Source organism: Cryptomeria japonica, chromosome 3 (genome assembly GCF_030272615.1).
Source record: "Cryptomeria japonica chromosome 3, Sugi_1.0, whole genome shotgun sequence".
In the NCBI taxonomy this organism is placed as follows: Eukaryota; Viridiplantae; Streptophyta; class Pinopsida; order Cupressales; family Cupressaceae; genus Cryptomeria; species Cryptomeria japonica.
In genome coordinates, this window is record NC_081407.1 from 125,005,663 (window position 1) to 125,077,751 (window position 72,089).

The 72,089-nt window shown below is 36.7% G+C and overlaps 1 protein-coding gene across 4 annotated transcripts; it reads left to right on the top strand.

The window, feature by feature from the left end:
* Window positions 1–14,965: 14,965 nt before the first annotated feature.
* LOC131038765 (FIP1[V]-like protein) lies at window positions 14,966–40,333 on the top strand. Of its 4 annotated transcripts, none has more exons than XM_057971308.2 (10): window positions 14,966–15,197; window positions 15,463–16,604; window positions 17,170–17,441; window positions 19,039–19,165; window positions 19,284–19,352; window positions 19,460–19,606; window positions 19,732–19,833; window positions 19,963–20,315; window positions 24,207–26,346; window positions 33,006–33,905. In XM_057971308.2, exons 2-10 carry the CDS (start codon window positions 15,495–15,497, stop codon window positions 33,018–33,020), a joined length of 4,335 nt encoding a protein of 1,444 aa, XP_057827291.2. In that variant the 5' UTR covers window positions 14,966–15,197; window positions 15,463–15,494; the 3' UTR covers window positions 33,021–33,905. The 4 variants fall into 4 exon arrangements, with proteins under 4 accessions (XP_057827291.2, XP_057827289.2, XP_057827288.2 ...); XM_057971306.2 differs by lacking the exon at window positions 33,006–33,905 and adding an exon at window positions 38,530–40,333 and having other exon boundaries at window positions 14,968–15,197; XM_057971305.2 differs by lacking the exon at window positions 33,006–33,905 and adding an exon at window positions 38,530–40,333 and having other exon boundaries at window positions 14,968–15,197; window positions 15,470–16,604.
* The last annotated feature ends 31,756 nt before the right edge of the window (window positions 40,334–72,089 follow it).

The window sequence follows — 72,089 nt, forward strand, 5'->3', positions numbered from 1 at the left end:
TTGGCACCCCCATGTATAACATCATAGAAAGAAACATTGTCATGATGTCGATATTCACCCTATGCCTATGATAAGCCCCGAGGAATTCTTGTCCCAAGAGCATTTTGACTATATGCAACACCAATGGGTTCCCCATGGATAAAATGACCAACACCTTTTATTTGAAATTTCACTCAAAAAGGACATTTGCTACTTGATGGATTCAAGAAGGAGGGGTGTGTCCATTCTTAGCAGATTTGGTAACATCTCAATCAACATACAAATTATTTGTGATGCGCCAAGATGGTATTTATCTATTCATTTGCCTCTTGTCATCATTATTTTTCCACGACATCTACACCAAATAAACGTGCGAACGGTTGTGCCAAATCTATCCCATAAATGACCTCAACCTGTCTCACATATCTATCTATAGTTGGGACTAAAAGCCTGCCCTTCCATTTCCAGTGTGAGTGCTTTGGTCGTCCTGTCATCCTAGAAAAAACCTGCCAAGTAGGATGCGTCATATCCTTTTGCAAGCCACCTTATCCTAAGAAAATAACCACCAAGACCCTCAAAGAATGTGAAGTGTAACTCGAGGGATGATGATTTTCTCTCCAAGCATTGGTAACTATACACCTATACATCCACCATCTTTCCTGCAATCCACTAAGCCAATTGTACTCTCATCCCCATAATCTTTAATTATTACTTTTTATGGGCAAGCAAGTTGTCCATTTACTTAAGATGATGAGTCTTCATTCTTGCTTGCCCCATCCACATTTGTGTTACCCTGTAATTGTGTGGATTCCTACCCCCTCATTAATTGTTGATTTGGCTAATCCATCTGCCACATCATTTCCCTCTCTGTAGACGTGATTTACTTTGAACTCATCGAATTTCTCTAGTGCCTCATGAATAGGTTTGGGCTAATGAGCTAAATTCCAACTAGGAATATCATTCTTCTAGATTGCATTTCCTGTGATCAATGAGTCCCCTTCCAAATGTACTCAACTATCTTTCATGCCCATCCCAATTTACAAACTTCTCAATGCTGCTTTAAACTCAACAACATTGTTGGTTGTAACTCCAATATACTTCAATTTTTGTACTATAATTTTTCCTTCATGATCTCATGCTACACATCCAATACCACTTGGCCTTGGGTTGCCCTTTGATGCTTTGTCGAAGTTAATTTTAATCCAGTCGAACTTTGGTGCAATCCAATGCGGCTCAAGTTAGGCTATTTTTCATTTCAAACCACCATGGTAGGGGAAACTGAGATTTTGGAAAGCTTTTGTCATCCAATCATCCCAATCAGTGAAGATGTTCTGCTTCAGGGTTTTGTTCTTTATTATGTTATTAACCAAATTTGTGGCTTTCTCCTCAATTTTCCTACATAAGACATCAATTTGCATTGACTTTCCTTGAAACATTCTTCTATTCCTTTCTTTTCACAGTTCCCAAATGATTGTTGAGGAGATAATACTCCAAAGACTTCCAAATAGGGATTTCTTCCTACTGATTGGTCATGAGTTGAACCAATCCCCTAAATCATTTGGTAATTGACATTACAAATTTAGTTTTGCCAAGAAAAAATTCCAACATTTCTCAACTTATGGTCAATTGAGGAGGATGCGATTTGCAGTTTTAGTGTTGGCACAAGACACATCTCCTTGCTCCCTGAATGCTCAATTTTTGTAGATAGTCCTCAGTTAGAATTCTCTTCTGGACTACTATCTAAGAAAAGACTACTACCTTCAATAAGAAATGTTTGCTCCATATTAATTTGTTGGGCCAATCCTTTTTAGTCGCTATATTTTCCTTAGTAGATTGTATCCATTTTGACTTTGTAGACTCTAGTGTTGGACTCATACCATTGAATGGTATCCTACTCATTTGATGGTGAGGAATGCTTGTTCTTTAGTATGTTTCTAAGGGCCTCTTTTTGGTCTTCTGGAGCACTGATGTCTTGGAGTGACTGCCATTCCCACATTTTTACTCCATTCATCTCTATAATTCTCCCATAGTTACATATATTCCTTCCCCATAGTCTTTATGTTTCCGATCTAATTCTCTCCAAGTTGGGCTGGCATGTTGTTGGCTATTCCCTTGCCCAGAAATCTATCCAAAAGGAAACCCTACAACCATTCTTGACTTCCTAGGTGAAATGATGCAATATTATGTCTCTGCATTCTAGTATGTAGTTCCAGATGGCCGAACCTCTAGGGGTTCCTTGATTGTTAGGATCCTTGTTGGTTCATTTGAGTCCAAGTATTTCCCTCTCAAAATTATGACCCATTTCTAATTGTTTTCTACACTTGTATTCTATACCAACTTTTCCCCATTGCCAGATTCATTAGTGCTAGTTATTTGAGGCCCGTATCCCCTGTCTCCTTCAACGTACAAACTTTGTCCCATGCAACAAGTGGAAATTTTTTATGTTCATTTGGCCCACTCCAAAATAAATTCCTCATAATTTGATTTATATTTTCCTCAATTGCTTTCGGTAGTTTCAGACATGACATGAAGTAAATTAGGATGGTCGAGAGGACAACTTTGAGCATCATAAACCTTCTTGCCAAGGTTAACCATTTTCCTTTCCACATTTTCATTTTATTTTTACAGTTTTTATTAATCCTCCCCATTAGCTCTTCTTATCTATTCCTACAAACAATGGTGTTTCCAAAAATCTATCCAGGAAGGAGGCAATTCGCAACTTTAATATTCTAGTAATATCTCTTTGTAGTCTCGGATGGGTGTTTAAGAAATATACCTTAGATTTTCTCCAATTGATGCTTTGGCCAGATGCCTTGTAGTATATATCCAAGTAAGTTTTGATTGTCCTCACCTCTTTCCAACTTGCTTTCCCAAATAAGATAGTATCATATGCAAATTGTTGGTGTGTAGTTGGCTCTAACCCTACCAGAACTTCCATTCCCTTTCATATTCTTTCTTCCCTTAATTGTTTAATGCCCCTACCCATGGCCTCTACCATAATTATGAATATCAAAGGAAATAGGGGATCACCTTGTCTTATTCCTCTCGTAGTGGAGAAGAAGTCATGTGTAGCCCCATTCATTAGAACCAATAACTTAGGAGAGGAATCTTATCCAAAACCAAATCTTTGCAGGACCTCCACTAGAAATCCCCTGTCGAAAAGGTCATATGCTTTGAGTATGTCCAATTTGAGTAACATGTTGGTAGTTCTTGTCTTCCTTGCTATGTGTATTACTTCATGAGCAACTATGATACCTTCTACTATTGATCTCCCTAGGGGAAAACCATTCTGCTCCTCATATATAATTGTCTTCAAAATACTCTTTAGCTTGTTTATAATGATCTTTGTTACCACTTTGTAGACCGTATTGCATAGGGAAATGGGTCTAAAATCTTCCACAGTTTATGTTCTGGTTTGTCGATTGATTCTTGGTACTGGTTGACAGTACTAGTTGGTGATATTTAATGAAATGATTAAGTGGTTTTGGTCCAGCTTCTAGAAACGGTTCATAACGTGTTGAAGGTGTTCTTGATTGTTTCCTAATTGTTTGGTGGCTTTGCATTGGCTGGTGTGATGATTTGGTGATCCTATTTGGGTTTGGTTGGTTATTATGTGTTATTGACACAGAGGGTTTCTATCGATTGGTGAAACATGTTGCATTGGTCTTGGCGCGATTTCTAGTGGTTATAATTGTCTGGGAATTTGAATTAGGTCCATGCTATGTAATGTAAATCACAATATTGGTCCACTGGTATCATGTGATGTAATTTATGTAATTATAAGTTATGGGTTTAGGGTTTAGTCAACCTTGTTTATCAAGGTTGATGATCTGTATATATAGGTGATATATTCATGTAATTTGTATGGTATGGTTATGTTTGCATTATCAGAGAGAGGTTTATATGAAAACACAGATATATCATTCAACAAAGGGTTTGTGGAAAGTTTTGTGTTGCGGGGAAGACATTTGTGCTTAACCAGAACTATATCAAGCATTGCGAGATGTTATTTCCACAGTTCATTTCCTCTAGATTGTATTATGATGTTTATGTAAGTTAGTGAGTGTAGTCACACAAATCTGTCCATTTTAATTAAATGAATATTTCGTATTTATTTGATTAAAAATCCACTAGCCATCAGTTAATTAAATAAATATTTAATTAATTCATCCCCAAACATTCTTCTATTAATTAAATAAATTATTCAATTTATTTTAATTAATTCATTAAATCAAATTCACAATCAATTAAATAAATAAAATTTATTTATTTAATTAAAATCCCCTTTTCCTCTTTTAAATAAATTAAATAAAACATTTATTTAAATCATTATCCCCACCCCACTTGTATTTTCCTACAAATGCAACTTGCACTCATTTATTGGAATAAATGAATTTTTATTTTAATAAAATCCTATTTTCCCTCACCCACCAAATCCACTTGCAAAATCTAATCCCCTTCTAGATTCTTCTAAACCCTTCCTAATTAGCCTAATCCATCTTCTAAATTTTGTCACATCCCTAAGCAAAGGGAAGTCACTTCTCAAAACCTCAAAGTCTTTGATAACCATTAAAGGCTTCAAGTCTTCAACCACTAAATGGCTCAAAGTCTTTGATAACCTTTAAAGGCTTTCAACCTTCAACCACTTAATCCCCAAAGTCTCCAATAACCATTAATGGTTAATTCAACCCTCCCACATGGTTAAAACATTTGTTTTGACTCAACCTCTATCCAACCCAAGGGTCTCATCAGGCCATTAATGCTTTGACCATGATTATCTCTTAATCATTTGCACAAAGGTTTATCCTTGGATTAACTCTTAATCCAGTGGGTAAGCTTAATTTAGACTTGACCCTTAGCCTTTAGATAACCATGAGGTCTTCTCAGGCCTTTAATGCCTCCAACTCCTTTTCTCAACCCAACCCTATGTTGACACTTGTCACCATTTCATTGGTGCCAATTGTGCACATGGATCCCCAACTTTCAAACTCAACCCTTGATTGAATCTTTCAATCTCAACCATCCATTGCTCCATTTTCCCTATAAACAGAGCTCATTCCTTCATAATCCAGATCCTGAAAACTTGTATGCATCTAAGCTATAGACATTTTAGAGAGCATTTTTAGCATAATCATCTAATATCTTATTATTTTGGTTAAAATATATCAGTTTAGCATCAATAGCATAGCATTAGCTTTTTATTTCACATTCAAAGCTCAATACTACAATCTCAATCCTCCATAAGCATCCATAGTGCAAAAAGCTGCTGAGAGCTACACTATTTTGGAACTTGGAGAGGAGAGGAACAAGGGAGAAAGGAACTAAAACCATGCTAAGAGGCATTTGGAGATGCCTCGTTATCTTTGCTACTTTAGTTAGATATATTAGCTTGTTTTTAGCATCTCTCTTGGTATGCCTTTTTAGATTAGTTTTTGATTGACAAACACTGACAATCTAACGTTTTCGTGTTTCTTTGTGTTGTTGATCATTCACTAACCTTGTGCCATTTAGGAGGGCGTCAGTGAGACTTCCCTTTTTTGTTGAGCAGTGCGCTCTAGGAGGTTGCCTGATTGCAAGTGCAATCCCCATTGTAATATTTCACATACTACTGCTAAAGTATTATCTGATTGTGGGAAGGGTTCCCCACTGTGGTTTTTCCCTTAATCAGGTTTTCCACATAAAAAATATTGTTGTGTGTTTTGTACTTACATGCTTTATTTTTCACTATTTTGTTTCCATCGTGCTCTGATAGGAAGTTTATAATCTGCATTAATTGTTTAACTTGTGGAAAACTGATTCTCCCCCCCTCTAAGTTTTCCTCTGGTTCATTCTAACTATTGGAATCAGAACTTGTTAACAATTGGTATCAAAGAAAGGTCCTCTCTGCAGAAGCTTAACTACTTGAGGAGATCTGATGGCATCAAGTTCTACATTTAATCTCTACAGGAATGAGAGTCCGAGATTTGATGGTACAAATTATAAATTATGGAAGGGGCGAATGAAGATTCATCTGAGATGTCTTGGAGCTGAAGTTTGGGAGATAGTAGAAAAAGGATATACACCTCATGATCCTAATTCTAGAACTTTGGCACCTACTGATGAATAGAAAAGAGTTGATAATGATGTCATAGAAAAAGAAGCATTGTTAAGTGCCCTATCTGATGAGAAATTGTTGAGTGTCATAGAGATGGAAAATGTGACGCAAATGTGGTTGAAGCTTGAAACTCTATATGAAGGCAACCAAGCAATAAGATTGCAAAACTTGAAGGTTTTTGGGTGAGATGTGAAAATTTGAAGATGGAAGAAGATGAGAAGATAAGTTCTTTCATGGATAGAGTGAATGAGATTGTCATGGGAATCAAATGTTGTAATGGAACAATTAATGAGGATGAGATTGTTTCAAAAATTATGAGAGTTTTACCTTCGGCTTACAAGATAAAGGCTACTTCAATAAATGAACTCCAGACTATGTCAAATACCCCTGTTACCAGAGATACATTACTTGGGAAGTTGACTTCTTTTGAACTTGAGGAACTTGGAGATCAGAATGCTACTAAAACATAGACTGCATTTAAAGCATCTGCCTTCGGTAAGCAGAAGATAGATTGGAAAGAGTTATATTCTAAAGAGCTGGAAGACATTGAAAGAGAAGACGAAGAAATTGAAGAATTGGAAACCCTAATTGCCAGAAGAATCCTTAAAGGATCGGTTGGAAGTAAGTATGAAGGAAAAGTTACCTTTAAATGTTTTTCATGCAATAAGATTGGTCATTTTGCTTCTAGATGTCCTGAAAGAGCTAGTAGGAATCATGAAAGATTTATGAGGAATTATAATTCAAAATATCAGATCAAACCTATATATAGAAGGAATAACGATAAATCATGTTACTATGCTGGTGATGATGATTTTGGTATTACCGATGATTCTGATGATTATGAACCTGTAAGTGGATCTGGTAATGGAAGCTTAGGAAAAGTTTGGGTCTTTATTGCAATCAAGGGTGAATCTCTGAAACCTGTCAATGATACAACTCATACTAAGGAGAAAGCTCTAGCTGCTAAAATTGAAGAGAAAGGTGAATGGGTTATAGACAGTGGTTGCTCACATCACATGACCGGTGATAAGAGGAAATTCCTAACTTTGCAAGAATTTGATGGTGGACTAGTCATATTTAAAGATAACAAGACATGCATAATCAAAGGCAAAGGAACAATATCCCTGGATGGTAAGACTAATATTGACAATGTTTATTATGTTGAAGGTTTGAAGCATAATATTTTGAGTGTAGGTCAGATGGTGGATAGAGGATTTCATTTGCAATTCAAGGATGGAAAATGCAAGATTATCAATAGATCTGGACTGGAAATGCATCCAATACTTAGACTAAAGGAAATATCTTTCATTTGAACTCTGGTGAGAAGGCTTGCTTGATTGCTCAGATTGATGAAAGTTGGATATGGCATAAAAGGACGTGTCACATGAATTTTGATTGCATAGTGAAGATCAGTTCAACATAGGTTGTCAGAGATTTGCCCAAGATTATCAAACCTCACAATTTGGTATGTAGAGAATTTCAAATGGGTAAGCAAGTTAGAACTTCTTTCAGAAGCATACATGACAGATCTAGTGAAATTATTGATCTTATTCATACTGATCTATGTGGACTGACAAGGACTAAAAGTTTTCAAGGTGATAGATAATTTATGTTGCTTATTTATGATTACTCTAGAATGATGTGGGTTGCATTTTTGAAAGAAAAATTAGAAGCTCTTGAGAAATTCAAAATTTTTAAAGCTATGGTTGAGACAGAAATAGGATTGAAGATAAAATGCTTAAGATCAGATCAAGGTGGTGAATTTACATCCGGTGAGTTCAATAATTTTTGTGAGAAACATGGAATCAAAAGGCAATTATCTGCACCTAGAACTCCACAACAAAATGGAATAGTGGAAAGGAACAACAAAACTATCTTAGATGTTGCAAGGACAATGATGATGGAAGACAAATTGCATGATATTTATTGGAGAGAAGCTGTCAATACTGCGATATACACTTTCAACAGAGTACACATCAAAGGTGATACCGATAAGTCTCCTTATGAATTATGGTTTGGTCATACTCCTACTGTCAAGTATTTCAGAATTTTTGGAAGTAAATGTTATATCAGAAGAGATGATGCATTAGGGAAATTTGATCCTAGATGTGATGAAGGAATATTTTTGGGTTATTCTACTAAGAGAAAAACGTATAGATATTATAACAAAAGATTGTAGAGGATAATGGAAATCATAAATGTCAAAGTGGATGAGCAAAGCAATAGTTAGATCTGAACATATGACTATGGACCGGAAGATGAAATTGTCAGATCAGAACTGGTTGTGCAGGAATTAGTTCAGAGCATCGATACAGTTGCTCCAGTAACATAAAAAAATTCCATAGTAACTGTTAAACAACATAAAGAGTCAAAAAGTCAAGATAATGCAAAGACTCCCAGGTATGTAAAGCTGAATCATTCTGAAGATCAGATCATTGGAGATAAGAGAAAAGGTGTGATGACAATAAGAAGGTTAGTTGTTGAAGAGGTATGTTTAATTTCTCAAATTGAACCAGAATCATTTATTGAAGCATGTAAAGATGAGAATTGGATGGAAGCAATGGAAGAGGAATTGAATTAGATAGAAAAGAATAACACATGGAAATTGGTTCCTAGGCCTAAAGATAAAAATGTCATTGGAACTAAATGAGTTTTCAGAAATAAATTAAATGAAGAAGGTTAGGTTGTAAGAAACAGAGCTAGATTGGTTTGCAAAGGTTACTCACAACAAGAAGGAATTGATTATGATGAAACCTATTCTCCAGTTGCAAGGATTGAAGCGATAAGACTATTTCTTGCCTATGCTGCAGACAAGAACTACAAGGTATATCAAATGGATGTCAAATGTGCCTTTCTGAATGGAGATCTTGAAGAATAAGTCTACATTGAGTAGCCTGATGGATTTTATTTATCAAAGGACAAGGACATGGTTTGTAGATTGAAGAAAGCCTTATATGCATTGAAACAAGCCCCTAAAGCTTGGTATGCTAGATTGAATAAAAATATTTCAAAGCTTGGATTTAGAAAAGGTAATGCTAATAGTAACTTATATTATAAGATTGAGCATGATAACATATTGATCATTGAAGTCTTTGTTGATGATATCATTTTTGGAGGAGAAGAAAGTCTATGCATGAAATTTGCCGATGACATGAAGAATGAATTTGAAATGTTTATGATTGGTGAGATGAACTTTTTCTTAGGTTTGTAGATTACTCTGACTGATAAAGGTATTTTCATTTGTCAAACTAAATATGTGAAATAATTGCTAAATAAAGTTGGACTTGAAAACTCAAAACCAGTTGGAACCCCTATGATGATCGGTTGAAAATTGTCGAAGGAAGATGAATCTCCTAGAGTGAACTCATCTAGATACAAATCAATGATTGGTGGATTACTGTACTTAACTCATACCAAATTGGATATAATGAATGTTGTTTGCATTGCTTCTAGATTCTAGTCTGATCCAAGAGAAAGTCATGATATTGTTGTTATAATGATATTCAGGTATTTGACAAGAACAATAGATTATGGGTTATGATATCCAAAGGATGATGATTTCAGATTATGTGCTTATACAGACTCTAATTGGGCAGGAGATGTTGATGACCGAAAGAGAACTACATGTGGTGCATTCTTTCTTGGGAAGAAATTGGTCTCATGGCTTAGCAAGAAACAATCATGCACTTCATTATCTACTGTTGAAGCTAAATATGTAGCTATTGCAACTAATTGCACTCAAATCTTATGGATGAAGCAAATGTTGAAGGATACAAGGGTAAGTTATGATGAGCCTATTGTTGTTCACTATAATAATACAACTGCTATTGATATGTCAAAGAATCTGATATTTCTTTCCAAATCAAAACACATATCTATAAGGTATAATTTATTGAAGGAAAAGGTTGAAGCAAAGGAAGTCAGATTGGTATATGTGCCCACTGAGGAATAGATTGCAAGTATTCTAACTAAACCGTTGCCTAAAGATACTTTTGAATATCTCATAGATCAATTGGGGGTCACCACCCCTCCAAAAGAGACTTAGTGATACAGGGATGCATCAATCCGGTGAGCTTATCATAAATCTTTTGATCCGGGTTGATGGGATGATGTTGTTGCTCAGGAGGAGTAGTTAGCTGTTTGGTTTGGCGATATCAGCCCTTTGTCATTGATGTCAAAGGGGGAGAGTTTCTCATGTGAAAAACCAAAAATCTTAGGGGGAGAGATATTGTATGGGGGAGAGATATTTCAGATCAGTTTTGGGAGATTGTTTTGGCATTTCTTGGCACTTGGATGTTTTTCACATTCAGTGTTGCCATCAATGCCAAAGGGGGAGATTGTTGGCATTATGTAAGAATTGATTATGTGATGTCAACACTGGTCCGGTTGGTTACTGACCTGTTCCGGTTTGACATGGTTTTGGCTGAGGTTATCAGAGACTTTAATCCAGTATGATTAGATTGTTAGATTCGGTTTTGGATGGTTATTCAGGATGATTATATGCTTGTCATATTCAACTGGTTCATGATTTGGTGTTCCGGAAGCTATCATTTATGTTCTAGTTTGTTGGTTGATTCTTGGTACCGATTGACAGTACCAGTTGGTAATATTTGATGAAATGATTAAGTGGTTTTGGTCTAGCTTCTAGAAATGGTTCATAACATGTTGAAGGTGTTCTTGATCGTGTCATAATTGTTTGGCGGCTTCACATTGGCCAGTGTGATGATTTGGTTATCCTATTTGGGTCTGGTTGGTTATTTTGTGTTATTGACACTAAGGGTTTCTATCGGTTGGTGAAACGTGTTGCATTTGGTCTTGGTGCGATTTTTGGTGGTTATAATTGTTTGGGAATTTGAATTAGGTCCATGCTATGTAATTTAAATCATAATATTAATCCAGTGATATCATGTGATGTAATTTATGTAATTCTAAGTTATGGGTTTAGGGTTTAGTCGACCTTGTTTATCAAGGTTGATGATTTGTATATATAGGTGATATATTCATGTAATTTGTATGGCATGGTTATGTCTACATTATTAGAGAGAGGTTTATGTGCAAACACGAATATATCATTCAACGAAGGGTTTGTGGAAAGTTTGGTGTTGCAGGGCAGACATTTGTGCTTAACCATAATTGTATCAAGCATTAGGAGATGCTATTTCCACAATTCATTTCCTCCGGATTATAGTCCAATGTTTATGTAAGTCAATGAGACTTCCCTTTTGTGTTGAGCAATGAGCTCTAGGCAGTTGACCTGATTGCAAGTGCAATCCCCATTGTAATATTTCACACACTGCTGCAAAAGCATTATCTGACCGTGGGTAGGGTTTCCCACTGTGGTTTTTCCCTTAACTGGGTTTTCCATGTCAAAATATTGCTGTTATGTGTTTTGTACTTACATGCTTTATTTTTCACTGTGTTGTTTTCATTGTGCTTTGGTAGAAAGTTTATAATCTACATTAATTGTTTAACTTGTGGAAAATTGATTCCCCTCCCCTCTTAGTTTTCCTCCGGTTCATTCTAACTATTGGAATCATAACTTTTTAACAGTCCCTAAGTCACGTGTTCTCCAATTTGAAAGGGCAACTAGTTAGCATTGCTTCAGATGTGATACTAAGTTCAATTGGGAAGTGATATGATTCAATAAAGGCTAGAATCTTGGCCTTGAGCATTTTGTCTAGGCCCTCCCAATCCCTAACAATTAAAAATTTGTCTAGCCTCTCTAATATGCTAGTGCCAATATTTCCTCCTATTATTCCACGTAAAGGTTCCATTCTCAGTCTTTATGTCCACAAGTTGATTGTCATCCACAAACGCCCAAAAATCTAACTGGATGCTTGATCTATTACTAAGCCCCCCCTTTTTTCTTCATTATTTAAAGTGGCATTGAATCCCCCCCCCCCCCGATGATAACTTTTTCTATCTTATAGTTCCTCAACTGTCTTGATATTTGATTCCAAGTCTCTCTTTTGTCCACTATTGATATTGGGCAATATACATTTATTATGAGGTAGCTCCCCTTCATTTGCAAGGTCTCACATCTTATTATAGCCTAATTTTTATGCTCTTCTAACACTATACAGTCCAACCTGAAAGGATTCTATTGAATCTTGAAACCTCCCAAGTCTTCTTCAGAGCTTACAAAATGCCTTGCCACAACTTCCAATTTTGCAGTCTCTTCTTACTTTCCTCCTTACTCCATTTTGTTTCTTGTATGAGAATGATGTTTGCTTTGGATTGGTCAATTTGGCGCTTGATTAAGTGCCATTGGTTAGCGGCATTTAAGCCCCTAACATTCCACGTTAGGATCTTCATTGCCATGGGAATGAGGATGTCCTTCATTGATCTCAATTTCCTTTGACCTACTGCATTAGCTGCCATCTGCAATTTGACCTTGGCTAGTTTGGGGCCTGGTTTTCCCTTATGGTTTGTTATAGCATTCTTTCTTCCATAATTACTCCCTCCTCCACATCTCCTCCCTCTTCATCAGATTCCATGTCCTTTGCTCCTATCTCTTCCACTATTGATGTCAAGTCTTTCATAGCTTTTTCTCTGCTATTGGAGGGGATTGATTGGTTGATTACATATTCCTTGCCCTCAATGCCTCTCTATATCACTTCCACTACTGGATCCATTATGTTGAGTATGGCCTCTATCATTTCCAAAGCTAGACTCTCAGTATCTTCTTTTTGGATTTCCTTAATGTTGTATTGAGTTTCTTCCTTTCTATGTTGTGCCTTTGATATGGCCACCTCCTATTATGTGTCCTCCCCCCTACTTGGGATGAGAAAAGTGCATCCACATTCAGTGTTGTTTGATGGAGATCTCCCCCCCACATCATTGATTGCCATCTTCAATAAGGTACAATCTCTTTCCCCAAAGTTTCTTGCTCACTATGGCTTACCCATCCACTCCCTTATTCTCTATTGTCTCCTCCTTGTTGGGTCTATTAGGTGATAATTTGACTCCTTCAGTCATCTCCTTGTTCTTAAATCCATTATCTATCCCTCCTTTAATGTTTCTTCTTGTTTATGTGTGCCCACTTCATCTTCAAAGGTTACCCTCCTCTTCTTTTTTTACAAAATGGTATCAACTTTCACATATGTTTGCGCCTTTTTAGCCGTGACAACATTCCAACACTCTAGCTGGTCATGTGCCTTGGATTTGCATTTGGGGCACATTACTAGTTCTCTCTCTCTCTCTCTCTCTCTCTCTCTCTCTCTCTCTCTCTCTCTCTCTCTCTCTCTCTCTCTCACATAATCCCCACTTTGTGTAAATCTCAACTTCTCGAGGCATTGAGGGGTATGATATGAGATTGAGGCAGATTCTTGCATAGGTATCAAAACACTTGTCTTCCATGTTTTTGTCCACTTGGATGAGGGGTTTGATCTTTTGGCCTATTTCTTTGAGTATATTTCTTCTTCCCAGTATTCAACACGTAGATTGTATAGTTGAATCCAAACTGGACCTACTTTGATTTTATGCTTCCATGGGTAAAAAAATGGGGAATCTTTCTTTCAAATAGATCCTAGATCCGTCCATCAAATATATGACCCATGATTTAGAACTATCCATCTTTCTGCTTTTGATTTGAACTCCGCCAAAAAGAAACCATTGGTCAAGGTTCTATAATATGAACATGAGTTCCCTAATGTTGATTGCACCATGCCTTAATTTTCTCATATGTAGGCCATTCGCCTCCCCACTTAAAACAAAACCCTACTTCTTTTAACCTCTTTATCGAACTATCAATCCAGTCAGTGATTTTGTTGGGTTTTTTGAGATCATATGACATACCTTTGTTGTTGTTCAAGTTTGCAATTAGCGCCGTCTCTGAGTAGAGCACTCCTTTTCCTTTCCAGGGTTTGCTAGTTCTTCCCTTCTCTATTCTTTGGTTATTGCCTTGATTGGCGGTTCACCAATTCACCGAAGAGTCCACATTGTTTTCATTATTTTGCCAAGGTCACCCATTTCGTTGCTCATTGTAGTATCTTCCCTGTGTTTGCTTCATACCTACACCTTTTTGAACCATCTCTGCCCATATGGGATGCTCCCCTCATTCCTTTCCTTTTGCCAATATTGACTACATCCTTCCTTCCTAAATCCGTTATGGTTTAAGAGGTCTGTAATGTTATTGTTGCTTCTCCGATCAGGAGCTTCGTGTTATCTCTTCCAGGTGTAGTTGTTGTGATTGTTCCATCCCCATCCAGAGTACCTGGGATTGTCACTTCTCTTCCTCCCATGCTAGTCCCCTGTGTTGCCATAGCTTCTCCACTCCTATTTTGAATATAACATTTGTCCACCCATCTACCATTCTCAAAAACCCATTGCAGTGTGTGTTCTGTCTTCTTATTCACTCCTCCTTTGATGTGTTTTCCATTCAAATGTTTAAGATCTTCAACTTCGCACCACATTTTCCCTTCCAGATCACTTACTCGCCTGATCTCCTCACCCCTTGCATTCACCATTAATACATCCTCTATATTTATGATTGAAAAATATTTTATAGATTTGAGGAATTATTTTATTTACAAGTTATACTCAAATATTAAAGTAATAGTATTTCTTGACCTCTCTTGCCAATTTATTTCATTGGCTTATTATGATTTCCTAAATTCATAGATGTTTCTTGTTGGTGGAGTTTTTTGGACAAATATTTCTTCACATACATACATTTGAGCTTATTATGATCTCTTCAATCTGTTTTCTACATTTGATATTATACAAAATAAAAAATTATAATTTAGATTTTGTATCTACAAACAACTTAATTCAGACCTACATAATAGGAAATCAGATTTTAATGAAATAAAATCATAATTCCAAGACAGAATGGGAAACAAATGTAAATCCGCCCAAAAGGAAAAATCTCATACATGATTGTTCGGGTGAAAAATAAAAGAATAGGTATTTTAAGGAAGCGAGATGAGACTGCTTGCCTTGTTGGCCAGGTCTCCATCCCGTTGAGAGAAAAAGCTACCAAAAAAATCAAAGCAAGAACACGTATAACAAAGAGGCCTGCGCCATTCGCCCGGAATTGAAATCCTTTCTATGCCAGGATTAAATATTTCAGTTAGAAGCCATCATTTCAGGGCCGAGGTATAGGTCGAGAATTCGAGTTACGGTAAGGACATTTTCGGCTCTATGTTTTGTATTTAGGGTTTGAAAGAATTTTTTGCATACATCAATTATGTCGGCCTAGGGTTTGCCCTTGTAAGTTTCTCTTTGTATAGGAATTTTTCTTCTTTTGGTAAAAAAAAGTGGAAAGAGAAGACCGAAGGTGTTTTGATCTTCCGGTTTGATTGACAGGCAGGGGATAAAGTTAAGTAATGCAAAGGAGATAATTATTTATAGGCTTATGTGCGGTTCTTTGTATTTTTAAATTTTAGGGTTCAGATTCTGACTTTCAGTAGAAAACCCCATGGAAGAAGAAGACGAGTTTGGAGATCTTTATGCTGACGTGTTGGTCGAAAATTCCACTGTGAATGCTAACAATCCATCTGCAACCCTCACGTCTAAACCGATTTATGAGCAATTTGATGACGACGACGACGAGGTAGTATTGTACGGGAAATCCTCGCCCTCGACGTCACACCAGCAGCAGGTGTTAAGGGAATCCCAGCCCGCCGAAATAGAAGACGACGATTTTGATTTAAATGGCACGAGGAGTGAGGCACCAGGTGTTTCAGGGCATGCTGATGTCGATGCCAGTGACCAAGATGCCATCGCAGGGAAGTCTGAAATGGAGTGGAATTATTCAGAAGCTGATGAATTTGGTGCTGCTGGCACTCAAGCTTCTGGGCAAGATAATTTGTTGAAGAATCCAGAGACCAAGGAGGATGAATTCGATGATGGGAATGGCGAAATCGCTGTGCTGGAACCACCCAACGAAACAGTTGCGCAAGATACTTCAGTTCACGCATCGGTTGAGACCGCTGAAAATAATATGCAGGAATTTGGAGAAGAGAATGGCTCGCCCCAAGTCAATAACAGTATTCCAGGTATTGGAGTAGTTTCTGGTGGGGCGATGTCTATACCTGGGATATCAAGTTACCATGAGGATGGTGGTGAAGGCAATGGAGATAACTTTGTTGCAGAAGGATCTGAGAGGCAGGAACTGATGCCTACAGCTGAAATGGCTGGTATCCAAAATCAAGATGCGCAAATGAGGGACGAATGGGATAGTGACAGTGAGGATGATTTACAGATTGTCCTCAATGATGATCGAGTAATGTATCAAACTTTAGAGAGAGGGGACAGGGATTTTGAAGAAGGAAGTGAGGATGAAGATGGGGATGATCTGGTGATTGTTGCCGGTGATGATCATCCCATTGAAGAACAAGAATGGGGAGTTGAAACACAGTTGCCATTAGATGGCCTTGCCTCTACTTCTGGTGACAAAACCTCACCAGCAGAAAAAGTTGGAGATGATAAAGGGCAGAATGGAAAGGGTAATGTTGGAATTGGAAATGGAGGAATCGCTAGAGTGGGTTATGGCAATCAGCATTATCATCCACACTATTCCTATAAGGTTTGACTTTTCTTATGTCTCTATGCCTTGATTTACTTTATTTTCTCCTTTGTATAACAATGGATTTTGCATTTACTTATGACATAAAACATAGTATTGTGCTCAGTAGGCACAAGAAAAAAGAAAATGCAAGAAGTTCATATGTAAGGAAAACTCTGCATTTAGCTAATATTATTTTCTTCAGTGTTGTTTGTCAGTCCTTTGAACTTTAAATGTTGTCCAAAGTTGCTTAACAATAGAGTACACATGCGTTAGACTGCAGTACAGAGGCACATATCAAATTTTGCACACTTAAATTGAAATAATACCTCTACATTTTGGATGTCTTTCATGTGTCTTTGTGAACCCTTGTTTTGATGTGAACTATCATGTATCATTGTTGGCTTTGCAAACTTTTGTTTTGATGTTATTGTTGGCTTTGCAAACTCTTGTTTTGATGTTATTGTTGGCTTTTTGAACTCTTATTTTAATGCGAACTATCTATTCCTAGCATTGAAATTAACTTATTAAGAGAAGAAGATTCTAGAGATTGCGAACTGCTGATCACATCTTCATTTTTGTGCAGTATGTGAGGCCAGGTGCAACAGCAATTCCTGGCGGTGCTTTAAGCTCTTCTGGAGGTGCTCAAAATCACCTTAGACCTCCAATCTCTAGTGGAGGTGTGTGGGGACCTGGCAAAGGTGTAGCTACAACAGGGAGAGGTGATTGGATACCTGGTGGAGGCAGGGGATCTGTGCCGAGGTCTTCTCTACCTGGGCCTGGTATGCCTGCTTGGACTGGTGTTCCCGGTGCACGTGGTTTTCAGAACACATTTGAGTTTACTCTACCTCCTAGCAAGTAAGTTAATTATTCAGTTAATATTTGGTGCAATATCAAACCATTCATATATATACCATATTTTACAAAATCAAAATGTGTCATTGGGAAGAATAGAGGATAGAATTTTAAAGAACCAGTATGTTTTGATATGTTGACAAACTGTTTTTGAAAGCAACTCTTACCTTTCATAATATTTAACTGCTTATTAGCAGGCTTCGTAACTGTTGATATTTGATGTTAATGTTGTAATTTCCTCTATTGAGGCAAGAAACCTGCAACAGTTTTCTGTATTTGCCATCAGTAGAATAGTGTATTGATTATAATATTTATCACCTTAGCTGTTAACATATGCCTTTGTTGAAAACTTCCTTATAATTGTATTGAAGCTTCTTGCTTTTGTGTAAAGCAATCTCTACTGGCACATTATAGTTTATTATGCATTACAATTCTTGCTATGACCATGGACAATATGATGTTTAGAGGCAACTTGGTGAAGCAGCTGGAGTTTTGACTTCATGGCAAAAGCACAATCATGAAATAATAGCCGAGGTTTATTTGAGTAGGATTTTTCTTTTCATTAGATTGGATTTCTCATACACAGTTGCATAATCTTTTTGATAAATATTTCAGCTGACATTTTAGAGAAGTGAGCACAAGTCCTCACTATTGTATGCTGCTTCACACTGGCATCATTCCGTCTTGCGGAGATATGCATAAACAGGTTCTCTTTGTGAGCATCAAATTGAAATAATTCTGATGGTGACATAATTTTTTTTTGTGCCAGAGCAATATGTTAAGTTCTTGGTTGTGAACAGGGTTCTGCTGGTTATATGTTCAGTTCTTTGTTTTGAACAATATTCTGCAGGTGGACCTCTTTTGTTTGTAAACTGGTAATAAACACTATGGTGCTTTTTCAACTTTCAGGTTGGTAAAAATGCATTTATGAACTTGTACGTTAGGTTTAATGGGCTTCTTGGTCATTGAAGGTAGAGCTTACTGGCTGACCTTCTGGAGGGTAGCATGAAACATCAAATTCTTTAATCAATGAGGGGCAGCTTTTCTACATGGTCCCAATGTGATGTGCTCCTACTAGATGGGCTCTCTTTACCTTTTGAGGGTAGAGCTTACTGGCTGACCTTCTGGAGGGTAACATTAAATGTTAAATTCATTATTTGACAAGGGGCAACTTTTGTCAGTGGTGCCAATTAGATGTTCTCCTACTTGATTTTGGAAAATTCAGCTAGATAAATGAAGCTTGTCCTAATTTTTTCGTATGAACTGCTTAAAGGCCACTTATTGAAAAGTTCTGTTTGTACAAGCCAATATGCTTGAAAGAACTTAGCTATTTGTGATTTTCGCTACCATACAATTTGTGCTTGAAGTGAAATTAGACCTTGACAACGTTTCCTTCAATTTGTTTTCACATGCTACTAGTGTTTGCAATGTTCTTCTGATAAGTAGTTCAAATATTGATTGATATAATGAGAAGCTCTTGGGTTTGGTATGTTGGCCAGTTAGTCTTTTCTATTTACCAAAGTTAGCTGGTTGAAGGTTTTGATTATCAATTTCTTAGGTATTGATTATCTCTTTCTTATCCCCAATGGCCACGATGCAGGACAATATTTGAAATTGACATTGATAGCTTTGAGGAGAAGCCATGGAAACTTCCTGGGATTGATATAACAGATTTTTTCAACTTCAACCTTGATGAAGATGGTTGGAAACAGTATTGCAGACAATTGGTGTGTTCCATTTTCATGAAACTCTGATTATAGACTGATCATTATGCCTTTTTGTTTATTTATTATTTTCTATTTACATTGGTAAATTTAAACAAATGGATGAGTTTTATTTTGGCAGGAGCAACTTCGGTTGGAGGCAACAATGCAAAGTAAAATTCGTGTTTATGAAAGTGGAAGGTCAGAACAGGTGATTAGTCAATCTGAAGCCGAACAATATATGTCTGCTCTAGTTCCATGAGTTATATCTTTGCTGTGGTATGATTGATTTTTGAAATTTGGTTTGTTTTGAGCTAGGAGTATGATCCAGACCTGCCTCCTGAGCTCGCAGCTGCTGCTGGTCTGCCAGAAGTGTTTGGAGAAAGTGCTCAAAATAGGCCATCTGAACTTGGATCTTCTGTGCCTGGTCGTGGAAGGGGTACGGGGCGTGGAAGAGCACCAATTGTACGTTGTTTCTCATTACATTTTTTTCCAATGTTGTTGCTATTCTTAATGAGAATTGTCTAGCTAATGCTATCCAGATGAATGTTTATATAGGTCGTCTAAATTATTGCATTTTGTTTTTGCAGCCAACAGGTAGAGCTATACAGGTTGAAGGTGGTGGTTCTGAAAGACGACCCTCAGTAGATTTTAGGCGGCCACGATTTCACGATTCTGATGCTGTTATAGAGGTTAGTGTAATGTTCTTTATTGTTCTAGAGCTTATACTTGGAGCTCAGTTTTCTTGATTTATTTTTATTTTTTTGTGGAATTGTTTTATCTATGTTAACAAAGTTCCTTTTTGCCTATGGTGGGATCAGATTGTCTTACAGGATGCGTCAATGGATGATACTACTGACCCTTCGAGAGTGGCTGAAGGTTGTAATGATACAAATGAAAAGGAGGATTCTGAAAAGGATGACCAAGATTTTGAAGGAGATCAGAAACAGGATAATCCAGAATATTTCTTGCAAACGCAACATTCAGAGTCCTGGGAAAGGGTTAATGATGATCCAAAGGCTAGTTCGGGAGGTGTATTGATACCTAGGACATTGCATCACGGGGATGGGATTTTACCATTGCCCCCAGACCCTCCTTTTCCCTGCCAGCCAGGTTCTGTTGTAGGTCCTGCTGTCTTCACGACCAGGATACTTGATCAGCGACATGATATCAGGTTGAAATCTATCTAGTACAGTTCTTTTTTGGGTTTTCTGTATTTTATTTATTCACTCCTTAGAAAACAATTATCCGCAAAGTTCTTCTCTCTTTAATGGTATTTTTACAGTCTCATACCAGGTAACAAGGTACATGTTATAATTGAGTTTGGCAGAGAAAAAAATTGAAACTAATTTGTTAATTAATAAAATTCAGAATTTTTTCTAATTTAATTCAAATAAATATATCTACAATTTTTTAATTTTATTTATTATATTATATAAAAATTAAAATTATTTTATTAAAATGCTAAAAATTAAAGCAATTGTAAAAATAAAATCTTACTTAATATATCAAATGTTAGTAATAGTTTATTAAGCTAATAAATTTTAAGTAGTAATAAAAAACCTCAAAGAAATTAATGAAAGATTTTCTAAAATATCGTGGCTGGCACTGCAGTGCTGCCGTTGGCCTTGCAGAGCTGATGTTGACCCTGCAAGGGACATGTCGGCCGTGGCTGGCATACATGTTAATTTTTTCTTTTTATTAATAGTTGTATGATAAAAAATGTCTCTCCACTTCTCTAATTCATTGCAAACTGTTTGCCCATACATACATATAAACAAATTTAATGATGATTTCAAATGAGTTTTAGGGGTCGTTTTAATGTTTGCTGGGTCTTGTATTTGTGCGTTAAAATCTGACAATCTCTGACTTAGCTCTCAGGACAAGGCTGGATTGCAAGGAACTTTTTAATTATCAGATCTTATTCAGAAATAACAATTTTCTTCTTCTCTATCTTTTTGTCGTTTAGAAGTGTGTTTCTGAGTTTCCAAGACAGTAGGATGAGGTCTCAGGGACGGAATTTTTTCCCCAAATTTTGGGATAGCGGGGATGGCATTAAAATAACTTAAACAAACTAAAAGCAGCTGAAATTTTAAAAAGTAAATACTATGTGCTTAGAATTTGTGGAAGTTTTATGCTTATAGTTTTTATAATAGCAGAAAACTTAATAGCACCTTTTAATCTTCTGGGCCTGTATCTTCACCTTTCAGGACAGTAGTTAAATCTGGCCATTACTTGATCAGACCTGCGTGTACTATTTTTTTAAAGTTTGAGTAATTCAAAATCAGCGATATTTCTGATTTTTTTGCTAACATTTTTTAGTTAATAATCTCTTTTCCTTTGATTGTCGAGTTTTTGTTGTATTTTTTTTTAAACTTGAGTAACTGAAAAACATGTACCTTCGTTGACACCTTTGTATTGTTATAAACTTTTAGAGAAAAACAACCATAAATTTTATAAGTGTTCTCTTTTAATGAAGAGGAGAGATCTTTGTTCAAGGTAGTCTTTTAATTGATAATTTTCAAATGATGCCCACCAAGTCTTTTTTTGAGAAGACTTGTATGATTTTTGTTCACAAAGAAACATTTTAACCTATTTTAGTTGGAATATCGTTATGGTTTTGCTGCAGAGGTGTAAACCCTATTGTGCCATCAAATAAAATAAAATAGTTCTTCAGAACTAAATATGGCTAATCAAAACAATCATTGAATAATGTTCCAAAGTAAAATAAAATAATTTTGAATTAAATAAAATTACTCATAAAAATAGTTTTTGGATAAAAATAAAGTAAATAATATAATAAAATAAAAATCCTTAAATAATTTTATTTGGATCAATCATAGCCGAAGTGGTATTCGCTTTTGACTGGAGCTATGAACCAGTGAGACCACATTTTTGAGGGGCCTCATCATGTTTGTTCGGCAATAACACCCTTATATCTCCTTGTGCTGTCCTGTCTTCCATGCCCAAGCATCACCTTATCTATCCATTACGTGTGTGTGGGATTCATGGGCCTCGAGTAGACTTGAACCCAAGACGTCCCATGTAGGAGGCTCGCAGCTTATCGCTGCGTTGTGGGGTCATCCCCAAAATCCTTAAATAATTTTAAAATAATATAAAACAACTTATTTTTCACACAGATGTATATAAGGTTCTATACTAAATTTTATTTTACTAAAAACATTTTATAGTTATTTTATTATATATATATTGTTTATTTTATTTATCCATGAAGAACTATTTATTTAATCAAGAGCTATTTATATTTTTTTTTAAAGTGCAAGGTAAACTTTTTAATGTGATTGGTGACGCTGGCACGACACACCTTCTGGTACCACGTGAAATGCTTTTGACCCGGAGCTATGAACTGTTGAGGTCACAAATAGGGAACCTCATTCGCATTTAACAATGCTGAGGCTTAAACCTGCGATCACATTGGATCAGTGAAGGCACAAGCCCGCGATCACAATGGCCCAACAGGGGTTTGAACCTTGGTGGTCACAAAAGCACCCCACATAACCAACACACTATGGGAAGAACCACGAGCTATTTATAATTTTATTCATTAATGAATAATATTATTTTAATATAAAATTATTCAAGTATAATTCTATATTTCAATAAAATTATTTTGATGTATAAAGTTGTAATAATTTTAATTTTAAAAAATACGAGTAATGTTAATGTTAACGTTAACTTCTATTTTGGAAAAAGAACAAACATTTCACATGTTTAGATCTACAAATAGAACACTCACATTTTTGGAGGGATGGTGTCAACATTGATCAATTATTTATCTAACCCTAATCAGAGGCGTGAACCTTTTTTGGCTGCGAAAACACACCCATGAAAATTTGTAGAACAATCCTGTCAAATCTTTAAAAAATGTTGAAATCATACCTAAATTTTACTGTGCAAAAAAGAACCAGCCAAAATTTTGTTTAAATCATACCTAAATTTTACTGTGCAAAAAAGAACCTGTCAAAATTGTGTTTAAACTTCAATTACAAAAATATTGGTTTAAAAACAATCAAAATCATGAGTCATGATCTATTTAAAAATCACAATTTTAACAGGGAAAAACTCGGCAAATATGCTATTCTGCAATTAATGGTGTATAATTGCAATTTTGATTCTATGGGTCTACCTAGGTGTAGGAAGGTTGGGAATGCATTTAAATTTTTTTATCGATCAGGAATGAAGCTTCACTATATAAAATGTTGGAATCTTAGTGTTTGTCATTTTCCAACCATGGTCATCAGTCTTTTCACAATGCTATTGTGTTATGAATTTGCTGTATAGTTTTCAATAACTTCGATTTCTCATTTCATGAATTAAGCTTATTCATGGGGAAGCTTTGCTGGCTATAAATCTGTTGCATTATCAAATCAATTCATATTCTGGCTCTGGTTGATTTTATGCTTTCTTAGTTTACGGGAAGCTGAGCTGAATAATTTAGCAAGTTTGACTTTTCTTATATTTTCTTTATTATGGTATGTGTATGACACTTTGCCTTGCACATCTGTCACATTCATTGGAAAGTTAATTTCAAATCCTTTTATTCAACTGTTTTTTATGATGGTTTTTCTGATTTTCAAGCAACAACTGTTTGAAGAATGGGAATGCAACTACGAAAAGGTATCAGGAAATCATGGTCATGGTTAAGTACTCCTTTGAAAACCAATTTATGAAGGCAGAATTCTTTTCACTATTTTTGTGAGAACATTTTTGGCGGCCACAAAAACATAGAAACCAAATAAATTTCTATCTATCATTTTATTTGGCTTGGCAAGATTTTAAGATTGGTCCTTTTTATGGTTTGCATTTCTTGTGGAATATTTTCTCGTCTTCATGTCAAATTTACACTTCTGTTTATAGACTAAGGTTGAATTGCTAATTTTAAATACATCTGCTAATCTATTAGCATTTTGACTGCTGTATTGTATGTTAATGTTTTACTACCTCATGTTTTAGAGATTTAAATGTTAATCTGTATGATTTAAGTCTGTCTGAATGTCCATTGCTCGCTGATCTGAACTTTGATTTTGAATTGATGTTTGAACAGAAGATCACATATGATGAAACCAAACAAGGGTTTTCCTCAACTAGGACATGAGCGTGAAAATGGGATTGCTGCCAATCAAGATGTTAGAAGGAGCAGAGCTGATAGCTTCAGAAAGGACAGAATGGTGAACGGTGTGGAAAGGGCATGGTCTCCAGAAATAGGACACCCAATGGATGATATTGAGAGGAAGCTCACTCCAGATGTAAGATGCATGAATCTAGAGCAACATGCTGTGGAAGACATGCATATTGATTCAAGATCAGATGGTCAAAGCAAACCAAATTCAGAAGCAAGAGGTGAAGAGTACACAACTGATGACCATGGTTCAGTACATTCTGTAAAAGAGCACAAGTTGAGTTCACACGAGTCACCGGTACCAGTAGGAGGTTATGTCCATCGTTTCAAGGTATCAAAAAGTGGCAACAGTAAAGCTGATTCTGGAAATAGTCGAGCTTATTCTAAAGATAGAGGAAATAGTAGGGATTATACTAGAGGACGGGGAAATGTTGAAGAAGAGATAACACAATACAGGCCTCAGAAAAGGCCTGTGAAAGATGGAAATAAGCTACATTTTGATGAAGATTCTCATCCATATGATGACTATGTTTGGAATGGTAGGCATAATAATGAGAAAGACAGCAGGCACCAGAAAAGCAGAGAACTTTTGCATCATCGTGAAGATGACCCGTATCTGCATGGAGATCATGAAGAAGTGTACCATAGGAGAGCAAAAGATGAAAGGATTGATAGGCTCAGGGAAAGGGATGAACATGTGAAACCGTGGTATGGGAAAAATGAAGATCTACGGAATCTAAGAGAAAAAGATGAAGATTCATGGAGGAGAGATAATGTTTCGAAGGATGGTGGTTTACAGCATCGGGACAGGCGACAAAACAATGATAGGGATGAAAGACAGGATCACTTGCTTCCAAGAAAAAGAAAGGATGAAGATGATATGAGGGTCCAGATTGATAGAGAAGATGCTAGGCGGGGAGAGAAAGAAGATGATGTTATGACAAGGCAAGAAAAGGTAGGCGATCCTTACATTAGAAGAAAGAAAGATGAAGACTTGACTTGGAAAGATAGAGTGGATAAGGATGAAGTTTCACGGAATATTAGAGAAAGAGAAGATATGGTGGGAGAGAAGAATGAGAAAGCTGATGAATATCGAAGAAGAAGAAAGGAAGAAGACTTGCGAAGAAGAGAAAGATCAGATAAAGATCAGAATATTCGGGATCCGAGAGAGAGAGAAGATATAGGACATGAAAAGAATGAGAGAGATGGAGGATATTTACGAAGAAAGGATGAAGATACACGGAAGAGGGAAAGATTAGATAAGGATCAAGGCATGCGGGAACTCAGAGATAGGGATGAGATGCATAGAGAAAAACATGAAAGGGATGATGAGTACTTGAGAAGAAAGGAAGAAGACGTGCATAGAAGAGAGAGAACAGATAAGGATGAAGGGCTTCGGGATTTGAGAGAGAGGGAAGAAATCAGCCGGGAGAGATCAGAGAGGGAGGATGATTATCACTTTAGAAGAAGAGAGGAAGAGTCCAGAAGGAGGAGCATACTGGATGACTCTAGGATGAGAAAACAAAGGGATGATTCCTGGAGGCGAAGGGAAAAAGAAGATGAAAATTGGAGAAAGCCAGGGATTGAGGAGACACATTATAGGAGAGAGAGAGAGGATGACAAGTCAATCATAGCAGGCAGGAGCAAGCGTCAATCTGAAGAAAAAATGTGGCACGGTAGTGACAGGGAGAGAGCTCGCAGCAGAGAAGAAGCAAGTCTTTCTAGTATTGATAAAGATCGCTTAAAAGATAAAAGAAAAAGTGAAGATCCACGTGTCAAGGTTAAAGATCGGGTAGAGGAGACAGGAAGATCGAGACATCATGAACGGGATGACTTGTATTTGCGAATGGATCGGAATTCACGGCTTGATCGTTCGCATCCTCGTTATGATCATACAAGCAGTGGACACAGTTTAGAAGACCAAAAGATGTACCGGGAAAAAAGGACCTTGGATAATCGGAATGGATTAGTTTCTAGCTTGGTAGATGATAGAATTCGCCATGATCAGGTAGCTGCTAAGAGGAGGAAGACTGAAGATTACTACAATACACATCATGAGAAAAAGGTAAAATCAGAACTGTGTTTTTCCAAAATGATGCCCAATCAAAAATTGCATGGGTCCATTCCTGCTCACTGAAATTTTGCATTGTGATTTTCTCAGTAAGTAATTGAGACCCAAAATATCATTTTAGTAAATGATTGTCAGCTGTAACTACAGATGCAGCAAATGATACCAAACATATTCAATATGAAAGTTTATCTTGATTAATCTTGTAATGGGTTGCATGTTTTAGTGGCATTTTAATCTTTTTAATGTGGCAGTTATTGTTTTACAAAGAAATGAGTTCCTGCAGATTTTTGTTGCAGTCTGAAACTTAAGAACTCAAATCAAATGTAAATACATGGCCTGAGAAGTAGTCTTGTAGTCTTTCGTTCTTATGAAGGATCTCTGTTAGCAAGTATTTGACCATATGATCCATAGCACTTCTAGTGTAATCTTCCTTCCACCGAGATCTTTTTGTATAGCTGAAAATCCCCACAACTGTATATCTCAAAATCTGACTCTTTTTAGAGTATAGAAATTTGCAATTTTGAAAAGATTAGAAGGGAACAACAGAGAATATGAAAAATATCCACCTTAAACCTGTTACATATATTAATGAATGAGAAATATTGAAAATTCATTGTATGTTTTCTTTATTCCAATGTTATTGGAGAGCTTGATGTTACTGTTAATAATTTCCAGTAGTTATGGCAGACATCACAAATAACAGAAAAGTATTTTGTATGAAGATTATTTTGACCAATCTTGTAACAAGCTGCTTTTTTAAGTGCTGTGTTTAATTCTCTTTTATGATGACATCTTTTTCATATTTAGAAATCTGCGCTCTTACCACAAAGTTATAATTCTGTAATGAAGAGTCTGCTTGGGTTTCAAAATTTATTTGTCATGTTGTTAATAAACCAAAATTAAGGTGTATTTAATTCCTGGTTTGTGAGGTAATCTTGGATTTTTCTTACGATATGTCTGCTTTAGCAATTGGTTGAACAAATGGCCTATTGTAATTGAAAATTGTTGCAAGTATATATTTAAATATCTGAGTTTTTTAAATAATGAAATCTGCAATTTGAAGAGATCTAGACTATTTGAAAACCAAAGGGGAACGACATAGATACTTGAAAGGAATCCAAATAGAACCTCATTACTATTATTAAATAATGAGAAATATTAACAAAGCCTCCTCGTTTATTTATTTTTCCTGCATCAATTGGAGTGCTTGATTTGCATTAAATTATTTTCAGTAGTTACTACAGTCACTACAAATAATACCAAATATATTGGATATATAGATCTATTTATCTTGATTATAATTATTATAGCATTCTTCATATCTTACTGTCATGCTTAATCCTTTTTTACATACCATTTCTTGTTTTACAATAAAATCAGCATCAGCTAATGTTTGTATTTCAGTTTGTTAGTTTAAGATTTCTTTTCCTGGAATTCAAATATATATTTATCTATATGTTGTGTTAACAATCCCATGTAAGACAAGAAATTTTAAAGATGCCCACTCCTCACTCAACTTTGGGACAAAGCAATGGTAGTGGTTGAAGTTGTGCAAATTTTCTACTACTACTTTTACAAATATGAGTCCTTCAATATAGTTTGTACTTGTGTTCCTTGTGGTAGCTCAAGAGTTATGCAACCTGATTCATCCTGGCCAGTATTTTATATGGCCTGTTTAATCTAGGTATTGTTTCTCTGTTCTTTTCCCCTGAAGAGATTTTTGCTTGTGAGGCTATAATCTCATTAAAATCCAATTATCTTCCAAATCACTTAGGTCCTGGTCCTGTTCAGATGTTATCCTACCTCGAGTTAATTAGGCAGCACTCATTAAGATAATCATGAACTGGTAGCTCAAGAGTTATGCAACCTGATTCACCCTGGCTAGTATCCTATATTTACTGTTTAATCTAGGATATTATTTCTCTCTTCTTTTCACTTGAAGAGATTTCTGCTTATGAGGCTATAATCTCATTAAAATCCAATTTTCTTCCTCATTCTCTTAGGTGCTTGTCCTGCTCAGATGTTATCCTATCTTGAGTTTATTAGACAGTATTCATTAAGATCTAAGTTACTGGTTTGGGTATGGGTACGGATATGGAACCGGAATCAGGTATGGATTTGCCAGTACGGCAATTTTTTTTCCTTGGGTACGAGTACATCCATACACACACACACACACACATATACGTACATATATACGTTCATATATACATATATTATATTTATGTTCAAACATAAAGAACTATAAAATATAAATTGTCATTTCTATTATTACAATGATATGATCCATACAATGTAACTTTCCCATACATAAATCCATAATTGCCAATAAATATTTATAATATCGTAAATGTAATATGCAAAAAATGATAATATTCAGCTTTCAAGTCTCAAAATGTCAAGACACAATGAAAATTCAAATTACAAGCCATATGGGATTTAACATTCATTTTCATTTGAAGCATCAAGCCCAAGCCCAAGGTCATCATTTGGTTCAAATTCGACATCATTTGAACCACAGTCCATTGGATTGCCACTCCCACTAACTACGTCTTTGTCAAGTTCCATGACTGCCTTATATATAGAGACTTGGGCAAGCTGTGCGATTGTAGCATCTAAATTAGTACATTCAGGGGCCAGATCCCAATTCCTTGTTGCACCCTCATCATGTTTAGGTTTCCTATGTGACAATAGACGAAGGTTGGAGTGTATGTAGACCAAATTCTTTGCTTTTTTTCTCACCGCTTGATCGAGTGGATGGAGTATGTACTCCAATTCCGCTCAGCTGAAGAAGAACTTGCAACTTGTTAAACATAATTATAATTGTATAAATTATAAAATAAAAATATTTTAATATGATAGCATTGAATGGAATTGGAAAATGATAAAAATAAAAAATAAAAATATACATGGGAGAATTTTAATTGCAAGAGGTTGCAAGAAAGTGGAGCCTTGACCATGTACATACCACCACTCATCAGCCTCCATCCCATATCTGGCTTGAAGAGCTACAAAATCATGATATTTTGTAGATACGAATTGGCTAAACTCCCTCAAGACAATATTTCCTAGTCTCATGGATATTTTTTTAAATGCAGCCCTATATCCAGTAGTAATCTACACATCTCTATATGGTGGCACCCTCCTTGGCAATGCAAGCATCTCTATGCTATAAAACATTGGCGTCAAAGCAAATGCTATAAAAATTTGGTGTCAAAGCAAATGCTAAGAGATGTAAGGGGGTGGTCATTTTGTTCCAACGGTCAACAACAATTTGTTGCACATCTTTGAAAAATGTTCCGTTGGGTCATGTTCCTTGGCTTCTATTATTGCTCTTATTTTCAACACCATGGAATCCATGCCATCATAAATTTCACCCAAACATGGGCAATCAATATCGACATACCTAATCATGCTCATGATGGGCTCGGTGAAACTCAAAACATATTTCGCATGATCCCACCAATCATCATTAAAGGTCAATGCTCTTACTCTCTGGGCTCTTTTTGTGTTTGACTGCTTTCATACACTCCACAAGGTGTTGATGACCATAGCACTCAAGGCTTCTCGCACCTTCACAAGTTGTCTTAAGATGAGTATGTGAGATGCAAATAGTGTTTCGGCATCCTAATATGGCATAGAAAATTATCATATATCAACTATAAAAAATAAAAACTAAAAAAAAAATAAAAAATTTTAAATTACCTTCAACAACTCCAACTTGGAGAAGGTCCTGATTATGACTTGTTGCATGTGATGATTAGTCACAAACATTTGAATCTCCTCGCACTTCGTGTTAACTTGTTTCACCCAATTAATTTGTGTGCCAATCTTTTACATGATTAAATTGAGTGAGCTGCACATGGTGTCCAAAAAATGTGACCATATGTAGCCTCCACTATAGGCCCAATCACCCTACAATTTTTAGCATTGTCCGTTATGACTTGGACAATGTTTTGAGGCCCCACCATGTCAATGGATTCTATGAGGATATTGACAATGAAATTTGCATCTTTCACTTGCCTCTCACAATCCACCTCTTTCAAAAACATTACCCCTTTAGGGGACACTCTTATAACATTGATCAATGGCCTATTTTTTCTATCTTTCCATCCAATCGAAACGATGGACAGCTATTTCTGGCCATGTATCTTTGATGACTCTCAATCGTGTCTCTACGAAAGCTTTCTCCTTTGCTGATAAGGTGGTTCGCACCCTTTCATATCCGAGACACACATAATCAAGAGGTGTATTGCAAATTGTATGCACCATGTCCTGAAAATAAGTTGATCTAACAATGTTGAAAGGAAGCCCATTGTCATAAATGCAATGAGCAACACTCGGATCTGCAACCTCCCTGATTTCATTTTTGAAGACACTATCCAATGAGCTTCTTTTTCATGTAACCACAACATTCTTTGGTTCAAAATGTGGTGGCATTGGCATGAAAGGATGTGGGTCAGCCATTCCTGTGCAGCCACTACTACTAGGAGGCCTCTTTGAGCTTGCCTTGGTAAGAGGATGATCATTCTTTGGTTTGTTGCTTCTCCCGTCGGCCTCCTCTTCTTCTCTAATATATTCCATAATTAGAGCTTTTGGCAGCCCTTTGCCATCTGGCCCCTTACAAAATTTTATTCCACGTCTAGGGATGGCACAAAAGTGACCTTTCACTCTATAGTATGAGCTGGTATACTCTACGCCACAATGGTTACGCAACCAAAAAAAACTCCCACCACTGGGCATTTGCTTGATCATTGCTGTATGATGCCAAAGGGGTGAATCGACATCAATTTTAAAAAGGTTCTATCGAGTTTGGGCTCGGGCAACTGAACTAGAGCTTGCATTTGCACTTCCAGCCATTATGTATGAATAATGAACCTAAAATAAAAAATGGAAAACTCAACATTATTGAAAAATATTGAATTTTTTTTTGGCATTATAACCCCCTATTATGCATATAAAATGTAAAATAATATCCAAAAGTTCTTAATGTTTTTTTTGAACTTTAAAAAAATTCAAAAAAATCTTGAAAAAAATGAAGATTCACTCATTTTTGATGGCTAAATCTTCCTTCTCCAACGATTTCTATGCCTTTGATGTGTGTCTCACACCTCTGTAGCCTTCACCTTTGAAGAAAAATGCAAGTAGAATGAGAAGAATGAGTAAATAGACGAAATAGAGGCATCTTTAGGGCAATATTAGGGTTTAAAAAAATAAAAGATAAAAAAATCTGTTTTCAAGTTAAAAAATGCTTTTTAACCCATGGGCCCTGTTTATGGGTATCCACGGGCCTAGGTTCCTGTGGGTATGTCCTTGTTCACTATCCCTCGGGGTGAACTTGGGACGGACTTGGGGGTGAACCCTGCTCATATCGGATCCAAAACCATACCTGGCTCTGATTCTGGGCCATACCAGCAGAAGCTGGTAACTGAGATTAAGATGATCATGAATTGGTGCTTTTTGTCATAAGACTTAATAATTTAATAAATAAAGGACACAATCCAGAAGAGCTTTAAGTGTTACTTTTCATTACCATGATATTTGTAATTTACAGTATTTTTGTTAGGTGGAATCTTTTTCAGCCATGGAGCTAGCTGCTAAGGAATATTGTTTTAGAAAATTTATCTTAGGCGTCTTTTAACTATCTCAGTTTGTCTTTCTGTCTGAAAGTGATGACTACGTTGTGAAAGGGTTGTTGATTAACCCTACATGAGCCAAGGATCACCTGCAACCAAAACAACCTTCCACATAGGGGAAGCCATGGAAATGCTACGAAGCTAGAAAATTTAGTAGTTGCAAAAATGAAATTGGTACACTATACAATAAGGAAACCCTTGTTATAAAGATAAGGATGAAACCCTAGGACATACTAAGCTCATGATAGGCGTCTTAATGCTATTATATGAGACTTAAAATGTAAATGACCAAAGTAAGCATATGTAATTGCGAATAGGACCTAATATGAAGCAGTAAGCGTATGTAATTGCGAATAGGACCTAATATGCAAATAGGACCTAATATGAAGCAGTAAGCGTATGTAATTGCGAATAGGACCTAATATGAAGCAGTAAGCGTATGTAATTGCGAATAGGACCTAATATGAACCTGGTTAAGTAATACATCATGTTCACACCAATACATCAAGATAAGTTGCTCTCTAATATTAATGGAAAATCATGCATCTTATAGCTGTTCACCATGGGTAAATTAGCAATTTGTGAAGCTTTGTTAGGGGTATCCATGGGAACAAAATGGCACGATAATCCAGCATTAAAATATAACCAATATATAGGTTTACTTCTTCCCTTGTACAAGTTGAGGCATATGTGATCCTATTTTGTATTTGTAATTGCCAAGGAGTGCAAGGGTCTTGGACCCTTCACAATCTGTTCCATCAATTTGACAAGTATTACAAGATTTGACTTGATAGAATGCTTTGAAAAAAGTTCAAAATGGTATTGACTAGGTATATGAGAATGTATGCTTTGCCCTTAATTGTGCGTTGTAAGATTCCCAACTATAATTGTGAAGTTTTCTAGATTTATTCATTTCTGAGCTCAACAACAAAACATGCAAAATATACTGAAAACTGAATAACACTTGAACCCTTCTTGTAATTGAAAATAACTACAATTTTTAATGATATTATTCAGGTCAGATTGACATAGATGGTACATGTGACTGGACATCCATCTAGATTCAGAAATAATGCTGCTGTTTACAATTAACACTCTTAATAGAGCCAGTCTGCAACTAACTCAGGTCTATACCCTACTACATATCCGAGACTGCACCTACATGATAAGAACTTGAGTTCTGCAATATTGGGTGAACTGTAACCGGTCAGAACTCCTTCACTGCATAGATAGATGTGGCTAGGTTTTGTTGAAATCTGAATCTGGCAACCTTGCTGCATACACTACCGAGTGGAGATGGGCCCTCCATGGATGGTTACCTACAACAGGTAAATGCTGCTGACCATATCTCTTTATACTCCAGTGGTTCCACTTGCCTGAGGTTTGATGCATATCTGAATGTGGAGCTGCTGAATTTGTCCTTGGAGGAGTGCGTTTAAACCCTGATGTCCAAATCTCACTGCTTTCTTGATCGCGGCTTTGCCTGGTTTACTCCTCCTGTTCTTCTATCTGAGAGCTCATCTAGATGCAGAAAATCTGTCCAGCACTCCTGTCAAAGGCCTGTCAACATGATGTTTTGAGATGATGCTGATGGGATTGCCTCCAGATTGATGAAATGAGTGGTCTGTGGCCTGGACAATATGTGAACCTTCCTATATCCTCAGAAATAGCAGTCAGCTCCTGCGCTGATAAGCACAAAATTAGATCAGAATTATGCCAGGTCTGATGGGAAATAATAGAACAAGGGTAGGGGTTTTGTCCCAACCTGTTGGCTGCTAGTGATTGCATCCTGGCAGATCCAAACGGGATAACTACCAAAACGTAACAGAAGTCTTCAGGTTTTTTTTCTTATTGACATAAAACCCTATAAATATGTGCTTTGGATGGTGCATGGACCCAATATCCAGTGCGAAAATTTAAATGTTAAATTTTGATTTTAATAATATTTTAATGAATATCAATAAATATAAATATGAGTAGTGTTAAAAAAACACTTTTAAACAAGTGGGGCTGAGGTTGGCCTTAGGGAAGAGGGGATATGACATGCGTCTTGCTTATCTTAAATCCTAGCAACAACTTCTCTATCTTGGCATGCTCAAATAGTATCTCTTATCTTCGCCCTGGTTTAATCCAAGATAATGTTTGTAGTTTAGTGAGCTGATTCTGCAAAAGCATCATTTATATACTTATATTAAATACTAACCAGTATTGGAACCTGGTAGCTTCACTTACCTTTTTTCCTGGACAATTTTGATTATTAGTTTGAAATATTAAGTGCTGCTCTTCAAAATATGGTGCTTGATTATTTTAAAAACGTGGGTAACATAGAATGTATCTTTGTTATAGATAGTTGTCTTCTCCTCAGGTTACTTTCTCTCTGTTTGCATGAGGACAACCCCTTGTGCCAAATTCTAGAAGTGAAACTGCAGGGCTACGAGTCATTAACTTGTCCATGTCCTGAGGTGTGGCATTCTTTCCTGTTGTTTCTAACTAATTGAATTGATCTTTATCTTTGAGATTGAGGAGGGAGGGGTTTTGTGCCTCCTAAAATTAACTTAACAAATCTTTATCTATGAGATTGATGAATTCTAGCCAAGAATGACTTATATGTGTCACTTAATTTGGAGACGTTCAATCAGAATGACTTAAACAACCTTGGTAGGAGTAGCCTGAACTCCATCTTTACTACTGACGTGCCCTAGAGCTGGAGGAATTGTATAGCTTTTAACAAAAAGTACAAATGTTCTTTCCAGTTTGTTATAGATGAGAATATCATCATTTAAGTTCAAAAAGATATTGTCAAAGAAGTCCAAAGGAACTTTTTATTTTTCTATTGGAAAAGTCACTGGTGCATTGGCCAGCTAAATGTCACCTGAAGCTGGTAGCAGCATTGTTGAATAACTTGAATTTGTAAGGCAGTTTAATCATCATTATATATTTACATTTCTGCTATTATTCATCCATTTCCCAAAGCCAATTATTGGTGGTTTTGAATCTGTGTAAAGACATTCACTTGGTTTAGTTAATTGGTCATTGTGTGAAAAGTTGCACTTAATATTTTTTGTTGAGTTTGTTGGTCCCAGTATAAAGAATTGCACTTCATATTTTTATGCTGCTGTTGTTTGGTCACATGGAGGCTACGCTCATCCAAGAATCGAGGTTTTGGTGTGTGTTGAGACATTTTAGGATTCACAATTGTGTCTGGCATAGTTACTATAGTCCCATGGATGGGGACTGGTATAGCAGATGGGGATGGGTACTGATTCACTGGTTTTCAAAAAGGGAGATGGGGATGGGTACTGATACACTGGTTTTCAAAAAGGTAGATGGGCACTTGGAGATTGCAAATATAAAAAACTACTTGAATCATTCGACTTAAAAAAATACATAATGGCTATATACAATTTCAAATAATGTTAAATGCTTAAAAATATAAAAGAAATTGTTTATATTGTTCTCTGATAATAATCATCATGACATAAACATTTTAAAATTAAAATTCCAATCATCAAGAGGCAGCATATTTGAACTGGGACAGGAATGCCATTATTTTAAGACTTGGTACTTGGGTCCTTTGAGATGGCTATATTTTAATCAATTGATAAAACTGAGTAAACGGACTACTTGATCCTTTTTATTGGTTTTCTTCTCGCTAGTATCTCGTTGGGCCGTGATAATAATTTTTTTTCTTACAAGAAAATTCCTACTCTTTCATGCAAAGAATAGAAAATTACAAGTTGCAGTGTATTTCTTTAATTCTTCAAACTCTTGTCAGCCAAATAAATGCACTTGAAGAAAATTTCTAATTGAATTTATATGATATATAAAAGAAACTTCTATAGGAACATTCTCAATTTTCAAAGGGAACTTCAGGGAGATGTAGAGACATGAAAAAATTTTGTCCGAAGTCTCCTGGCATCTGTAAATGTCTTCATATGTGTCTCCAAATTGGAAATGTGTTTCCAGTGTGGGAGACGGGTACCTGAGTTCAGGGTACATGTTTTCATGTAACTATGGCTTCTCTTATTTTCTGACACTCAGGCTGGAGTCCCATGGAGGGGGACTTCCTAAAAAATAGAGCTGGAGCTGCTGAGCTTTTTTAGGAAAAAATTGTATTTGGTGGTCCCTTGAATTTGTAGTGTAGTTCAGCTTAAAAATTTAAGCTCTGAAAGTTTAAGGAAGCTGGTGGTCTCATGAATATAAGATCTTTGTATGTGCATAATAAAAACAAGTAAAAATAATTTATTTCTCTCCAAGATTATTTTTTAATAGAAATTAAACTTAGATGTTTGACACATGGCAGATAACATCCCTAAGCTGGTGGAGCAATTTCTAGCCCCACCCCTTTTTCACTCTCTCAAATTTGCATGCCTAAAAAGTAGGGGCTTCTATGGGAAAAGGTTCCAGATAATCCCCCAGCACAATTTTTTTTATTCATGGGACCGCCTCTTCCTTAAAAATAGAGCTTAAGCCCCCCTCATGGGACCCCTGCCTCAGACAAGAGACTCCAAAATATTAAGTAGTTAATTAATTTAATAAATAGCCTGTTTGGAATTGCAGACTACCTTGTGACATGATTTTAGGGAAAGACAGCATGAAACCACATTTTCATGCCGATTTCCAATTACTTAGAGGAAGTTACTACTAAGATTTCTTTTGATTGAAAGTCATTTTATTTTATTTGAGCTCCCAGACTTTGAAATAAAGAATGCATTTCAAATTTGTATAAACGTTTGTTGGAATTCTGTAACTTGGATAGAATGGTTTTACAAGACTTAACAGAAAATGAATGCGACTTCTCATTTTCATATCTAAATTTCCTTTTTTTATAGAAGGTATTAGTACTTCTTTTGGGTGCAGTCGGCAGCATGAAGTCTTGGATGCTGGTATGTACTGCATACTCACAAGCTTTTCTGACTTTTCAGGTGTCTCTTTCATTGGGTCTGAGAAGTGTGTATATAAAAATATTAAATTTGTTTCTGTAACTTGGAACATAGAATTATACTGAAGAATCACTCTTGGAGGCATGATGTTTTCAAAGCCTTCAAGAATTAGAGAATGTCTTTGGGAAACAGCTATGTGCATCAACGTTTCAGTTCACATTCTGTGATCTGCTGTCAAGATGAAGAAAAAGCTCATGGAGTGTGATCTGTAATGTTGATGCTAAAAAACTCAGTTTACCAAAATCGTTCTCTCTAGAGTTTCTGTTATCAAGTAGCATGGCCTTTTCGTGCATTAAAATCAATTGTGAACAAATATGCAGCTCTCTGAATGATATCATTTGTTGTCTTTTCCCAAATTTAATCTAGAGATCCTTGAGGTGGATGTAGAATTCACCCATGGTCTTCAACCACTGTTCCCCCATGATCACAACAATCCTTTGAGCTTCCCAAAGGTATAACTAAAACCCAGAACTACTCTTGCAGCTGTTTTTTAAGTACTCTTTAACCATCTGTTTTCATTGGCAACTGATACTTGGAAATATTATAATACTTTTAAATTTACAAATATCACCGTGTCACACAGACTGCATTTTCAGCCTTTGCTGCTATAGGACTTTTTTGGAAGTATCTTGCTTTATTGTGATTCTTGACAATCTTTTAATAAGAGGAGGCTTCAAATCTTACATCTCCCCTGATGGACTCTTTAGTTCCATCAGTATATCTTGCAAAACATGCCGTGTTTCCTTTTAATAGTTGGCAAATTTGGTCAACCTCTTTGTATCAGCCTACAATGCCTTACTACCTAGTTGCTTTTTTGCTTCATATTCGTTAGGTTGAAAAAGTAATTCAGTTGGGTATAATTCTCGAAGATGTAAGATGAGGTAATCTATTGGTTTCTGCTAGGTATCTTTGTCCTACTCAGGTTATCACTTGTGACCAATCAAGACTGATATTTCCAGGTGTGAAGTAGCAAATTGAAGCTTTTGAAACTTTTCTATAGATAAGTTTTCACTGAAGAAAAAAGGCACAAGTTGCCTAACCCAAACCTACAAGTGTAATTCAAATTTTGATTAAACACATGATATTTCTAAGATGTGAATTGTGAATTTGAAGTCTAAATATATAATTCTTTTGATTGAAACAAAATAATATAATTTTTAAGTTGAAAAACTGTTGTAGAGCAACTGTGCACATGTAAACTATGGTAGACTGTAGAACAATCCCGTGCATTTGGATATTTACAGGAACTTGGAGGCATTCTTGAGATTAGCAGTTTTGGCATGTAAGATCTTTCAATGCACCTAGAGCATTGTGTACAATTTTTTTGGGGAAAATATGTTTCAATGTCTGCCTATTCCAGTTGTTTTGGATAACATTGTCGTGTTTTAAGGTCTGAAAATGTTTGACCATTTCAAAAAATGGTCTTGGGCCTCCTTGTGTTGCTAGTTTTTTTCTCCAAATTCTCTTTTCTTTGATTCTTCTAAAGCTTGCCTCTTGTTTGCTGTGACATGATCACTATATTATTGTATTGGAATCACCTAGGTTTATGTACTAAGGTGATCCACATAAGATTTCTAACCTATTTGGAATTTATACAGGCATCAGACAGAAGTACTGAAGATCAAGAATCAGGAACTGTCTGGACTGTTCACACTGATAGGAGAACTCACAACCGCATAATGCCCCCGGACCTTTCTAAGAGGATGCATGAACATGAAGGTTCAGATCGTAACATTTCAAAACTGAAACGACTTGCTGATGACAGTGTGTCTGAAGATGAACAGCTAAGGAGAGGCCGGTCCAAATTAGAGCGTTGGACTAGTCAGAAAGAAAAGGAAGAAGCTAATTTATGGGACAATGATGCAAGAAAACATCATAAAATGCCTGCAAATCATGAGGATACTGTAGCTAGAAAGGAAGAGGAAACTAAGATTGAATTGAGTTTTGATCCAGAGTCAAAACAGAAACCTGGAAAGGAGTGTCCTCAATCCCAAGAGGGAGACGACCGTATTGCCGATCAGGAGGAGAAAGAGGCTATTTCAGATGAACCTGTACATGTTGCTGAAGGTATGCAGGCAGATACAGATAAAAGTGGAAACCGTCAGCATTGTGAGGCAGTAGCTAAACTGGAAAAGCGGAGGGAGCGTTTTAAACAACCAATTCAAAATGAAAAGGATTCTCAAAGAAAGGCCGAGAATGAAGTTCTTTTAGAAAATGAAACTGATGAAGTTAAACAAGAAAGGCCTGCTCGCAAAAGGAGGTGGGGAAGCAACTAGATTTGATCTGTTATTATGATGCTGAAGATTGCATGGATTTACTGTGTGGGGGAATGAACTTTCAGTATCTTTTATTGCATTGCACTCTGGAAGTTCTTTGACCAGGCACAGGTTCACATTACTCAAAAGCTTTTATTGATTGCCATGTGATGTGAGCCATGTGATGTGATTCGCCTCTGCAAAGCAGGAGCTTATGTAATTTTTAACTTTGAAAATCTTAGGGTGAAATGACTTCCAGGATAATGGACCAGTCATGCTAAACATAATATTATTGGATTATTTTAGCACTGAACTTTCCTTAATGTTTAAGAATGTAGTGCATGTCTTCAACACCAGTATTTTCCATCAAAATGGAGAATAGTTTTTCTTCAGTTGATTGTAGACAAGCTGTAGCATTATTGTTTAAAGCCAGCGAGTTCTCATGTGGCGGTTTATATAGCCTGAGTGGATGACGTTCTTACTGTGGCCCCTGGGTAACAGCTCTAGACATATTTTTACCTTTACAATCTAACAATTTGTACGGAAGCAGACATACTATGCAGATCCTGTCCTAATTTCCAGCAATTGCTATATATTGTATTCAAGTCTAAGTTCTACCATGTTTGCAATATTTGCAAGCATGCACTGCATTTGATTGTATGCCACCTCATTAAAGGTTAAGGCAATGAGGTTGAAGCTTTACCTCACTAGGGATAATGCTAGTAACCATTTGGAAGTTTCTGTATATTCTGAATTATACTTGTGAAACATTTGTTTTCACATACTGAGTGAAGTTAACCAGCCTATGTATATTATTTCTGGAGTTTTAAGAGGCAGTGAGCGGATGCCTGTAGTTGACATATGGGAAACCAGTGTCAGGATCATTTGTTTCCAGGTGATACCTTCGTAGTTTGTTTATGAGCAGCATAAATATCTCGCTTCTCAATTTTTTTAACTAGCCTTTCAGATGGGTAAATAATCGCTTGGCAGACAAGTAAACTGAATAATAAAAGAAGTGGTCTGACATGCTTCCTTTATGGAACAAAATATTAAAATTACATGAGCTATTCATGATGTATAGAAACTCATTTGATGATTTATTTATGATACAAGCTAGTCTCTCCATGGATTCTCAGTTTCTTTATGATATATCTTGTTGTCTGTGATGTTGGTTAGTCGTAGAATTAATGTTCTATATTTTGAAGTCGTCATTATAAACCTTAAATGTATTTTCTGTTTTACAAGTGCAACAAATCAGAATCTCATGCATGCTCCAAATTTTTATGGTTCTTCTCGGTGTACTTAGATAACTACGAAATAACCTGAAGAGGCTAAAGAAATTGCTGTATGCAATAGGTACATGTATTCCAAGCTCTCTGGAAGCCCCGTGGAAGAACTCCATCTTACATCATCAACTATTGCCACGTCGAAAAATCTAAGATCCACGAAAGTATTATAAGGTCATTTACTATAAAAGGCGATATGATTTGTCTAAGTTCAAACTAGTAAAAAGCTGCATGATATAAATTAGTTGATGATCTGTCTCGGTTAGTTAAATCGATCACATTTGGAAAGAGTATCCAATCTCCGGAATAAGCTCACCGGCACAAGTGAAATTTTTTTTTGGGGTCTATGAATGAACAAAGGTTTTTAATAACCTCCATGAGGCCAAACAGCTGATGGGATCCATTGGCATTGATAGTGTAAAAGATAACAAGTAAATTGACTCTCATCACTATGATTATTGGAACTTCCTTTCCTTTTGGATCTTCTGCTGTGAATCTTGATCAAGTAGTAAGCAATTTTTGTTATCTTATTTCAAACAAGTTATTCAAGCATCCTACATTTGAAATTTTGATTTAGTTGGCCCAAAAATCTATATAAGGACACTCCATAATGTAGTGCCATTCCATCTCCACTATATCCAAAGTACGATAGCAAGATATTCTATTTGTTCGCTTTGGTTTCACACCCAAGCTGCTGTAAACTACTTTTTACTTGTGCCATTAACATTTTTTTATCCATTTAATTCCTGCTCTCATATAGTTCTTTTGTGTGTGGTCATATGAGGGATTGAAATAATTGATATAATATTATTATCTTTTCCTTCCTAGTTTGTTTCAACCGCATGCTTTCTTCCACTTTTTTTTGTACATGTTTTTTGATTGGCCCCATTATTATTTGGACACTTTTATGATTTTGTTTAATTCACATGCTCTTCCTTCTATCTAATCTCTTTTTTGCTGCCATTTTAGGTCAACAAGACAATGCCATGTTTTGTAGCCTCTTCAAATAACTTCAGCAACTAGATCATAGTCGATGTGTCCACAAGAAAGACACTAGCCTCAGTTACGGCAATCTCACAAGGAACAAATGATTTTATTTTGAGGCTACTTGTGTTAGATGTTTTTGTAATCTATCTGTTTCTATTTCTTGTTGATGTGTCGCCTCTCCAAACTTAACACCTACAAAGTGCCACTAACACAACCAACAACATAAAAAGAGTTTTCTTAGTTTTCCAATTTCTACTATTTAGTCCCTTTGCATCTATTTGGTAGTGAGTATATGTTAGAAATTAGGATCTTAGGATGCTAACCATTGTTAACAAATATAAAATGAATAAGATGAGAATCATACAAGTGTAGATTTGACACATTACATGATATATACATGGGGAAAACCCTCAGGTAAAATATAGTCTATTACAAAATAGGTTCAACTTGGAGACACTTCTCCTTACTTTCGTATAACCAATAATACCTTCCGTGCATAGCGATATCACATAGTATAAAACTTTGAAATTCTACTCTCTCAAATGAGAGAACCTTCTTAAATATAAGAGGAAGTGTGACAAAATACCTAAAAGTGTATTAGTTATATTCATTCAATAACCCTAGTTCATAGTTAATTAATAATCTAATGGTTATAAGATTATAACTATTTTAAATTGGATATGCTTAAGGGTAAGTGCACAAAGATGGTGGTCAAAAAAGGGGTATAAGTGGACACTTTTTTTTTCTTTCTGAAATCAGGTGGACCTGAACTTGGAGGCAAAATTTGAAAGTCATTCACTCAAGATATGAAGATAATCAAAGAACAAATATTGTAGTGCTCTGAACCTAGTTTTCAAACTACTAAATTTTTTCAAAATTGGATAAGATTAAGAGGGTCAAATCCTTCGCGCACGAAAAACTAACCTTGATTTTTTTTGAAAAACATAACAGTGTCTGACGTGTGCATCAAAAAAGTCATAGTTAGATTTAATATTTTGACAAATCCTTTGGCAGAAAGATAGTTAAGAGTGAGCACTAGAAGATGTGTATTTTTTTGTAATTTTTTGTTGAGTATTTTTTTTTATGATTTTTCCAATCGAGCACATCCTGAAAATTAGGTACCCGTTCGTGCGCGAAACATAAGTTGTACTAAACAAATCGAAAATACATTTTTAAAAAAAAATTGTAAAGAATCAAGTGCACTACAATAATATATAAAGTTTTTAAAATTTGGATAAGTATATCAAAAGTTATTCAAAAAATGGTGCACTTATGTTTGTGAGAACTATGAAGACACTGGTAAAAAAAATTCAATAATAATATGTTATTGTTGTTCAAATTGAAAAAAAATTATATGGTTAGAAAACTCAGAAGATGGTGAAAATATGGTGGCAATTTTAGAAATACCCACTTGATGAAGTGTAAACTTGATGATGACAAAGTCGATAAAATAAAACACGTCAAAAATGAGAGAAATGGAAGGAAATCAAACTTCCAAACTATAGCTTTGTCATCCAGGTTTATTTCCAAGCCCAAACAGTCAAAAGCGTGTACGCTGTATTTATGGTTTAAAAAGCGCGTACGGGGTACTTATGGTGTAAGCAGCGCGTATGCGCTCGTTTTCCTATAAACAGTGTGTACGCGCCCTTTTTACTATAAACATCGCCTACACACTATTGTATAATATGATATTCTATATATAATATGTGTATATACATATAATATATGTAATATATAATGTGTATAATATGATATTGTATATATAATATGTGCACACACATACACACACACACACACACACACACATATAATATTAAACATATATATATACACATGTAAGTGTATTGTCTCCCCCTCTCAAACGCATATAAGGTGCCTCCCTCTCTCTCTCTCTCTCTCTCTCTCTCTCTCTCTCCCTCTTCCTCCATACCCCATCCTTCCCTCTCTCTCCTTATCCCTTCCTCCATACCCCATCCCTCTCTCTCTCTCTCGCTCTCTCGCTCTCTCCCTTCCTCCATACCCCATCCCTCTTTCTCTTCTTCTCTCCATCCCTCCCTCCATACCCCACTGCAACTGTGTCTGCACTTTTATAGAAGTAAGTGAATTTATTTCTTGTCTGCAACTTCCTCTTTGATTTTTATCATATATGCTCTCCTAAGAAAATTGACTGATGGATTTGTGTGTATATTGAATAGGAGGAATAGGGTTTGAAATTGAACCACGGGTGCATTACCGTGACAAACAAGGAAACCTGCAACAATATTCTTCTCGAATGTGTTTTTAATGAGCAGAGCAGATGTGGAAAATAGTGTCAACAAAGCAATATGATGAGTCAGAGTACCTGCAATATGTTTTTCAGAAGGAAACAATAGGTAAGAAGAGAAAGAGGGAGAGTAACACAGATGATGTCCTGTAGAATGATAGTGGTGGGTATGCGAGAGTTCCCATGTTGTTGCATAACGCCTGCCACCTAAAGAAATTAAAGTTTGTTGTATGCATGGCAGTGGTAGTATATGATGATCATCGCTTGTCAAACAGATTGGAACGATACATACCCATGAAAGAAATCAAGTGTGTAATTCCTATAGTCACAATACAGATCAGTCTTATAACCTTGCAAATTTAATAGCATCATATGTTTTAGAACTTAGGCAGTACTCTTAGGGTTAGGTCAAGCTCTTACACTTGCTTTTTAGTGAAGTCTCGTTGTTTGTTCGCTTGGAGTCTCGATGACTGATGGATTTGTGTGTGTATATTGAATAGGAGGAATAGGATTTGAAATTGAACCACGGGTGTATTACTGTGACAAACAAGGAAACCTGCAGCAATGTTTTTCTCGAATGTGTTTTTAATGAGCAGAGTAGATGTGGAAAATAGTGTCAACAAAGCAACATGATGAGTTAGAGTACCTGCAATATGTTTTTCAGAAGGAAACAACAGGTAGGAAGAGAAAGAGGGAGAGTAACGCAGATGATGTCCTGTAGAATGATAGTGGTGGGTATGCGAGAGTTCCCATGTTGTTACACAATGCCTGTCACCTAAAGAAATTAAAGTTTGTTGTATGCATGGCAGTGGTAGTATATGATGATGATCACTTGTCAAACAACTTGGAACGGTACATACCCATGAAAGAAATCAAGTGTGTAATTCCTATAGTCACAATCGAGATCAGTCTTATAACCTTGCAAATTTAATAGCATCATATGTTTTAGAACTTAGGCAGTACTCTTAGGGTTAGGTCAAGCTCTTACACTTTCTTTTTAGCGAAGTCTCGTTGTTTGTTCGCTTGTAGTCTCAATGACTGATGGATTTGTGTGTGTATATTGAATAGGAGGAATAGGGTTTGAAATTGAACCACACATGTATTACTGTGACAAACAAGGAAACCTGCAACAATATTCTTCTCGAGTGTGTTTTTATTGAGCATAGCAGATGTGGAAAATAGTGTCAACAAAGCAACATGATGAGTTAGAGTACCTGCAATATGTTTTTCAGAAGGAAACAACAAGTAGGAAGAGAAAGAGGGAGAGTAACACAGATGATGTCCTGTAGAATGATGGTGGTGGGTATGCGAGAGTTCCCATGTTGTTACACAATGCCTGTCACCTAAAGAAATTAAAGTTTGTTTTATGCATGGCAGTGGTAGTATATGATGATCATCACTTGTCAAACAGCTTGGAACGGTACATACCCATGAAATAAATCAAGTGTGTAATTCCTATAGTCACAATCGAGATCAGTCTTATAACCTTGCAAATTTAATAGCATCATATGTTTTAGAACTTAGACAGTACTCTTAGGGTTAGATCAAGCTCTTACAATTGCTTTTTAGCGAAGTCTCGTTGTTTGTTCGCTTGGAGTCATTGTATGATGTTCTATTCATAACTTTAAATTTAATATATCATTTTATTAGCCCACCATATGACCCCTTAGGTGTCATTAGAGGTCGTATTGTTTCCTAAGAGGTCATATGGTGTCCTGTGATCCCTTAAGACCCCTCGGGACACCAATGACCCATAACAACACCATATGGTGTTCTAAAGGGTCCTATGGTGTTTTATGACCCCTTAGGACACCATTTGGTGTCGTTATAGGTCCTATGGTGTGCTAAGGGACAATATAGTGTCATATGACCCCTTAGATGTTATTAGGGGTCATATTGTGTTCTAAGGGTAATATTGTGTCCTGGATTCAAAATATCTTCCTCTCCCTCCCTCCCCACTCCTTCTCCCCCTCTCCCTCTCCCTCCCTCTCCCCTTCTCCCTTCCTCCATACCCCATCTCTCTCTCTCTCTCTCTCTCTCTCTCTCTCTCTCTCTCCTTCCTCTCCCTCCCTCCCCCTACTCTCCCTCTCCCTTCCTCCATACCCCTTCTTCTCTCCCACCCCCCCCCTCTTCTCTCCCTCTCTCCCTCCCTCCCCCCTCCTCTCTCCTCCCCCTGCTCTCTCTCTCTCTCTTCCTCCATACCCCTTTTTCTCTCCCACCGTCCCCCCTCTTCTCTCCATCTCTCCCTCCCTCCTCTCCACCTCCCCCCCCCCTCTCTCTCTCTCCCTCTCTCCCTCCCTCTACCTCTCCCTCCTTCCCTCTCCCTCTCCCCTCCCTCCCCCTACTCTCCCTCTCCCTTCCTCCATACCCTTTCTTCTCTCCCACCCTTCCCCCTCTTCTCTCCCTCTCTCCCTCCCTCCTTCCCTTCCGCCCCCCTCCTCTCTCCCTCCCTCCCTCCCTTCCTCCATACCCCTTCTTCTCTCCCACCCTCTTCTCTCCCTCTCTCTACCTCGCTCTCTCTCTCTCTCTCTCTCTCTCTCTCTCTCTCCCCCTCCTTCCCCCTACTCTCCCCCTCCTTCCCTTCCGCCCCCCTCCTCTCTCCCTCCCCCTACTCTCTCTCTCTCTCTCCCTCTCTCCCTCCCTTTTCATTCACATCTTTTCTACTACCAATAGCGCGTATGCGGTACTTATTACTTGTAAGCGCGTACGGGGTACCGAGCCCATTATTCGTTACCCTGTGATAACATTTTTTAGGCTTAGGAGCGTGTACGCGCTACTTATTAGTTTAGAATGGGAAAAAAGATTACCGTTGGGCTTGTCAACATTTTATGGACTAATAGGGCTATGCAGTTATTAATGTAGCACGTACGTGGTTCATAGACATAGTTTTAGTTGCCCAAGAGCCTCAACGACCTCAAAAGAAGTTTTTGAGGTCGTTGAAGGCCCCAGTGGAACTGTGTCTGCACTTCTATCACTGTTTTATACATAAAAGTAAGTGAATTTTTTGTTTTTGCATGATTTCAAATGATTGAATTGTTGTTCTTATTAGTTTTTGTCAATAGTATTGTGATTGTTTAATAGTTTGATTCCAAAAAATGGTGATAAGATGCATATTTATGGTTATTTGTTTGTTTATGAACTTTTGTTTACATATATATGTAATATGATTCTATTTAGGACAACCGATATCAACCATGGGAAAGAACAAGCGAGGAACGATGGAACAATGAGAGGCTCAAAAGGAAAGACAAAGGCAGTGTATGAAGAAATTGCGTGACATAAGAACAATGGGAGAAGAAGGTACGTCATTCTCAACATCTCAATTTGATTTACCAAATGAATATAATGCACCTAATGCAATTGAAAAAGAGACATTTGATGTACCGTTGGAACCTAATGCAATTGAAGAAGATACCACATAGAATAATCAATTAAATGATGAACATATTACACCTTCTCTACTTGATGAATTGAATGTACATAATGCACCGATGTTAACACCTCCTAGAATCATTCGTAGGAAGCCAAAGTGTCTAATTGACATTGATGAGAATATATTGAAGCCAATGCCCAATAAAATGAATGAACGAACCAAAGTATCTAATTGACAGACGATTTTTGCAGCAGGCGAAAAAATGCTACCAATTGAAAATGGCTCCGACTCGTCAAAAACCGAGACAGGCCATTGTAGAGGAGCCTCACGCAACCCCACATATTCAAACGGATCGACCATACGTGTCCTGGATTTGAAGAAATAGTCCATCAAATTTTGACAATTTTTTGGACTCAGGGCACTTGAGAGATTGCACCGGTACAGTATGACTCTCGATGTTCCGATGATTTGAGATGCACGACAGGGGTATGCCTAGCGTAAACCTGCCCACCCGGACGCGCTCGCGATGAACCAAATCAATTCTAGCCAATTTGGCAACTTTGCATTGCATGCAACTGTCAGTTTTTGCAGCAGGCGAAAAAATGCTACCAATTGAAAATGGCTCCAACTTGTCAAAAGCTGAGACATGCCATTGTAGAGGAGCCTCATGCGACCCCACAGGTTCAAACGGATCGACCATATGTGTCTTGGATTTGAAGAAACAATTCATCAAATTTTGACAATTTTTTGGACTCAGGGCACTTGAGAGATCGCACTGGTACAGTATGACTCTCGACGTTCCGACACTTTGGGATGCACGACAGGGGCATGCCTAGCATAAACCTACCCACCCAGACACACTTGCGACGTCGGTTTGTGCACACGATGAACCGAATAAATTCTAACCAATCTGGCAACTTTGCATTGCATGCAACTGACGATATTTGCAGCAGGCGAAAAAACGCTACCAATTGAAAATAGCTCCAACTCGTCAAAAACCGAGATAGGCCATTGTAGAGGAGCCTCACACTACCCCATGGGTTCAAACGGATCGACCATATGTGTCCTAGATTTGAAGAAACAGTCCGTCAAATTTTGACAATTTTTTGGACTTAGGGCACTTGGGAGATCGCACCGGTATGGTATGACTCGACGTTCCGACGCTTTGGGATGCACGACAGGGGCATGCCTAGCATAAACCTGCCCACCCGGACGCGCTCGCGATGTCGGTTTGTGCACATGACAAACAAAATTTGACCATTGTGAGCATGAGGGTGCTCTCGCACCAAACACATATTGTTGTTTATATTCATATTGTCGATTTTTGTTGTTTATATTCATATTGTTGATTGCATATGCAAATATTCTTTTAAATTTATAAAAGGGCAGCCACCAAATACTGGGAATACACAATAATGAACTGAATACAAGGAGTTTTGTAGGGTTAATTCAACATTTTAGATATTTTATCAAATCATATTCCACGATTGCAATGTTTTATATCATATATTTTTGTTGTTTATATTCATATTGTTGATTACATATGTAAATATTCATTTAAATTTATAAAAGGACAACCACAAAATACAACGAATACAAAATAATGAACTCAGTGCACATTTATATATATATATATATATATATATATATATATATATATATATATATATATATATATATATATATATAAGACATGTCTGCCAAGTCAATGCAAGTATTACAAAAATGTGGCATATGCCATGTCCAAATCGATATACAATAAAAATGTAGAATATATCTACATGTATTGGTCATTCTATGACCAAAACTAACACTATATGATCCTAAAATTGTGGTGGATCATCAAAATCAAGCCTCTTCGATGCAATACACGGCTTTGTAGATGGCTGCAAAACCACAATTCAAAAGCCAAGTTAGAATTCTTTTGTAGAAAATAGTTCATAATTAACAACATAACTATGCATTTAACTTTAATTCCTTTGCAATTATAATGTAGATTACCTCATCGGCTGATCTAGGAGCTAATGTTTTCACTCTCCTCTCCTTATCACTCTTAGGAGTTTTCTTGAAGACATACTTAAATGGATCCATGTTATGACCGTACCGCGAAGGGATCTATTGTAGATTAAATGTACAATTCATACAATGTACTAACTTAAATATATCAAAAACACTTAAAAGCTATAATATAGAGAACAATGGCGTACCTGTGTCTGAGATGCTTCTCCAATGGACTGAGGATGGCTCACCATCGATGTAGAAACTGTCGCTATTACCTATACAAAAAATGTTTAAAGATGAAATACAATTAATATAATGATAAGTATTGAAGGTCAAAAACAATTAATTTTACATATCAAACAAAAGTGTATCAGATCCTGAGATGCTTCTCTAGTGCACGGAGGAGGGTTCGCCATTGATGAAATAGGTATGGATATTTCCTGTATGAAAAAATTATAAGATTATAATATATCACAAGTTCACATGTACACGTGCATATAATCATGAAATCAAGAAAATAAAGTAGAGATACATACCTCCGCCCTCTCTTGATCCACGGGTGAATCAGGTGCATTCAACAAATCCACATAGCTCAATGGCCGCTGTACATGTAAAATAGACAAAAAACACTAATCAATTTACAAACCCCAACTAATACTTGATTTCAACATTTTCAAACAATTGTACAACTAAAAATGTGTTCAATTACCTTCTTCCCACGTTTTGGCGTCTTCGAGGAATTCTTTTTCTTAGGGTAGAGTTCTACACTTAGTTTTTCATTTTGCACAAGAATGAAGATCAAGAAGAAAAATAAAAAATTATTTAGTTGCAAGCAAAGTGAAAAATAAAGGGCAGATTGGTGTGAAGTTGAAGATTATAATGCACATCAGAGAGTTAAAAGAATATTTTTGTATGCAGATCCGAGAAAGAAGATATGCAGTTGTCAAGTGCAGATTTATCTTAGGCCTCTCTTCTTCTTATTTGTTAGGGGTTCTAGTTCCATGTTTGAGAACTGGTAATTTTTGTACAAGGTTTTTGTTCTAATGTTTCAAAGTTCTTTGAAATGTAGTTACTAATGATGTAATCGGTTGTTTGATAATGAAACGCAATAAAATGGGTAGCTTATGAAGATACATGTCACATTGTTGATATCTCCTTTATATAATAGAATATTTTTTTAAACAGAATAATGAAGGGTTATGATAGTTTTTATTGCACACTTACAATGATAAATGTTTGACTGTTAGCTTCTATCCAAGTGATGAATTAAATTTTACTTTTAGTTGAATGTTGAGTATATTGTTATTGTGTTGAGGATTTTAAAAGAAGATAATTTTATTTTCAATAGTTGGTTTTATTACCGTAAAGCAGTAGTGCTTTGGTAACCATTGAATTCGTCTTTAGGTTGATTATCAGAAGGAATTATTTATTATGACTCTTGATGGACAAGGCACCAGTTTCGTCAGTTTCTTATGTGCAATCCCCAGAAGGAATCGAATCTAAAATTAAAAATAAATATTTTCCATTGTTTCTTTCTCTTTTAGTTTAGCTTTTGTTTTCTGTTTTACTTCATGCCAAAGTTGAAATTGAAAACAAGGGATGAGCCAATCAAGAACCAGTCACACAAACCCTTGTCATCTAGTGTGAAGTTTATCAACTAGGTATTGTGGTAAGACTATTGGTATCAATGTCATGAAGAGAAACCCATCTAGGTTTTGCATAGCTTGAAGTGTAGGGGAGAAGGAGAGAAGGATGTTGTTTGTTGGCCAAATCTATTGCTAAATCTGAACATAAATATTGTCAAATTCTTACCCTAGATTTTCTGGTATTGAAGTTTAAAGACCCAGAAGAGGTTTTTTTCCCAACCAATCTAAAGAAGCCATGTATGACTTTGTTGCTGGAGAAGACCTAGAATGAAAGTAATAATTAAGGATTTTTAAGTTTCTTGAAAATTCAGTCCTCTATAAAGAGAGGTGGTGACTCTATGAAGAAAGAGCCTAATAAAAGTGTGAAGAAGATTTCATACTCACAGTTTCCAGTCAAGGAAAGAGTTTGCAGACGAGGTGACATATCCAGGCATTTTTATGTAGAATTGGTTTTCAAGAAGAATAAGCTGATATATGAAAATCATATGTGAAAGTTTTATGGAATAAATCTTGTTCCTTTACTTGGTGAAGTGAACACTGATACAAAGGAGGATGTTAGAAATAGTGATAACAAGTTTACATGTGATAAATTCCAACCAGTGCATTGTGATGGAGTATGTTTTTCAAATATGCTCATTATGATAGACCTTAAGTAAAGTATAAGTCAAATTATGTATTAAAAAGGTCTAGGGTCTTGTTGATAAAAGAGTCAGAGCTATGCGTGATCAATTGTAAGTTTATATGAAAACTTTGTATGTAAATGCATCCTCATGAATACCTCCATGTAGTTCCAAGTACAACCATGATAGATGTGCAGCCCCAACTATGTCAACCAAGGAGAAATTTCATTGTTGAAAAGTAGCAATAAATTTCAGTATTATCTATGGGTTTCCAAGTTATATACCACTTGAAATTAGAGATAAAATATTGAAGTTTAGTGGGATAAAATTTAAATCAGCTCATAAACATCTTCACGATTTTATAGATAGAATAGGTGATTATGAGATAAATCATGAAGACACTGTCATGAAGTTAGTTGTTCAATCCAAACAAACGAGACTCAGACTCGGCTCGGACTCGGACTTGGGACTCGGCATCAGACTTGGCTGGACTCGGAAAAGTGAAAAACTCAAGAAATTTAGAGCTCTTTAAAGATTTAAAACTAGTTTCATGCACCCTTTATTGAATACACCTTAAAGACACAATAACATCATCAAACTCGGCTCATTTGATTACATACAAAAGTATACATCAATTACATAAGCACAAACGCAAATTGTAGCTGAAGGAAATAACAAACGAAGATATATAAATATTGTCAAAGGTATACAATATTACAAAACTCATGGAATAAAAAATCCATGTCATCATATGATCATCATCAAATGTTTCATACAAATACCAAAGGTAAATACAACTACAAGCCTATGGCTCAGAGGAGCCTGCACGGTAGCACCCTCCGGCTCCGGCCCCCTACGAAGGCGTCTAAGGTAGGTCCTGGATGATTCGACAGCCATAGCCGCTCCTCGTGACACCATGCCATGCTCACCAACATCAAGAACATCTGTGTCACTATCTGCCTCTGAATCTCCTGTCTGTGCTCGTGCTCTCCGCTCCCCCTCTGCCATGGCTACAGTCTCAGCCTCTATATCTACCTGGTCAATCCAATCAGCATTAGAATCAGAGGTTAAATTTTCCCTACTTCTATCGACGCAGTTTCCACCCATATTTTTTGATAGGGGTTTGGGGGCAGCGCCCCCAAGGTGGGGTCAAGGGGTAGCGCCCCTTGCACGCTCCCTTGACCCCAATAGAGGTTGTAGTGAACAAAGATGAGACCATTCATTTTAAAAAAACTTTTTAAATTTTTTTTTTTTTGTCATTTTACTTAACTCAGGCAGTAGCTGAGTTTGGGGCTCAGGACTTGCCGAGTTTGGTGAGTTTGAGCCAAACTCAGCGAGCCTGCTCGCCAGACTCGGATGAGTCTGAGTCCAAGTCTGAGAGACTCGACGAGCATGACTCGGACTTGGACTCGCTGAGTTTAGGCAATTCATGGCAATTCCCGTTTCTTTGGTTAAATCCCTAAAAGAAGAAGCCAAGGAATGGTTTTTATTTTTTTCAGCCGTCCCCGTCTCGGGGACGTCTCGGGGATAGGGGACTCCTAGGGGATGTCCCCATAAATTCTACATATAGACAATGAATTCTATAAGCAATTTGACTTTGACTCTCAATTTAACACAAATTTGCCATAAGAACTCTACTAGTTCTTATATGTTAAGGTTGTATAATAGATATGTGCATGTTTTATCCATGTTTTCATATGAATATTTAAAATTTTCCTATATATTTTAATTTTCCCTACTTTTATATAGCTGTCCCCTTTGCCGTCCCCTAGCCGTCCCCAAAACTGGCAAAAAAAATCACCTTCCTGGAAACGCGTACCCCCGTCCCCTGCCATCCCCGTCCCGGAAACTTGGGGTAACATAGGTTTTTAGAATTACCACCATATTGAATCAGATCTTGGGATAAGCTCAAATAATTTTTTATTGAGAAATTTGGAGAAAGCTTCATGTAACTTCAATGATCAACAATTTCATGGACATCCAGATTGAAGAAGATCGGTTAGTTTCTGCCTTTAACCTGGTATTTGCAAAGGCATTGAAGAGTTTCCCTGAAAATATTAGACCAAATGATGGAATGAATTTGATGATTTATGTGGGTGCTTTAGATAGGAAGATCAACTATCGATTAAAAGAAAAGATCCTGCAACATTGCATCGGGCTTTTTAAATGGCCATGGACATTGAGAAAAACTAGAAGTATGGAATGCCTAAGGGGTATATGTTTGAAAGTTTTGGTTGTCACAAAACTTCATATGTAGAAAAAAATGCAAATCTTTTAGCAAAATGGTGTTCAAAACGATTATTAATTTTCTATCCCAGTTCAAACATCACTCCATATTGCAGATCAGATTGAACCCTAGGAAGATTTAAACACTATGCAAGAATTGTTGATCCTATGTTCTTTGTCCAGGCTTTGTTGGAACTTAAAAGAAATGAAGGAGAATCAGGATATTCACCATTTTCAAGATTTTTGGATGCCTTATCAAAGCTTTATATTGGTTTTAGACCTCAAGAATCCGTGTTCATTAATATGTTTGTGGAAAATTATGAAGGTCAGGATTTAGTGTTTGGCCTGAAAGGTTAAAGCCAAGTAGTGTTGCTTAGGTCATTGATTTGATTGACATGGTTGAGAATGCTCATAGTATTGATCATTTTGTTATTAATAAACAAAATGATGACACAATGATAGTGAATGGAATAGAGGTGTTTGAAAAAGAGATTGTACATGAAGCTAATAGTTAAGCATACATTATAGTCAGCCAATAGGTATGGCGTATACACCTGAAAGTGGCCTCCATGATATTTCAAGTCCATTATATGGTGAAATAGTAGAAATGAATCAGATGATTCCCTATCATAAAACAGTTGGTGATGGACCAAGAACATGCTAAATTACTCAACATAATGAGTCAACCTATGAAATAAATGATTATACTAACAATGCACGTGTGTCTGATTTTTCATTGCTTGATGAAAATATTGGTGAAGGTGAATTTTGTGATCTTCAATTTAATGATCTTGAGCATGGTTTCAAAGTGAAAGAGTTTTGTTATAGTGTTAGTTATGAATATTAATTGAATAATATACCCATCATTGAGTGAACAAGAACCATATAATTCTGATCACAATATTGCTACTGTTGAGGGTCTTACTATTGCTGATCATAAGATATATGAACCTGCCTATGTACCATCATTTCATGGTATGGATCAAGCTACTTGCTGCCCCATTGCTCACAATAGCTTATATGAATCAGAACTCTAAGAAATTTTTATCCCACATGAGAGCGATATTGTCATGCATATCATGGACAATGTATATTCAACTTTGACTGATTTAGATGTGCATCACGATGACCAGATGGATCAAGTTCCAATGTTTCCATCAGCTGAAGATATCAAAGAAGTTGAAGAGTCTTTAGATCAAGCTGTCTCAGAGTATATTGATACAATATAGATCTCCAACATGTATATTGCATAATTAGAGGATGAAGTGAAAAGTGGAATTGATTATAATTGCTTCTTGGTAGATAATGATCAAGCTCATGAAATGGAAGTGGACAGTAATGCATTTGAGCTGGGTATAAGACCACTTGATTGTTTTGTTGAAGACAATGTTGGATTTGAAAGTATAAGTATTGGTGAAAATTCAAAGACACATTTTGATCAAATAAAGACCAATACTAATTGTCAAATTCTTTACAACAATAGTCAAGATCATACAAGTTATTATGATGATGATAATGATGGGGTATTTTCTGACTTGTTTGAGGCTTTAAATATCAAGTTTTTCATATGGATATGGGTGAATGTATGATAAATGAATCAAATTATGTTTTAGATTTAGAAATACATATATTTGTGCATACATGTGATATAGATGATGCATATATGTCACAAGATACTAGAACATGTGATAATGGGATTGAGTTAGAGTGTTTGTATGATTCCCATGCTAGTATAGTAAATTTCAGTTAAAGGAAGAGCCGAAGTATTAATGTTTTTATTTTCATACATCTAAGGATTTTTTTTCATAGTTTGCAACAATTTTCATATAATAATTGTATGTTTGGTTATCATATTAGTGATAAGATTGAAAATTATGATGCTAGTTGTGCAATGATATATGAGTGTTTCAAGTTTTCAATTTAGCTGGATGGCCATTTAATGGAGACTGACACTAAGATTGACATTGAAAATGTTACGTTCATTTTGAGTGTGCTTTGTATGACGAACATGACGTGTGCAAATCAGACCATGATAATTTTTTTAGTTTATGCCTGATTAGCCAAGATGATCTTGACAGTGCTGATGATAGTGGAATGGTAAAATATGTTAGGGATGATGTTTGTACATAGGAAAATTTCAATGATATTTTTAGATTGGGTTTGGTGTAGTCAAATGAGAATCAAGCATATGGTAGAGGTTGATATTGTTTCTTCATTTTTGGTGGCTTGCGGCCACCAAATGAAGTTTGATACATCAGTTTAGTACAAAGCAATTTGAAACAACGACAGAGTCGGCTAATGGAATATGCATCTGGTCTATGTCTCGAATATTTTTGGAATCTCGTCATGCCCACAAGGGGCATGCATCCCTGAACATGAGCCGCTATTGGTACCTTCAAATTTGGTGTATTTGAAATGTCGATGCACCTTTAGTCTGACAACAGTTACTACGTTTGATTCTTGCTGAATCTACACAAGTTGTCAGCTTCGACCATAAAATTTTTATAACTTAGATTTTGTCATGTGAATTTGTTTTGTGGAAAATTATTTGAGACATATGTGAGTTAGCCTATTCAGTTTCATGGTCATTGAGTGAGTTCTAACATGCTTTTTAATGCACTTGTGACTATCGACTGGTTAGATTGACATCTCAAAAAAGTCATTGAGTGAGTTCTAACATGTTTTTTAATGCATTTGTGACTATCGACTGGCTAGATCGGCGTCTCAAAAAAATTAATTTTTTTTTTGTAAATTTGAAGACAATCTTGTTGCTCTTTTGGCCCCAATGGTTTCTAGTTTCCATTTTACAGTGATACAAGCTTAAATGATATATTAACACACTTTTTTCATTTGACAACCCCTCCCAACACACACATTTACAAAGAGGTTCCAAATTTCAATGTGATGGGCAAAATTTGATCACAAACTCATGTTTTATTTAATTAATTATGGCCTCATACAAAACATCACAACTTTGGGGCATTTAATTTGTCCATGTTGGAATTACTTTTTTTAGCTGACATGAGAAATTCAAAAATTCTCTTTTTCTTTGTAGTTTATATTGTAACTATTTAAAATTTCTTAAATGTTTAAAAAGATTTAGGGAAAAACTTAATATGGTTTCATTTTTTTATGATTTTATAAACTTTATGAATTCCAATGTGCACGTGCATTTTAAATGGGTAAGTGATGAGTATTCATGATAATTTTGTTTCCTTGCTAAAGCAAACAAATAGCTCCAACGAGCATTGTAGCTCTAGAGAAATGGAGCTTTAGAGTTTTATGTTCTGAGGCAATTGCCATGTTGGATGGGAATGTAGGGACTTAATTGGTAGTTGGTCCTCGGATTTAATAAACAATTCTAATGAATATGTAGGCTCCATAAAAAAGAAAGCAATATTGCTACGTTGGGCACCATTTTGTTGACTATAGTGTCAGTATGAACAACAATAGGAGATCCAAGATAGATATCCTCTCTTGTAAAGTGAGATTTCTCACTCGAAGGTTTTGAAAGGCTAGGTCTTATCCATGTAAGACAGATCAACGGAAACAAATGTGAATGTATACAAGGGGGGTGCTAGTGTTTAATACTTCAAACTGGATAACATGTAATGAAAAATTAGAAACTTCTCACAAATTTAACCTCTTTTTTTTGTATTTTTTGATTTGGAGGAATTTGCATAGAAAATAATGAAAATCAATCTATCTTTAACATTCTAATCTAATCATGGTCATGAAAGAAATCACAAAAGATCAGGGTAGCAAGAAATAAATAAATAAACTACAATTTAAATCTATTATACAATGCTAATCATTTAATAATTCAATGCATATGATGGTTAGATTAGATCATAAGAAACCACATAAACATAAATCAAATCACATAATTTATGTATATATGATGCAATCATCAAGGAATAAATATAAGGAAAGATTTTTATAATCCACCCAACCATACTAGATGCACATATATAGGAAGAGATTCTTTATGAGCTCTTCAAAATGATGTTATTTTTCATAATTAAATCCTTAAAAAATCAACAATGCCAACTAATACAAGCTACTTTAACCATTCACACAAACTAGAAATATTGAAATCCGAATTTTATTCATCCAAATTTCACAAGTTTGGTATAAGTTTTCACACCAAAAGTGTATGAACATTTCACTATAAATTTTTCATAAAAAATCCAACCCTTTCTACCACCAAATGAAGGGTTTATATAGGTTTTACAACACCCAATTTACAAACCCAAAAATAGGGTTTATGGGTGAGATTGCGGGTTGAAATTTATTGAAAAATTAGAAAAATACTCTAAACTTCTCTAAAACTAAAGAGAAATACATCTAAAAACTTATTAAACTAGTATATGAACAAGTTGGCCTACCAAAATTAGAGAAAAAAACACCAATTTGGATGTGTTTGAAGTGTCGGTAAACTACTATTCAAAAAGTAATGGGTCTCACCTCCAAAATGCAAGCAAATCAATAATTCTCTTTACTACACTTAACAAAACTATTTTTCATTGATTTTGACAAGGGGATATGGATTTGAACACCCATTTAGCCACTCATTGGACCCATGTGTTAGCTGAAATTAACTAGAGCTCTCAAAAACAAGTAAAAAAATATTAAATGAAAGTGACTACTTGTCCCAAAATTTCTTTTGTATATACATCTTTTAAAAGAAAAGTAGAAGAAATTTGCTAGAATTACGATAAATCTAGACAATTTCATAAGGACCGCAGAGAGGAAAATTAGAAGAAAAAGAAGAAATTTGATTATGATTCTGAGTCCATGAAGGAATGGTGATGTGTCATTACAACTTTAGCCACTCATGCAAGTGATGATGCATGGCTAATTGAATCAGATGCATCTTTTCATATGACTTCCAATAGAGATTGGTTTTCTGAATATGAAGAATTTAATGGAGGTAAGGTGTACTTGGGTGATGATTCTCATTTAAATATTTTTGGTTGTGGTAAAGTTAGAATCAATTTTCCTGATGGTAGAATGAAAAGGACTATTGGTGTGCTGCATATCCCTAAACTAGCTCAAAATCTATATCTGTGAGCAAACTAATAGATGCAGGTGTGCAAGTAGTCTTTTATAATGCATGATGCAAAATGGTCAAAGGTCCTATGGTGATTGCTAGATGTGTTGGATTCGACATATTGTATAAGCTAGATGCATACAACATTGAGAGTAATAGTACTTTCATGAAAAGTAAATATGTGAATTTAATTCATTGGAAGAGGTGAAAGTTTCACTTTCAATAGATGGTCATGAATTTTGGGTACCTAAGGGTATTGAATGGCTGAAATACTGAGAGTTGGGGGGGAGTGAATCAATATTCCCTAAAACTCTTTTCAAACAATCTAGTTATTACTCCATTGCAGCTTATTCCAATTAGATAAAGTAAGTGATTAAGTGAACAACAAAATATAAATATTAACCACATCAACACATACAAGAGAACACTAGATTTTTGTGTGAAAATGTAAAGCGGAAAATCGCGATCGAACCCTAGTTGTTCTCCCCTCTTCCAACTCCGAGGAGAGAGAAGGGAGGTTCGCTAGGATTCGATGGTTTTCACTTAGGGGAGAGACTTTACATTCAAAAGAGGGGTTGAAACCCACTAGATCCAATCCCACGCAATGCAAGATTGGATGCTAAATGAATTTCAAGGGTTAAGAAAGCAAGGCTACCCTCTTTTGTAAAGAATGTTGATAGAAGAATTAAACTAAGCCTGCATAGAAAGTGACAAAGATTTGCTTATAAACTGAGTTCGGATTATAGGATGAAGCTGCGGACCTGGAATTAGCAGTAAAATGTCGATACGGCGCTGTCCTGCAAATTTGAGCAAAAGTTGTCGGGACGATGGCGCCCGGCGCCACGGTCCTCCGAAAAATCCGCGAAACGAAGGGGGATCTGTTCGTCTCTGCACAAGGATTCCAGATCTTCAATTTCAGCCGCGTACCTGCAACCTACACACAGAAAAGCGAAGACGATTGGGGGGTTAGGGATTAGGGGTTTGCCTTTAGGTCAAACCCCGGTTTTGGAATTAACCAAGAAATGAGCAAGAGCTGTAAATGTAAATGACTGTAAAACAAGTACTAATACCTTGTTCTAAGGATGTTTGTATCCTTATGTGCGAAGGTTTAGATGTTGTATGTTGTATGTTGTATGTAACATGTAGTATGTGATATGTGATCTCCTCTTCAATGGTTGAATCCTTGTCTTGAATGCAACACTTAGCCTTGAATGGAGACTTAGAAGGAATGCTTGAATGCTTGAATGCTTGAATGCTTGAATCTTGCTTTCGCCTTTTTTCCATCTCCCCAAATGAGAGAGGAAAATGTAGTTTATATACTTGTCATTTAGGGCTGATAGACTGATTTTCCCGACCTTAGGCCGACTAGGAAAGTTAATTTCCAAATTGCAAACAAAAAGACCCGAGCCCCTTAGGAGACCGGGCCCAAAATAGGACCCAGGGACCAGGGCGCTGGGCGCCCTGGTCCCACCTCCCGGGACAGCAGGGTGCAAGGAGGTTCAGGCCAGGGTGCTTGAAAAATGCAGTTTTCAGTGTTGTGAGCAAGTTTCAGGGTCTCCATTCAGGTTGCGTGTTGCGTCGCCATCGTGAAGACCGAAATGCAGTCGAAATTGCAAGTGTCGCAATTTTAGGACGCTACATTTAGCCCCCACTTTAGCGGGAGTATGTATGCTCATACTTCCGGTAAAGTACAAGGAAACAACATTGAAAGACTTTCACCACGTCAAGGAGGCAAGATACACCAAGCCCCCAGTGGACTAAGGATCTTACGACTTCGATTGACAAAGTAAAAGGGAAGATCACGAGGGAGAACCATGACTGTCAGTAGTAAGGTTCCCTCACTATGAGTCATGCAAGAAAGATATCAAAAATTTTCAAGGCAAGGCTAAATTTACCAAGAAATTTTCAAGTATCTTGAAAAGATATGAACGGGATGTATGCCCCCCTACGTTAAAGCGATCGCACACGCCTCACCGGGGGTGATTGTTTTAACGTAGTGATACATATAAGAAATGAGAAAGGAAAAGGAGCACGTTATCACAAGGATTTAGCCCCCAAGTGTGAGATAAACCCAAGGATAATAGACACAAAACATAAAGCACGAGGTGACTTCGCTTTCCTCGGGATCAGTATGCTGTATGATAAGTCATGTATATATCATATGTATGTATGCATAATTGTTCTTCATTCCCCAATCAAGGAAGGTCACCTAGAAGAAGGGAACACACGTGTCTTTTGAGTCAACATGAGAGAGATCGAGAGATCTCAATGCTTTGCATCGTCCTCAAGTAGACAACACTAAGGACAACAAATAGAAGAATGAGAATAACATATGGAAGAAGTAACGAAAGAGAGGAGGAGAGAATCTGCTATGCTAATGTAACTAGTCTAGCATGTCATCTACCCCCCGATCTTGCTGATCAATGTTTCGGGAAGGCAAGGAACACGCTAGAGGAGGAACATCCAACACAGCAGATGGAGCTATCACAAGATCCAAACAAGGGCTATGTTCATGTTCCGAGCCACGTTGTTCTTGTCTAGGAGCTAGGATAAGTGCTTTAGAAAATTCATTAGATAAATGGTTATCAACATCAACAAGTTCATATTCACTATCAGAAGCAAGAGGAGTAACATTTTCATCATGAATAACATTTTCATCTATATCATCATCAAGATTTATAAAAATATGATCTTTAACTCGCACAGGATCAAGACCATCATGCATCTTATGTTTAGGAGATTTAGGCTCAATGTCCGGCTGAGGAGAAAATGGAATAATGCTTGTTGAAGGTGTTTTTGGAGATTGCAAAGTTTGAGCTCTAAGACGACGCTTTCGCCAGCGTTCACGTGCAGAACGATTTCGTCTAGTCTTAGTAGGAAGTGAAGAAGATTGAGGAGGAGGAATGTTCTCATCCCTATCACTTGGGTGTTTAGGTTGTGGTCTCTTAGGCTGGATAATAGGAGAAGAAGAAGGTCTCTTCTCTCTATAAAAGGAAGGAGGAGGAACTGCTCCATATAAAGGAGGAATTTTTGGTTTAGGAAGGAGACCAAGTCCATCATGACGAGGAGGTATAGGTCTACTTTTAGGAAGTTTATTAGGCATAGACATAGTCACATCCATAGGGATGGGTTGGGAATCTTCTTGAGGAAAGACATTAGTTTTATCTTTCAAAGGAAGAACTTCCTTCTCAAGAATGATAGGAATGTCAAGTTTAGGTGTTCTAGGTTCACTTAGAGATAAGATCATATCTGTTTTCCACTTTTGATAAGATTTGAAAAGATGATCACATCGCGGAGGAAGAGATTGGAATTGTTTAGGCCAAAAGTAATCAATAGGAACGCTAGAAGTTCTTTCAGCAGGTTTATAGAGACTATGATTGACAGTAACAACTTCACCATTATGGGGAAATTTCAAACACTTGTGAATATGAGAAGCAATAGCTTTCATGGAAGATAGCCAAGGATAGCCAAGCTTCACACGAAATTGTTCGGAAGATGGAATAATAGCAAAATTCACATCAAGAGACTTGTTATGGACCTCAATAGGCAATGTAATAGAACCGATTGCAGGAGAAGAAAATGCATCAAATAATTTCACGATCACATCTGTTTTGTCATAGATCACTTGATTCAATTGCAAAGTAAAAAGGAATTCTTCAGTAATAACATTAATCATGCACGAAGGATCAATAAGCACTCCACGGCAAGGTGTATTCTTGACTTTTGCAACTATGTATAAAGGACCATCAGGTGCCCTAATGGTTTCATTGGAATCAAATGTGATGGAAGGTTCTTTAGGGATTTCTTGCTGCTCTACAAAGTTAATCACATTCGGAGTCATAGACACAAGACCATCAGATGAGAGAGAGGAATCATTAGCCTCAATTGCATTAGAGGTATGAGAAGGCAATGGATCAGTGAAAATCTGAAGATTTTGGTTAGGAGGAGCTACAGATGTATTGCCTTTATCATTCACTCCAGAAACAGAAATAGTATTATTATCAATCAAATCTTGAATTTTACCCTTTAAAGAAAAACATTTTTCAGTATCATGTCCAGGCTGACGATGAAATTGACAAAAGGCTTTGTTATCAAAATAAGGTGAGGTAATCTTTGCAGGATCAATTTGTCTTATAGGAGGAAGAGTAAGCACATTTTGTTCCAATAACTTATTCATAATACTATGCAATGATTCATTCAAAGGAGTATACTTTCTTTCTTTCTTAAAAAATTTAGAAATAGGAGGCACACCTGATGCTGCATTCACATTGTTGTTGATGATGTTTTCATTGAATTTGATGGAATCTCTGTTCGGTTTAAACTTCCCAAATGGTTGTTGACTGCTATCACCCTTATCACTCGGAGCCATAGGATGTGATTGTTCCATTTGACTCACAGTCAGTTGATAATTGTGAAGAGTTGCACACAACTGTTGGAAAGAAGTAAACTCAGAAAACAGAAGTTTGTCTCGAATATCTTTTTGTAAATTAGAAATAAAGATTCTTTGAATATCATTGTCAGGCACTGGAAAAGAAATTTGAGCATACAAATGCTTATATCTACCAATGAAATCAGTCACTTTTTCTTTAACACCTTGTTTACAATGCATTAAATCAATCAAAGTAACTTTAGGACTTATATTGTTTTGAAATTGTTGAATGAAAGCATTTGCAAGTTGTTCGAAAGAAGTAATAGAATAAGAAGGCAACGAGCAATACCATTGTAGGGCTTTGTCTCTTAATGTTCTCGTGAATAGTTTTGCAAGCAACCTTTGGTCATAAGCAAAATCAGTACAAATTGTTTGAAAAGTCTTAACATGTGTTAGAGGATCTCCTTTACCATTATAAAGTTCCAAATGCAGGATTTCAACATGTTTAGGAGGGATAGCTCGAACAATGTCAAGAGAAAGTGGGCTCGCAACGTCAAATGTGGGCACACTAAACTTAGATTGATTCATAGAGGCAATTTGTTGCTGTAAAGAAGAGATAGTTTGTGCTAGATTGTTAATGGTCGCTTCAGTCGAAGAGTTCATATTAGATGTGTTAGATTGAGATGGAGGTGTTATGTTATTGAAAGAAGGTAAAGAGTAAGGTGGTGGGACCCTATGATAATTAGTCATAGGAGATGATTGGGCAGGAGGAACACTACAAGGAGGAATGGATTGGTTAAACGAATTGCCCCCTTGCATCATGTTCATTTGTGGAGATATAAGAGGAACACTCACTGAAGGAATGAATGAAGAAGTTGGATTGAATGAAGAAGAGGGATTGCCCCCATGACTAGTGATCATAGGAGGAATGTCTTGTGTTGAAGTAGTCATTATGTTTGATGTAAAGGTAGGTATGCTAGCAATAGAAGTCATCAAAGGAATAGAATGATTGACTTGTGTAGGAGGTTGTGTATAACCTAAAGTTTCGGCACAACTCTTCATAGGCATCACATTCGAATCCACGATGTGTGCAATACCACGCAAAATATCAATTCCATTCTTATCACTTTGAAGCATATGTTTTAGACCCTCAATTAAAGGAAGAGCTTGACTATCAGGGTATTCTTGAGACATCCATTGTCGAAAATCGTCAAATTGGTTATCCAATTTCGAAAGTTGTTCTTCAGAAACCTCATGGAGAGCTTCTTCATCATTAAGAGGATTAGAGGAATTACCCATGTCCTCGTTAAAAAGGCTATTCAAATTAGGTTCCATCTCCTCAGTAGTTAAACTTCGGAAAGACTTAATTCTACGGCTTCGTCTAACGGGAATAGTGTAAGTAGGGCTTATTGTTGTAAAACTCATGCACTAGAAAGAGAGAGAAGATTTTGAATTTAGAGGTAGCAATTTTCAGTAAAATCAGCCAATCTTCTGGATTTAAGCTGTTAAATGCAATCACAACAGTCTCCCGAAATTTCAGAAAAAATGTCCGGGACCGTGGCGCTCGGAGTGCAACACGGTCCTTGCAACTTTTTTCGAAATTTGCAGGGATGAAAGGTATGATGATTTTAGAGCTAATCTGAAAAAATTGAGTGATTTTACGATCTGTAGATAGGCCAAATTAAAGTTGTAATCTCGAAATTGAACCCTACCAAGATTGTCGAAAAATGCAAAATTTGAGTTTTGAAAAAGAGAGGGAAACTGAAATTTTGAATTTTATGATTTTTAGAGGGAATGCCAAGAGCAATGAAAATTTTGAAATTTGAAAATTGACTCAATTTCACGCAAAATTCAATTTTGAAAGCGGAAATCAAAGTTGTTGTAATTAAGCACTTAATTTCAAAAGTCACAAAATGCAAGAATTTGAATAAAGCACTGAAATTTTTAATGAATGATAACACACTTTTCAGATTTAGGACAATAAGAACACAATTTTGACACAAAATTTCAATTTCAATGATTTTTAAATGTTTAGAAGCCTTAATCCAAGCAATCACAAGACCAACTTTGACTGTAATTTTGAAGGTGTTATAATTGATAAAATCAACCAAAATTTTGGATTTTAGCAGGAAAATACAGTAAGATCTTGCTCCCAAAATTTTGGAAAAAATGTCGGGGACGATGGCGCTCGGCGCCACGGTCCTCGCAACTTTTTTCCAAATTTTCAGGGATGGAAGATGTTTTGATTTTATTGCGGAATCCAAAGTTACAGCTGATTTGGAGATGTTTTGATCAGTGAAATTGTCGGACAAAGGTTGAATCAAGAGGGTTTCAAAAATTAGGGTTTTGACACTTAACCACTTAATTTTCAGAATTAAAGCACAAATATGAATTGATAATTTGTAATAGAAGGACAGATCTGAAACAAGTATTAACATTTAGACATTTCGCAAGTTCAATTACTAAAAAGAAATTTTAGGGTTTTAATGTAATCACCTCTAAAATTTTGCAAAAGATCAAACATGGAAATGTAATCAAAGAATCCAATTTTCAGATCTAGGCATGAAAAAAAATAGAAAGGATGTTCACGTCGGGTTCACCAAAATGTAAAGCGGAAAATCGCGATCGAACCCTAGTTGTTCTCCCCTCTTCCAACTCCGAGGAGAGAGAAGGGAGGTTCGCTAGGATTCGATGGTTTTCACTTAGGGGAGAGACTTTACATTCAAAAGAGGGGTTGAAACCCACTAGATCCAATCCCACGCAATGCAAGATTGGATGCTAAATGAATTTCAAGGGTTAAGAAAGCAAGGCTACCCTCTTTTGTAAAGAATGTTGATAGAAGAATTAAACTAAGCATGCATAGAAAGTGACAAAGATTTGCTTATAAACTGAGTTCGGATTATAGGATGAAGCTGCGGACTTGGAATTAGCAGTAAAATGTCGATACGGCGCTGTCCTGCAAATTTGAGCAAAAGTTGTCGGGACGATGGCGCCCGGCGCCACGGTCCTTCGAAAAATTCACGAAACGAAGGGGGATCTGTTCGTCTCTGCACAAGGATTCCAGATCTTCAATTTCAGCCGCGTACCTGCAACCTACACACAGAAAAGCGAAGACGATTGGGGGGTTAGGGATTAGGGGTTTGCCTTTAGGTCAAACCCCGGTTTTGGAATTAACCAAGAAATGAGCAAGAGCTGTAAATGTAAATGACTGTAAAACAAGTACTAATACCTTGTTCTAAGGATGTTTGTATCCTTATGTGCGAAGGTTTAGATGTTGTATGTTGTATGTTGTATGTTGTATGTAACATGTAGTATGTGATATGTGATCTCCTCTTCAATGGTTGAATCCTTGTCTTGAATGCAACACTTAGCCTTGAATGGAGACTTAGAAGGAATGCTTGAATGCTTGAATGCTTGAATCTTGCTTTCGCCTTTTTTCCATCTCCCCAAATGAGAGAGAAAAATGTAGTTTATATACTTGTCATTTAGGGTTGATAGACTGATTTTCCCGACCTTAGGCCGACTAGGAAAGTTAATTTCCAAATTGCAAACAAAAAGACCCGAGCCCCTTAGGAGACCGGGCCCAAAATAGGACCCAGGGACCAGGGTGCTGGGTGCCCTGGTCCCACCTCCCGGGACAGCAGGGTGCAAGGAGGTTCAGGCCAGGGTGCTTGAAAAATGCAGTTTTCAGTGTCGTGAGCAAGTTTCAGGGTCTCCATTCAGGTTGCGTGTTGCATCGCCATCGTGAAGACCGAAATGCAGTCGAAATTGCAAGTGTCGCAATTTTAGGACGCTACATTTAGCCCCCACTTTAGCAGGAGTATGTATGCTCATACTTCCGATAAAGTACAAGGAAACAACATTGAAAGACTTTCACCACGTCAAGGAGGCAAGATACACCAAGCCCCCAGTGGACTAAGGATCTTACGACTTCGATTGACAAAGTAAAAGGGAAGATCACGAGGGAGAAACATGATGGAAAAAATTACCAAAATACCAAAGTAGCAATATAACAAGTCAATAGAAGTATGTTGATATCAATGAAAATTGGTAGCTAATATAACATTCTCCTTCATCAATGACATAACTCCAACAATCTCCTCCTTTGTCATTGATGGTAACATAAAGGAAATTGCTAAGAGAAAAAGATTCTACACATCAAAATTAAAGCTTCATTTTCTACAAATACTCCCTCTTTGCAAAACATCTCATCATCTTATTATCCTTGTTATCCCCCCATATTAAATACATCAATCTCTCCCCCTTTGCCATCAAGGACAAAAGAAAGAAAACATATACTTATGCAAAAAAAAAAATCAGTTACCTTTTTGCATGAAGATCTCGTATTTTTCTTTGAGTTTTGGGAGAAGAGAGTTCCAAGAACTAACAACAGATGTTAATGCCATGCACTGAAAATTACATTGCACAAGCAAATCAATGGAGCTAACCAAATCATCCGAGAGTATTAAGTTTAGATTTGCCTTCTCTTCTTCTTCCAAGAGACGATTGTAATGATCCATTCTAGTTTCAACAATCTCTTCAATAGACAAAAAATTCCCGTAAAGATCATCTCTCCATCTCTATACCAAGGATAATTCTAACTATATAGAATTAATCTTCTTTCTTAATGCATCATCCTTGTCATTAGAAATGTTTAAGGACTTAGCTAAGTTATTCATGTTAGATTCAAAGGAGTCAATCTTCTCCTTGCTGATATGATGAATCAATAAGGATCCAGACAACTACTGAGAGGGCGGGGAGGGGGGGGGGGGTGAATCAGTAGATGGAAAACTGACTAAACTTTCACCAAACTTCAAAAACAATCTCTAAACTAACTGGTTCAAACAGTGAACTACAAACTGCAATAGTACTGTCAAGTATACCGGTTGACTGGCATAACAAAATAATAGTATAACAGATTTGAATCTCTCAAACCATTTAACCAATGCATCAAAATACTTTAGTAGCATAAGTAAAAGCACTTTTCAGATTACTGCCAGTCATCTTAACACATCTAAGTGGATTTAACAGTTAAGCAAATTAACCTTATCAAAACATAACCATAAAAACCATTCACCACTTGACAGAATGATTTTTGACGTGGAAAATCAAATGGGAAAAACCATGGTGGGGATGAATACCCACAAGTATTATGAACTCTTCTCAAGTTTGCCCTGTTAGGAGCCAAGCCTTGTTAGAAGCTTTACAAAAATGTCTTGCTAGGAATAGATCCTGTTAGGGACCACCCGGTTAAGGGATTGACTATAATGCCTTGTTAGAAGAAATACCCTGTTAGGAGTAACCTCGATACAGGATTTGAAATCCAAGCTAATGGATCACCTAGTTAGAGGATTTAGAAAGCACTAAGTCTGTTAAAGCTTACTCGATTAATGGATTTAACTATTGTAATTGTTAGAGAACAACATGAGTTTGTTGATTTGGTAAATAGTACTACTCTGCTTGATCAGATCCTTTTCATGCTCCTATTTGCCTTCAAACATACTACAGATACTCCTTCTGGTTTGGAAATCAATCACACTGACACTTAACCAAAATTGCCATCACTACAACAAAACAACTCATCGACCTTATAAGCAAAATAATAGGTTGGTAATACATCACAAACCTAAGATCTCATAGAGATTACAAACAAATCGGTTCAAACATGACCGTTGGATTACATAGCAATCATTGCATATTGTACAAGACAACCTCAACTGCTCCTTGATCACCGCTTTATTGAATCCAGTAACTCATCACACAGATTCTTCTTCATGCTATGCACTTGTTCATTCCCAAGATAAAAACTTTATCTCTATGTGCCAAAACAACTTTGAAACTCTTCACGTGCAACATGCATATGTGGCATGATCACCTCTGATTACCATTTGGTCATAGATCAATGCAACCAATTCACCAAGCTCCATCGGTTAGGGTTTGGCACATCAATAGGTAGGGTTATCGGTTGATCTCACTGCTTCTAAAGTAATATCAGTTTCCTTCACTGACTCAACTACCGGTTGCTTACAACTTCCATTACCTTCATTATCGGTTACAATTGACATCAATGACAATACTTAAACTTCATTAATGCAATCTTCATGCAAAAGCCAACACTCCTTATGATTTACTGTGGTAGTAGACCACTTGATGCAATACATGTAGACATTATAAATTGCACTCATTCACTTCCTCATATCCTTAATGTATTTAGTCAGCTTCTTCTATGTAGCAATACACTTTCTTCTCATCACTCATCGCACTTCATCTTCAACATCAACTTTATCTTTCTTTGAGGCTTTAAGGGCTAATTGCTCACTCATAAGTTCAACTAGTTCTTCTGGGAGCTCATTCTCAACCGATCCAAGAGCTATACCATTCCAAAGAAAATAAATAATCAAAGCTTCTTCAATTCTATCTTGATCATATGATGGTTGCAACAACCATACATCTGCAATTTTCTTTATTCCATTTGGTTCCTTAAGAACCTTCAAAATTTTGTCAGCTTCAAAAGGATCTTCATCAGGAGAACTAGGAGGCTTCACCTACACAACTTCTTCTGCTACAACTATTTATTTCATCTTAACATCAACCTCAATATTCTCAACATCATCAATGCTTATAATTTTAGCCTTCTCTTTTCTTATTGACTTTCTCTTTTTAGTGACTAGAGCAGGGGTCTCAATTGATTTTCTTCTTTTCTTTCTACTAGAAGAGGGTCCTTTTAGAGTCACCTATTTTACAACATCCGAATCAACAAGTTCCTCATAAGTTCCAAACTTATATTCAGTAAGGTCTACTTGAATCCTAAGAAGATTTGCATTTATCACACATTCTTCTTTATCGATTTCATAACCAAATCTTGATAACCGAACCTTATGGGGCAACACAACTTCCATAAAGTAATTATCAATATTTACCAAGAAAGTAATGGTATCTTTGTATTTCTCAACACATCTTTCTGAGATCCTATATCTCAGAATTAAGTTCTTTTGGAGTTCATGAAAGTATTCTTTGCATGCATTGTCTATGTCATTCAAAATTTCTAGATATCTTTTGATTTTCTTTCCAACCGATAGGCTTACATCCTAAGAAACATTCTCCCTCAACAATAATGAATTCAAAAATTAGAAATTTGGGCATATAATCAATGATCGAAAGCGAAATGGATAACCACCATTTTTAGTCAACTCAATGTTACTCATCACTTGGTGTCTCAGTAATTCACACAATTCATAATTCATTCCTACCTTAGTCATCTGATAAGCAACATACACAACAATAGCTGAAGTAGAGCCTTCTTTGCTCTAAAAATAAATTTTGTAAGTGATGCCCATAGCAACATATCTTACCAAGGGGTTTGAAATAGTGTCAATTCACAAAGCTCTTTGATCTTCAATTACACTTGTCAATGCTTCAACCTCTTTGTTCCTTGCATATTTCTTCGCTGGTACGGGTTCCTTCTGAACAAAGACCAGTAACCGCCTTCAACACTTCCTTAGTAATTTGATATGGTCTATCTAGCCAATTGCAATCATCATTAATTTTACTGAGTACAATTTTGACCACTTATTCATAAATTAACACTAGAAATTCACTCCAAATGTCCAAAACCTTGTGCCCTAATCCAACAATTGACTAAAAGTTTTTCCTAGAAAGAGAGTCTCCAAGATTCTTGATTTTCACATTGTCATATTCTTCAATTTTCACACCAATAATCTTGTAATTATCTTCAAGACATATCAATCTAGGCGGTAATGATGAAAATGCACCAATCATAATATCTCTTATTTGTTCTTTCATGAATTTCTTAAACTTAGGCCAGGACTCATTTGTGGACCCATCGTGCGGTGGAACCACTGACGGTGGCACCACCGTGCGGTGGGAGCCACTGAAGGCCGTGAAAAATATAAAGCGCCGCATGAAGACACCGCCGCGCAAGGTTAAAACATCGCACACCGCACCGCACACCGCACAACACCGAACACCGCCACACAGCAAGGGATAGAGGAGGAGGAAGACGCACCACACGTCCCGATCAACACGCGCAAGGGTTACGCACACCAACGTGCAACAGTCGCAAAAGGGAAAAGAAAAAAAAAAGAGACCAAGCCCGCACAATCCACACAGCCACGTAAGGGCAAAACGACCGCCACAGGTAGACCAAGCAGCTGCACGATTAGAGGTGCCAGTGCTGTTGTTGACCGTCCAGAGAGGTTGTATGGCCGAGGTGCCATTGGGGACATTACAGTGCCTTAAAAAAAAAAAAAAACGACGACGGATTGAAAAATGATTCGATGACATCTGGAGCCTGGACACTGAAAATATTGGAGTGTAGAAGAAGGGTTTTGACATCATAAAATATCATAGAAATGATGCGCGCCATGGACTTTTGTGGGGTTCTGAAGGTTGTAAATTGGTGTTGGCAGCGAGGGGTGCTGCCCCTCGACCCCGCCCTGTACTGCGACAGGGAGCGCACCTGGGGCGTTGCCCCAGGACCCCGCGGGGGCGCTGCCCCAGACCCCGCGGGGGCGCTGCCCCTCGACCCCGCTGGGGGTGTTGCCCCCAGACCCCCAATTTATTTTTGAGCTACAGAAGACCACAGGAAGTGTTGTGGTTGTTCGTCTTGTGAGACAGAACCCTGCAGCTAAGCATTGGCGGGGAAGCCATAAGCCGTAGAGGGAGACGGATTTGGAGGTTGGGAACAAACAGAGTTTGAGGGAAGGCATTGCAGGTCCGCACAGTTGTATGACACCAGGGAGTTATTCAGTTTAGTTTTTAGCCTTTGGGGAGTGTGATGGAGGATTTGAGGTGTCTCCTAGCATTTGTGCCAGCGGATTGTGGCCACCTCCAGGCATGACTGGTACGCTTTGAGGAACTCGGAGTATGTCTCGGTTGGACGTGAGGTTGCCTTGGTGGATGCACAGAGGGCTCGAGAGGAGCTGACCACCAGGTTGGAGGCAATAGTTGCATGAGACTTAGTTCAGCGTACCCAGGAGTTGGATGCTGGGAGAGCAGCACGGGTGGCTATTGAGGACAAAGTGGCTCGGGAGACAGTATCAATTGAGTAGCAGTTGGT

Coding starts and splice junctions, on each gene's coding strand:
- LOC131038765 (XM_057971306.2), top strand. CDS start 15,495: ATGGAAGAAGAAGACGAGTTTGGAGATCTTTATGCTGACGTGTTGGTC. Junction 19,353..19,459: donor AAAGTGGAAGGTCAGAACAG/GTGATTAGTCAA, acceptor GTTTTGAGCTAG/GAGTATGATCCAGACCTGCC. Junction 19,607..19,731: donor GGCGTGGAAGAGCACCAATT/GTACGTTGTTTC, acceptor TTGTTTTTGCAG/CCAACAGGTAGAGCTATACA.